We start from the raw sequence: 72,089 nt of genomic DNA on the forward strand, positions 1-72,089 counted from the left end.
GTAATATATATTTACGAGAGGATATTAGAGTCGACTAAATAAGAGTTTGATATTATGCACCAGTAAAGGCAACAGTAATGAATCTAAATGGAATTTTTATATCTTATGAAGTTCCCAAGACCATTAATATTTTGATGATTAATAGTTATAGTTCATTACTGATAACATGATGTAATATCTTTAATTTTTTTGTTTATTCTTTGGTAGCAAAGATGTGATCATTGTGATGATTCTGAGATGGCTTCTAAGCAAAAAGTCAATAAAGAAGTCTTAAGCAGGCCAAGTGGCGTGTGTTCTTGGTGATTTAAAATTAGACTAAATATCGTCAAGCAACATCTTTTGGGAACTCCCGCAAATATTATTTTACAGCATTATTTATTATTTTACAGCATTTTACATCCCTGAAAGACTAGTTGCGATGACCACCAACGGGCCTTTAGCTCAGCGCCAGTTCTGGGTTAGGTTTAAAGCTGATAAAACGAGTTACAAGTGACTAGCGGCGTAGTCTAATATTTGCGTTCCCGCCATACTTAACGCATCTTCCGCCGGAAAAACTAAAACTGCAAGGTAAATTCAGAAACGAGATTGTGGGCAAGTATCTGGCGAGCATTAAGATTCAGATTATTTCCATATGCACTCATTATAATTTTGCTGCTGTTATTTACATATGTCGTAAACAAACTACGAAAAGTGGAGAGATATTCTCTGCATAGCGTTTACCTCACAATATAAGTACCCCAATACTTGATCTCCTGACTTAAAGTATTATTGTCTTGGGTCCTAGTAGTTTCAAGACGTGAAAGCTAGGACTGAATATCGAGATCTACTTCAGTCGATTTCTCCTCGTCAGTTTCTGATTTCCGAGCAAATTTGCATCTGTATTTTCCGATGTTGGTCACCCTTTGTTCAGATGGGTTACGTTTGATGTTGGCAATCGTTAAGTTTGGCAAACAGCTGACTGTTGCGTAAACCCGTAAATTGTGAAAATGGCAAACAGGGTTTTGAAATTTGGTATTGCGTGCCGCCGATTATTTTCGATCACTTCAGCGCAGAATTTGAGGTAATACTAAATTGAAATCATCAAGGTAATCAGTAAAGCGCACTGTGATACGGACGTACGTTGTCATCTTCTCTGTTATGACATCTCTTTATGCTTGATCAATTGCTAGTGCATAGTATGTTATATATACAGGGTGCTGACAGATATTGGTACAAGAACATTCTCAAACCGCGTATTTAAGTATGGTGGGAATAAATTGTTCCTCACCTACATACAACCAAGGAGAACAATGTTCATACAGACTCAGGAAACGCCGAATCCAAATTGTCTGAAATTTTTACCGGGAGTGGAGGTAAGTGGCTAACCTTATAAATGTACGTCTAATAACAGACTAGAGTGGTTCACAATTTTTCTCTGGCTTCTGTATAAAGCCTATGACTGGACAGACTTTTCGGAATAACAGATTTAAGCGAGAGCGATAGTTTATCGTTAAATAGGCCTACTTTAGCATTTAAAATCTCAAAACCATAGGTCGCTATTGGGGGAAAGTGTGGTATTTTAGCCCCCTATCCCCCCAAATCTTGGTTGTGGTGACAGACTTTTCTGCAGTGTAATCCAAGGTGTTTTAGTTTGGAAGGTGATAATTTCGTGAGAGTTTTCTGAACTAATAAATGTGAATGCCGAGAAAAGTTTTGTAGTGGACCCCTCTTCCGTATTTTGTAATTTATTTGTTAGATTAGATTAATACTTGTTCCATAGATCATGAATACAACACTTCGTAATGATGTGTAACGTGTCAGGTTAATAAAAAAAATGTCTGTACAAGATATTACATTACACGAAATATTGCATGACACTAATGTTTTTTTCCCTTAATTTATATCTAAAAATTCAGCCAATGAGTAGAAATTCTTTTAGTTTATTTTTAAAGATTGGTTGGCTATCTGTCAGGCTTTTGTTGCTGTTTGGTAGGTGACCAAAGACTTGTGGCAGCATAGTTTACCCCTTTCTGTGCCAAAGTCAGATTTAACCCTGCATAGTGAAGATCATCCATTCTCCTGGTGTTACAGCTATGCACACTGCTATTACTTTTGACCTGGGTTGGATTATTAACAACAAATTTCATAAGTGTGTATAAATACTGTGAGGATGCCTAGATCCTTAAATAGATGTCTGCAGGATGAGCGTGGGTGGGCTCCAGCAATTATTCTGATTACACGTTTTTGAGCAATGAATACTTTTCTACTCAATGATGAATTACACCAGAATATGATGCCATACGAAAGCAATGAATGAAAGTAGGCACAGTAAGCTAATTTACTGAGATTCTTATCACCAAAATTTGCAATAACTCTAATAGCATACGTAGCTGAACGCAGATGTTTCAGCAGACCATCAATGTGTTGCTTCCAGTTTAACCTCTCATCAATGGACACACCTAAAAATTTTGAAAATTCTACCTGAGTTACAGACTTCTGTTCAAAGTCTGTATTTATTACTGGAGTTGTGCCATTTACTGTACAGAACTGTTTATACTGTGTTTTATCAAAATTTAAAGAGTCTGTTTGCTGAGAACCACTTAATAATTTTGTGAAAAACATCATTTACAATTACATCACTTAGTTCTTGGTTTTTGGATGTTATTACTGTACTTGTATCATTATAAAAAGAACTAACTTTGCATCTTCATCAATGTGGAATGGTAAGTCATAAATGTATATCAAGAACAGTAAAGGACCTAAGACCGAACCCTGAGGGACCTTGTACTTGATATCCCCCCAGTTTGAGGAATCGGTTGTTGTTTTAACATTACATTATTTCAACTTTCTGCATTCTTCCAGTTAAGTATGAATTAAACCATTTGTGCAGTGCCCCACTCAAACCATAATGATTTGGCTTATCTAAAAGAATTCCATGATTTACACAATCAAAGGCCTTTGAGAGATCACAAAAAAATACCAATGGGTGATGTCCGGCTATTCAGATCACTTAATATTTGATCAGGGAAAGTGTATATAGCATTTTCTGTTGAAAAGCCTTTCTGAAAACCAAACTGACATTTTGTTAGTACTTTATTTTTACAAATATGGGAGGCTACTCTTGAATACATTACTTTCTCGAAATTTTTTGATAGAGCTGTCAGAAGAGAGATTGGGCGGTAGTTGTTGACATCCGATGTATCCCCCTTTTTATGCAATGGTTTTACAATGGCATATTTAAGTCTATCGGGGAAAACATCCTGCTCCAAAGCGCTATTACATACGTGGCTGAGAACCCTACATATCTGTGGGGAACAAGCTTTAAGTACCTTGCTGGAGATGCCATCAATTCCTTAAGAGTTTTTACTTTTCAGCGAGTTTATTATTTTACTGATTTCAGAGGGAGAGGGTGGTGGAATTATAGTTGTTTCAAACTGCACAGGTATGGCCTCTTCTATTAGTAGCCTTGGCTCTTCTAGTGAAGATCTAGATCCTATTTTCTCCACAACATTTAAAAAAAATGATTCTTGAAAATTTTTTTATTTCTAATTGTTTGTTAGTACACTTGTCATTCAGTTTTATGGCACTTAAGTCTTCCTGTGCGCTTGGTTGCCCTATTTCCCTTTCAGTAATATTCCAAATTGCTTTAATTTTATTATCAGAGTTACTGGTCTCAGACATGATACACATAATTCTGGACTTTTTAATAACTTTTTTTTAGTACCCCACAATAGACTTTATAATATTGAACAATTTTGGGGTCAGTACTCCTTCTTGCTGTTAGATACAGTTCTCTTTTATGGTTGCAAGATATTCTTATTCCTTTAGTTAGCCAAGGTTTTTTATATGTATTCTTGGAATTATGTTTAACTATTTTCTTGGGAAAACAATTTTCAAATACCCTTAAAAATGTATCGTGAAATAAGTTATATTTCAAGTTGGCATTGGGTTCCTTATAGACTTCATCCTAGTCTAGCTTCTATAGGCTTTCCCTAAAGTTTGCAATAATACCGACACCAACCCAACACTGGTATGACTCGATGTTGATGCAATCTTTGGCAGGTCACACTCTTTGCTGTACTCCGGGTCTCTGTCAATACTGTTGCCTGGCCCACCCACAATAACCACGGTATCTTCCTTAGTAAAGCCTCTACACAGTGAACCTAAATCCTCTGTAACCTGCCCCAGTTAAGCACTAGGTTTGAAAAAACTTGTGACCTGGTATTCTGACCCTAATTTATCCAGCAGAAGTTAGCCCACACCCCTAGCATGTGAACTACCTAGCAACAAGACTTTCTTTCTCTTTGCAGACTTCCCTACATTCTTATTCAATTTGCTGCTGAAAGCTTGTTGAGCCCTCTCTACATCTACTTCTGTGAGAGGCTCATCAGTTTCTGACTGAGGCAACGGGTCAAACCTATTTTGTTCATTAATAACAAAGCTGTCAGAAGAATTTCTTGGCCTGTTCCATATGCCTGTTGCCACTTCCCACCCTTGTTTACCCTTCTCCCCCCCTTAACCTGCCCAGTTCTCACCTAGCCTCATCTAACTCAGCCTGCAGGGCAGCAATTTTCCCCTCCTCTATCTCTACTGCATAGCCTACAGAACCACTGATGAGTCTCGCACATTTTCCCAATTACCACAACACTACAATCGCCACAATGAAAAAAGTTACTACATCCATCACACCAGACCCCAGAGGTAACGATTCTGTGGCACGTCAGGCACTTTACACTCGTTGTTGTTGTTGTGCTCTTCAGTCCTGAGACTGGTTTGATGCAGCTCTCCATGCTACTCTATCCTGTGCAAGCTTCTTCATCTCCCAGTACCTACTGCAACCTACATCCTTCTGAATCTGCTTAGTGTACTCATCTCTCGGTCTCCCTCTACGATTTTTACCCTCCACACTGCCCTCCAATGCTAAATTTGTGATCCCTTGATGCCTCAAAACATGTCCTACCAACCGATCCCTTCTTCTAGTCAAGTTGTGCCACAAACTTCTCTTCTCCCCAATCCTATTCAATACCTCCTCATTAGTTACGTGATCTATCCACCTTATCTTCAGTATTCTTCTGTAGCACCACATTTCGAAAGCTTCTATTCTCTTCTTGTCCAAACTAGTTATCGTCCATGTTTCACTTCCATACATGGCTACACTCCAAACAAATATTTTCAGAAATGACTTCCTGACACTTAAATCTATGTTCGATGTTAACAAATTTCTCTTCTTCAGAAACGCTTTCCTTGCCATTGCCAGTCTACATTTTATATCCTCTCTACTTCGACCATCATCAGTTATTTTACTTCCTAAATAGCAAAACTCCTTTACTACTTTAAGTGTCTCATTTCCTAATCTAATTCCCTAAGCATCACCCGATTTAATTGGACTACATTCCATTATCCTCGTTTTGCTTTTGTTGATGTTCATCTTATATCCTCCTTTCAAGACACTGTCCATTCCGTTCAACTGCTCTTCCAAGTCCTTTGCCGTCTCTGACAGAATTACAATGTCATCGGCGAACCTCAAAGTTTTTACTTCGTCTCCATGAATTTTAATACCTACTCCAAATTTTTCTTTTGTTTCCTTTACTGCTTGCTCAATATACAGATTGAATAACATCGGGGAGAGGCTACAACCCTGTCTCACTCCTTTCCCAACCACTGCTTCCCTTTCATGCCCCTCGACTCTTATGACTGCCATCTGGTTTTTGTACAAATTGTAAATAGCCTTTCGCTCCCTGTATTTTACCCCTGCCACCTTTAGAATTTGAAAAAGAGTATTCCAGTCAACATTGTCAAAAGCTTTCTCTAAGTCTACAAATGCTAGGAACGTAGGTTTGCCTTTTCTTAATCTAGCTTCTAAGATCACTCGTAAGGTCAGTATTGCCTCACGTGTTCCAACATTTCGACGGAATCCAAACTGATCCTCCCCGAGGTCTGCATCTACCAGTTTTTCCATTCGTCTGTAAAGAATTCGCGTTAGTATTTTGCAACTGTGACTTATTAAACTGATAGTTCGGTAATTTTCACATCTGTCAGCACCTGCTTTCTTTGGGATTGGAATTATTATATTCTTCTTGAAGTCTGAGGGTATTTCGCCTGTCTCATACATCTTGCTCACCAGCTGGTAGAGTTTTGTCAGGACTGGCTCTCCCAAGGCCGTCAGTAGTTCTAATGGAATGTTGTCTACTCCGGGGGCCTTGTTTCGACTCAGGTCTTTCAGTGCTCTGTCAAACTCTTCACGCAGTATCGCATCACCCATTTTGTCTTCATCTACATCCTCTTCCATAATATTGTCCTCAAGTACATCACCCTTGTATAAAGCTTCTATATACTCCTTCCACCTTTCCGCCTTCCCTTCTTTGCTTAGAACTGGGTTGCCATCTGAGCTCTTGATATTCATACACGTGGTTCTCTTCTCTCCAAAGGTCTCTTTAATTTTCCTGTAGGCAGTATCTATCTTACCCCTAGTGAGATAAGCCTCTACATCCTTACATTTGTCCTCTAGCCATCCCCGTTTAGCCATTTTGCACTTCCTGTCGATCTCATTTTTGAGACGTTTGTATTCCTTTTTGCCTGCTTCATTTACTGCATTTTTATATTTTCTCCTTTCATCAATTAAATTCAATATTTCTTCTGTTACCCAAGGATTTCTAGCAGCCCTCGTCTTTTTACCTACTTTATCCTCTGCTGCCTTCACTACTTCATCCCTCAGAGCTACCCATTCTTCTTCTACTGTATTTCTTTCCCCTATTCCTGTCAATTGTTCCCTTATGCTCTCCCTGAAACTCTGTACAACCTCTGGTTCTTTCAGTTTATCCAGGTCCCATCTCCTTAATTTCCCACGTTTTTGCAGTTTCTTCAGTTTTAATCTACAGGTCATAACCAATAGATTGTGGTCAGAGTCCACATCTGCCCCTGGAAATGTCTTACAACTTAAAACCTGGTTCCTAAATCTCTGTCTTACCATTATATAATCTATCTGATACCTTTTAGTATCTCCAGGGTTCTTCCACGTATACAACCTTCTTTCATGATTCTTAAACCAAGTGTTACCTATGATTAAGTTGTGCTCTGTGCAAAATTCTACTAGGCGGCTTCCTCTTTCATTTCTTAGCCCCAATCCATATTCACCTACTATGTTTCCTTCTCTCCCTTTTCCTACACTCGAATTCCAGTCACCCATTACTATTAAATTTTCGTCTCCCTTCACTATCTGAATAATTTCTTTTATTTCATCGTACATTTCTTCAATTTCTTCGTCATCTGCAGAGCTAGTTGGCATATAAACTTGTACTACTGTAGTAGGCATGGGCTTCGTATCTATCTTGGCCACAATAATGCGTTCACTATGCTGTTTGTAGTAGCTTACCCGCGTTCCTATTTTCCTATTCATTATTAAACCTACTCCTGCATTACCCCTATTTGATTTTGTGTTTATAACCCTGTAATCACCTGACCAGAAGTCTCGTTCCTCCTGACACCGAACTTCACTAATTCCCACTATATCTAACTTTAACCTATCCATTTCCCTTTTTAAATTTTCTAACCTACCTGCCCGATTAAGGGATCTGACATTCCACGCTCCGATCCGTAGAACGCCAGTTTTCTTTCTCCTGATAACGACATCCTCCTGAGTAGTCCCCGCCCGGAGATCCGAATGGGGGACTATTTTACCTCCGGAATATTTTACCCAAGAGGATGCCATCATCATTTAATCATACAGTAAAGCTGCATGTCCTCGGGAAAAATTACGGCTGTAGTTTCCCCTTGCTTTTAGCCGTTCGCAGTACCAGCACAGCAACGCCGTTTTGGTTAATGTTGCAAGGCCAGATCAGTCAATCATCCAGACTGTTGCCCCTGCAACTACTGAAAAGGCTGCTGCCCCTCTTCAGGAACCACACGTTTGTCTGGCCTCTCAACAGATACCCCTCCGTTGTGGTTGCACCTACGGTACGGCCATCTGTATCGCTGAGGCACACAAGCCTACCCACCAACGGCAAGGTCCATGATTCATGGGGGGGGGGCTTTACACTCATGGTAAAAATTTTAGTGACAGAAAGACAATTCAGTTACCGGAAAATAATGAAAATACATGTACAAAAAATTAGGCCTACTTGAGACTATGTAAACAGTGGTTCAGAAGTTTTTTACTGGAAATTTCTTAAGAGATGACGATACTCTACAGGTATAAAGAGGCAGCAAACGTATTTAGCACACTAAACTATCAGTAAATGCACTTAAAACTGTGGTATGAAGTTTAATCTGAAAGCTCAAAAGTTCGGCCTTGTCGCAATATGTAAACAAAACGAACTTTACGTGATCACTGTGAAAATTTGTGAGTATGGCAAAAACCTTTAATGGCACGCTTGAAGAGCGCTATAATTAATGTAATAAATTAGTTTAAAGTGTTAAAAAAGTTGATTACTACTTAAATTACTTATCTTGTATGAGAGCTGTGAGTCAGACGTCCGTATAGCAGGTGCAGGGCTAGATCTTGATAGTGCCATACTCCCCCATTCCCCTCCACACTGCCCTATACCCAACCTAAGCCAACTCCACACCACCCCAATGTGACTGGTTGCGGTAACAAATTTATCTCTGTTGTAGACCAAGGTCCATATTGTAGTGTTTTCATTTATCTTTGTTTTCAATGTTGCCACTCTCCTTAGCCATTTTACATTGGACAGCCTTCTGTTGAGCTGACTGACTGACTAGCACCTCTCTCTCTTGGATCAAGGGTTTGTGATATGCAAAGAAATGGAAAAATGTGTCCATTAGTGTTAAAATGATTTACAAAAATTAGGCAAGTAGATGACATAGTGGTGCACTTTGTCTCAGGTTACCTTCACAAGACAGCTCAGTGTGACACTGATGTAACATGTTGCTATTATGACAGAACGTAAATCATGTTATGGTGATTTCCACTTACTGTAAAAGATAAAATGACAAAGCCGGCAAATGCATTGTGAACATCTTTGAGCCAAGTTCCTACAATCATAGCTCATAATGTGCAAAAACTGACATTAATTGTCACCGTGCCACAACAAGGTTTCAGTTCGGTTGTGTTAGAGCTCAGGACAGTTGTCATTGGAATACTGAGCCCTAAATGCAGTTCGTTTGATTTTTCACTGACACAGCAAATAACAACATGTTTAATTGAATTGAATTGAATTGAATGAAATTGTCAATTGCTGTAATAGCTAAATGAAAATGCAAAGTCAAGTTACATATATACAAGTTATACAGCATATATACAAGGGATTGAAGATCATTATGTCACTATTGGTTTTCCATAAAATAAAATATTTAAAATCAAATAATATGAAAAACATTGCATCATAAATTACTCAGTTAAATAAATTATGCTGTACTCTCCAAACTGGTACCACTATGATATTTTACAGTCATAAAATTCCTGAAGTGAGTAGCAAGGATTTGTCTTTAAATAAATCAAATGGAGCTTCTACCCATTCTAGTGGCAGTTTGTTAAACACCTTCATACTTACCACTTCGTAGCTGTACAGTGACTTGGATAATCTGTCGTAAGGCATGTCAAGATGGCTACTATTTCTGATTCCATGAGAGTATACATCTCTTATTCTGGTATCTCTTTTACACTGCTCTTTATATGCAGTATAGCAGTGTAAATGTACATGTTTATAACAGGTAATACTTTTAAGTTTATAAACAGTGGTTTGTAGTGGGCCAGTTTATCACTGTTTGTGATAATTCTAATTACTTTCTTCTGAAGTACCAAAATGTCCTAAAGGTGTTAGCTATTGCCCCATATTAAAAACCATAAGATACAATGCTTTGGAAAAAAAAGCAATGTAGGGCGATCTTACATAGGCTGCAGGTACATGGTTTTTTAAATTCTGTAACAAATACACCACTCTAGACAGCCTTGCACTAATGTATTGAAAATGCCAAGTTAATTTACTATCTATAACAATACCTAAGGACTTAATGCTATCCATGAAATCTGCTACTGGCAGATCTCTTAAACTAAATAAAATCTTTTGAGTTTTACTCTCATTAAGCAGGAACCCATTAGCTCGAAATCAGACTGATGCTTGTGATATTGTGTCATTTGCCGCAGTTTGGATCACATCCATGCCTGAGCTGATATTGGAAAAAGTGGTATCGTCTGCATAGAGAATGGAGTGAGTATTTCGGTAAGATGGTACATCGTTTGTCATTAGGGAAAATAGCAGAGGTCCTAATACTGAGCCTTGTGGCACACCACACTTAACTTCAGTTACTTTAGATAGAATAGGTGTCAGAATATTTGGCGATAGCTAGATGGGCAATTTTTGTCTTCTTTCTTGTAAATGGGCACTACCCAGGATAATTTTAATACGTCTGGGAATACTCCTTCAATTAGACATCTGTTTATACCTACATTTAGTAAGAGAATATACTATGGGCCCAGTTATCTTTTGTAACATATTACAAGAAATACTATATATGTATTCACTATTAGAGGGCCTAAAATTATTTACAATAGTTAATACAACATCTGGTGTGACCTCTATTAAAAGGAATTTATCTTTCAGTGTGTAGTCTACAGTATGATATTTAATGAGATCTGCTACAGTTCCTTGCGGCCTCCCAATGCTTTCCCTAATTTGGTTAACACATATTATACAGTAGTTAATAAATTCATCTGCTGAAATTTCTACCTCAGTTTTCTGCTTGCGTTAGGCCACTGAATTTATTATAGTGCATGCTTTTTTGCATTTATTTTTTGATAACTCAATGCTGCCTAGGTTATGTTTGTTGTTTTTTGGCCTCATTTAAAGCATACTTATATTCCTTTTGTGCTCTTGAGTACCTTTGTTTAGCCATATCAGATTTCTGAAGTCTGTAAGAATCCCTATACAATAACAACCTCCTTTTCATATTGGCTTGTTGAGCGGTATACCATGGATTCTTATCCCTATGTCTATTGCCGTTACTTTTGGGGGTTAATTTTACATTTGTCTTGAGGGCAATTGGTCTCGAATATATTTAAGAAAGAATGAAAAAATATATCAAACAATGAATTGGCAGAGCCCTGGACATTATTGTTAAACATATGTGACCAATCATAATTACTGAGTAAGACCATGAAATTAGACAATTTTTCTTGAGTTATTGGTCTTGTAATGAGTATTTTAGGCTCTTTAAACTCCTTATAGTCCATATTAGGCCTACCTGTACCTATTTTTACCCAAATTGAGTCATGTTCCGAGAAATCGAAGACAGCTATATCTGAAGACGGTAACTCTCTATTGACATTTGTAAAGTATGTTGTCGAGATAAGCGGACTGTCTTGTGGGTTTGCAGTTTGTAAAAATGAAGTTGAATTGTTGTAAGTGGTTTTTAAATTCATTTGTGTGCACATCTTTGTTTACATTAAATGCGGCATTGATGTCACCACCAATCACTATACTATATTTCTTCCACTGAGGACTAAGAAAGAAATTAGTAAAGTCTCAAATTTTTCTAAAGCTATTAGTGGACTTCCATCTGGAAATCTATAAAGAGATGCAATAGCAATTTTTAAATGATCCAGTTATACACCTGTGGCTTCAAAATGTATCTTGCTACACAGAAATCCTAGATCTAGCTCATTACTACAATTTATTAATTCTTTCTTAATGTTTAATTAACAGGGGCAACCCATTACCCCTTAACCTTGTAGTAACTGTTAGTCATTGTGGCTACTCAGTACTGACCTGATGGTGTATACTTCGATTTAAAACATATAACTTAAATTAGATTAGAATTTTACTTTTATTCATTGTTGCTTGAATTCCAATAAAAACTATGACATGGTGAGATATTTCCAACTTACGTAAATGATGCATTTCATTTCACACAACTTCTTAGTGAGTGTTGTTTGTACTTTCTAGGTTTTGGGGCCGGGCCAGACTAGGGACTTCCCTAATGGGCAGTCAGCTCACTGTTCACCACTTGGACGCTTGTTGTTTCGCATTGAAGGAGTTAAGTCAGTGTTCTATGGGCCAGATTTCATCACAGTTACCAAGGTACTTTCACAGCTTTCTGGTATATTTTATTAATATGTGTATATACATACATGTTTAATCTTATTGATGGACTTTCTAAACCTCTAATTTACATAAGAGGAAGAAATTGGAGATAGTCAATAGTTCTCTGTCAGATTTAATTTCTCAAGCTCGCCCACAAATCACTGAAGGAATTGGGTTTTGTGATTCGTTATTTTGGATGTTTGCAGAATAAGAAAAAAAATATCTATTATAGAAATTGTATGTCAGTGTTGTAGCCCATAGTAATGCTAGACACAGGACTTCTTGCATTTAAACTTGTGTAGAAATTTTTTTAAATTGCAAAGCCTGTGAAAACTGTTTCATTATTCCATTGAGCCTTTTCTGGGACCAGCAGTGCATACCATTTTCTCTGCAAATAATGAGGACAATTCTTTTCAGCATATAAAGGCCGGGTCCATTCTAAATAGCTTCTCATACATAAATATTTAAGGCTACTGGCTGTTATAAAGATTCAATTGCTTCTAGTAATTAAAACTAATTTGTATTGCCCACAACAAGAAAAGAAAATCTACCTTTGAAATTTGTTTGTTATGACAGCTTCATGTAACTTGGATTACTGCTGAGGAGGCTGTTCATTACTGCAATATCAATATTATCCTGGCTGATGCCAGTTATTTACTGCTAATTTTATTTTTTAAACTATAATTGAGTAAACTCTCCCTAAATTTCAACCACGGTTAACAGTTACTGATATAACAGTATTACTATTTAAAATACTCTTTGTGTATTTACGTAGAAATATATGTCCCGTTATGACAGAATAACGTGAAAGATCCCCCTTCCTTTTCTACGATCATCCTCATTGTTCCATGATTATTAGTTGTTATTCAGTTACGTTCTTTATTGCTTTTTACACCTCTCCCCCCTTTTTACCCTTTTTTTTTTTTTTTTTTTTTTACCATTTCCTCTTCCTCCTAGCACTTAATTAGTTTCATTTATCTTCGTCTCATCCATCTGTACTTCTCACTGTGTTCTCATATTCTCTGGACCGATGCTGGTAGAGTGCTTACCAATGTATTTATTTATTTATTTATTTATGCATTTATTTTACCTGGCAAGATTAGGGCCTTCAGGCCCTCTCTTACACCTAACCAGGCATACTCAGATTGAACGAGTTACAGTTTCTACTTAACATTAAGGACATATAGCCTATTATGCAGTATTGATGTTAAAGAAAAAAAATAGATATCATAACAGTAGTACAATGATAATTATAACAATAAAAAATAATTATAACAATCAATAATAATAGTAATAATAATAATAATAGTAATAGTAATAATAATAATAATAATAATGACTATGTATATGAAAGTAAACATACTTTTCTTTTCTGAATGTCAGTCACATTGTTAGTTGGGAATTTTCTCGTTATGTTCTTGCAGCTTGTGAGTTATTCTCATCGAGCAGAGACATAAGGCGATAGAATGGGGTGAAAGAGATATATAAGAGGTAGATAGGTTAGAGGAAGAGAAATAGAACGGTAAAATTCGAAGCTGTGATGGAGAGGAGAAAGAAAGAGATGGGAGGGGCACAAGAATGGTGGCTATACCGTCCCTAAAATGTATGTTTTGAGTTCTGTCTGTGAAAGTGTAAAATGTCTGGTACTTCCCCCTTCATCTTTGTCTCCTCTCATACTCACATCATTTCATTCAGGGGTATGAGTGACTTGCTTAACTTTCCTTTCTAACCTATCCTTTTCTACTTCTCTACCCAGACATGGAACTAAAGGTTTTGTAAGCTAGAACAGTTTCTTTTACTTACGTGTGTCTCTCTCAGCAGGATTAAGAATTTTGCCTTCTGAAGGTAATTACTGCCAAAACATCTCTTCCTTAATTTTATCATTCTCTCAAGTTAATTTTCATCTTGATGGAAATACTGTTTTTGGCCAAAGCTACGTGATGGACCGCCTCCCCCCTCACATGACGGACTGCCCCCTCCCCCAAAATCGGGGATGTTGTGATGTTGTGACTGGTCTGTAGCACAGCCTGAAGTCTAGATTAGGTTGGAAGATGGCAGTTCATGAGTAGGTGAAGCCAACAAATGTGGAAGCAGAAAATGTGGTTGTGATAACACATTGACAGGTAGTGAAGCCTAATGTTTACACCCGCACCATATTGAAGAATGGAAGGGTGGTCCAATACGTAGCTTTTAACCTGTTTTTTTAGTCTTACTGAACAGTTTTGACCATTATGTGACAGGTGTACATAAGTCACTGAATATGTTTGATTGTTTTTGTATGAGTTTTTCTCCTATCAGTGATCTTACTGTAACTGTGTTGTGGTTATTGCTTAACAGACAGCGAAGATAAACACTGATGTGAGAATTCAGAGACCAAGAAATATGTCTGTTCATGAGCAGTAACATATTCTACAGTCCTTTCAAGCTGTTATTTCTTCTATGATGTACTATTTTAAAATAAATGACATAATGGATTACTTCCTGAAAAAGAATGTTAATTGTGCATCCACTATTTCTATGAGAAAGACATTTTGAGAATCATGAATTGAAATTTTATGTTGATATATACCTTTTTTTAAATTTGAGAAGTGAGGTTACATTGCATTGCACCATTACACATTAACTGCATCTCACAGACAGGCAGTAAATAACTAAATGGAACTTGTGTGCAGGTTGATGATGATTCAGTGGAGTGGAAAATACTGAAGCCAGAAATCTTTGCAACTATAATGGATTTCTTTGCTAGTGGACTGCCTATCATCACAGATGAGCAAGGTCCAGCAGATACACGTAAGCTCATTAACTGATTATTGATGTACAGAAATCTTTTATTATGTGTTAACAAGATGGTGATAATTAATGTAAGTTGTGTAAACTCCAACAAAAGATCATCTCTAACTGATAAAAAAATATCCAAAGTGCAACAAAACAGTTAAGATTGGCATAATCTGTGTAATATGTAGCAGTGTTTTCTATTTTTGTTGTGAAAAAATGGATTCTTCAGTGAAGGAAAATTCAAAACTACTGGCATACTGGACGTGCATCATCTGGTGCAGTGAAAATGTGACAAAAGAGTGAACATGAAAACTGTGGCTGAAAGTGTGAGCTGTCACTAATGTGTAAGGAGCTACCTGATAAAACTTAGTGCCTCAGTACACAAAATGATCATCTACAAAAAGGTGTGACTAACTTATGAGACATAATCACCATGTGGTTTAATGTGAATTTTAATGTGAAAAATGAGAGTCATAGTTTTAGAAATATTACTCGTAACAGTTTTGAAATGTACCAGCCTATTAAAACTATGGCTATGTATGAGGACCAAATATCTATTTTCTGTTTTAAGAATGACAAAGTATTGAGGCAGAATTCCAGGAGAGAGACAATTAGTATGAAAATATACACTAAAATAAAGAAAGAAAAAGCTGCAACAGCCCAAAGTGTGTACTATGTGCCAGGAAAATCTAATAAATTCTGGCTTATATTCAGTGGAAATAATAAACAGTACTAGTGCTAATCTCAAAAGCAGCGCCAATAAGGTAACAAAATCAGGTAACCAGGTGAGGGAAAAAAGAAATAGGGTGTCTTCAGTAATTCTTTCAAACATACTGAGTTTCAGAATTGAAGTGTGATACCCCATTTCTTAAAGAAGATACACAACTACTTTTCACTTCTTCTGAAAGCCATAACAGTGTACAACTGTAGAGTTTCAAAATACTAAAAAAATAACAAAAGTTTATTGTGTGTGCTTGCAGTGACAGTCATGCGATTGCTGCTCAGATTAGTGAAACAGTGGCTGGAAAAACAATAAAATTTGTTAAACCTGGTGCTCCCTTGTCTGAAATAGGGAAACACTCCCAAAATCAGTTATTTAACTCACAATGACTTTGATGTGTTGTGTGGAGGAGCAATTGATACATTAAGAAATGAGACTGCATTAGTCACTGATGAATTAGTGTTAGGGCACCTGATTTGTACAAATATTCTGTTAATGACCATTCCACACTGGTAAGACCTGCCTCTGTGATCGTGATGGAACAGAGATAGATACTGCAAAAATATTTTTCACATAAAGATTAGAAGTTACTGATCTCTGTGGTAGAGGACTATCACTTAAATTGGCAAGAAAAGCAGCTTGTGATGGGAAAAAAAATTGTTATCAAGAAACGTGAGACACTGTATAAAACATACAGGAACAAAAAAATGGCTTCACTGCCATATCTTCTCCAGTCACCAATGCAGCTATGGTCTCTTAGATACATAGAAGTATCCGCCAAATACCTATACAGATGATTTTTTGTAAGTGCTGTAATAAAAATGCCTGTAGGAAATTTAAATAGTAATTTAAAAATCGGTACTGGCAATAGTCAGATAAATGACAGCAACAAAATTCTTTCAATTAGCCATAAAAATATTGTCACAGAGTTTCAGATGTAGAGTGTTTGCTAAAGACTGAACCACATTTTTCAGTGGTCTGTGCCTCACAGAGCAATGGCTAAAGATTGACCATATTCTCTCTCTTTAGATATCAGGCTACGTACTAGCAAATCATTCCTGTAGAAACATAAAGAGGATGTACTATAATTTTAATGAAAGAAGAGCAGAAACATAAACCAATTAATATGTTCGAGCATCTAAGTGCAGAAAGGGGCTTTAAGCTATTACTCATTGAAGTCAGTGGTTAAAGTATAATTGTTACGTGTGTGTATCGCTCCTCAAATGAAAATTTTGACTCACTCAAAAATAAACTCTTAAATCTCTTAAATGGGTTTCATCTAGACAAGAAATCAATAGTGTTCTGTGGTAACTTCAATATCCACTTTCTCTGAACTAGGGGGAAGAAAGAGCTAGTGCTGAACCTTACAGATGTTTTCAGCTTAAAAGTTGTTATCCTCCCAAGCTACATGCTACCCACTCAGAACTGTAAAAGAACCGTAACAGTATACCACAGGGAGTAGTGGAGCAAGGTCTTTGTTATTAAAGTGCAGAACAACAGCTCAAACATTTATTAATTAAACACAAGCACTTTATCAATAAAAACTTTGAGAAAGAAAATTTACTTGCCCTGAGATACAGCAAAACATTATACATCAGTAGAGTAATACATTCAGTAGTACTGATAGCTACATAAACTGAGTTAGCTTCTTCAGGTCACAAGTCGTCAATACTTTTGTTCACTGCTAGTTACTCTGGTAATCATACAAATAAACAGCTTAAGCCTTGACCAAAACAGAAGGTTACAGTTCGTATCCAACTTACCTGCACTTGTGGCTGTTAACTTCCTTCCAGCCCTGCCCCAGATACGGATTTTATAACCCAGTCCCAACTCAGTCAAATTCCTCAGAATACCGTAACAAATCAGCAAACCATAACCCACAAAATAATTATTTTATACAGGAGAGCATGATTAAACATACCACTAAAATAACTTAAAATAACACCTCGTAAGATTACTGTCATGAAGGGCTTCACTTGCATTTTAGAGCCTGAAGGCGACCAGATAGATTCAGAATTATGAGACTAAGCTACTAACCACTGCAAGATACTTTCTGAAATATATTAAATACACATCTTTTACATATCACTTCCTGGCTACCATTGTGGTCAACAATACTGAAGCAAGCACCAGGGTAAACCTTACATCAGGACTTACCTAGTTAAGTCAGTAATAGCCATGTCCAAACTAGAGGCACTGCCTGCAAGCTCTGAACAGATTTCCTTATTTAAGCCAGACCACACAAGTTCGGAAAGGAAATATCAAACCAGTCAGTATGAAATCTACGATCTCGGAGAGGGAGTAGACTTGAACACAGTCTAGAGTAAACAAGCCATGTTTGGTAACAGAAGAAACGTACTGCTTGTGTTTCCTAATCCTTGGAATGCTGTGTATTCATTCACAAAAGATTTTCCCATTCTGGAATTTCAGCTTTACTCATATAATACTCAACGATATCATACTGTACTTATCTACAGTGCATACAGTTCTGCAGAAAATGTGGCAAAGAGTCAGATCACTATTGCAGAACACTTCTTGCAGCTAACTGTGGCCACCAGTTTACAAGTACTGCCATTATTTTCCTGGTAGTAGGCTCAAAACAGACTACCTGCCCCCGGCCACTCTTCACAGCAACACTTACAGGTGGTGCCACTGCACAGAGCTGAAGATCCTCCTCCTGAGAGCTAGAAAGTGTTGCTAAGTGACACATTACTGTCTCACCCCTCCCCGGGAATGCCAGATCATTAACCTACCATGTAGCAGATTCCTGAAAGCAGGATGCTAAAAAAAACAGATATTACTTACACATTTTTGGAAGTTGGCTATCAACAGCTGACAAGTGATGTATGAAATGCACATTTACCATTAACTGGTTTGAGTCATGGACCATGTTGATGGATGAGGGTTAAAATGGTTTAAGCCACAACATTACATTGTACATTACATTATAAATGTAATGTGGTGGCTTAAACCATTTTAACCCTTATCCATGAAGATGGTTCATTACTGAAACTGTTTCATATTTGGGCTTAAAATAAAAAAAACAGCTGATGAACAAATATGCATTTCATACAGATATTACTTAAGAACTTAATCACTTACTGTTCCGACCTGGGAAAGATAGGCTCTTAAAAGTATGCTTTCACTAGGAATCAAACAACAATAATGTGACTGGAGTAAATAGAGCTACTATCTCCCATGTTGCACTGAAATGAGGTAAAAGCTTGTAGGATAGAACCAAGTGAAACACAAAAAGGCATCAACACAGACTAAAATATAACAATTAACTATTTTTAGGTCTTGAAAGTGACCTGTAGTCAATATATTTTTTTCATATATTTTCTACAGGTTTAGTTTCCAAGAATCATACTTTGGAATTCTGTGCTAGTTTACTTTATGCACACACTTTACAAACTGACATTCTTTTCATTATACACCATGTGATCAAAAGTATCTGGACACCTGGCTGAAAATGACTTAAAAGTTCGAGGTGCCCTCCATCAGTAATGCTAGAATTCAATAAGGTGTTGGCCCACCCTTTGCCTTGATGACAGCTTGCACTCTCGCATGCATACATTCAGTCAGGTGCTGGAAGGTCTCTTGGCAAATGGCAGCCCATCCTTCACAGAGTGCTGCACTGAGGATAGGTATCAATGTTGGTCCACGAGACTTGGAAAAAAGACGGTGTTCCAAAACATGCCAAAGGTGTTCTGTAGGATTCAGGTCAGGACTCTGTGCAGGCCATTCCATTACAGGGATGTTATTGTCATGTAACCACTCCACCACAGGCCGTGCATTATGAACAGGTGCTCGATCGTGTTGAAAGACGAAATTGCCATCCCTTAATTGACGTTCAACAGTGGGGGGGCAAGAAGGTGCTTAAAACATCAGTGTAGAACTGCTGTGATAGTGCCACACAAAACAACAAGGGGTGGAAGCCCCCTCCATGAAAAACACGACCACACCATAATACTACCACCTCCGAATTTTACTGTTGGCACTACACATGCTGGCAGATGACGTTCAGCGGGCATTTGCCATACCCACACCTTGCCATCGTATCACCACATTGTGTACCATGATTCGTCTTTCCACACAACATTTTTCCACTGTTCAATCATCCATTGTTTACACTCCTTACACAAAGTGAGGTGTCATTTGGCATTTACTGGCGTGATGTGTGGCTTATGAGCAGACGCTCGACCATGAAATCCAAGTTATCTCATCTCCTGTCTAACTGTCATAGTACTTGCAGTGGATTGTGATGCAGTTTGGAATTCCTGTTTGATGGTCTGGATAGATGTCTTCCTGTTACACTTACACATTACGACCCTCTTTGACTGTCGGCGGCATCTGTCAGTCAACAGATGAGGTCGGACTGTACGCTTTTGTGCTGCATGTGTCCCTTCATGTTCCCAATTCACTGTCATATTGGAAACTGGGGACCTACGAATGTTCAGGAGTGTAGAAATCTCGTTTACAGACATATGATGCAAGTGGTGACACCCATCATCTGACCAAGTTCAAAGTCCGTGAGTTCCGCAGAGCACGCCATTCTGCTCTCTCACGATGTCTAAAGATTACTGAGGTCACTGATATGGAGTATGTGGCAGCACAATGCACTTAATATGAAAAACATGTTTTTGGGGGTGTCCAGATATTTTTGATCACATACTGTATCAGTGTCAAAGTTTCATCATATAAGGCTTTCTCTTATTCTGTTTCTATCCATTAAGACTCCTAAATGTCCTCTGACTGTTGACTTGTGGAAAAAGTAAATATGTGTGGAATCAGATCTTGAGGTACTATGATTTTTGATTTATTATCTTATTGATCAGTACAGAACGAAACCTCTTGATTCAGAGAATGTGGTTCTCCCACCTCACCTTTCTTTAATGGCAGGAATATCTATATCATTATCTTCATATTTCTTAATTTCTCTAAATAGTGAATCCATAAATATCAAATTAATTGGATATGATTGCTGTTCAACTACTACTTCTGATTCAGACATTCTACTCAGAATATATGAAAACACATAGTATAGAAACATTTATTTCCCTATTATCAGGAGAAGGTTCAGAAGTAGTTTTCCAAATAGATGACATCAACTGAAAGTTTGACAAGTTCTCTAGCATTTTCAGTTACTTTTGAAGCAGCATTCCGTCTCAAACACAAATAATAAGACACCAACGAGAGAGAGAGAGAGAGAGAGAGAGAGAGAGAGAGAGAGAGAGAGAGAGAGAGAGAAGTGGTTAACAGCAGACATAAAAATCTCAAGTGTGAGGAAAAGAGACTTTTCAAATACAGACAAAATGACACTCCCAGGAACAGTTACATTCAGATGTGCAGAAGAATTATATGCCAAAATGGCTAATTATATGTTCAGAACAGTCGACAAATAAAATCAAAGCATGTGATTCATCAGTTTCTCCCAGTGTATTTCTTGCTCGAAAAGTCCACAGGTGTACTGCTGGTCCACAGTGTCCAACGGGCACAATATTTCGGCGATCACACATGTCGCCATCATAAGTTGTGCTGAGGAACCAAGCTCATGAGGGTGGGCAGCCGTCTTAAATCCCCTCCCCCTGCGAGGCATGCTCCCTGCGGTCTGCGCCTGTGGCGGCGTTGGTGTAATTGAATCATCCACCCTGGGCGCATGTTCATTTTCTTTGCTGAGCGTTTTTTTTAATTAGACTCAGTGCTGGTTCCCATGCCTTGCTGAGGTTATAGCCACAATCTCGAACCTCAGCAAAGCATGGGAACCAGCATTGAGTCTAGTTAGAAAGATACTCAGCAAAGAAAACAAATGAGTGACCAGGGCGGACAGGCAATTACACCAACGCCACCGAAGACGCCGACGCCAGCATCTCAGCAACCGCTGATGCACGGCCGCAGGCATGGACCACATAGAGAACACATTGCAGGGGGAGGGGATTTAAGACAGCCATCCGCCCTCAGGAGCTCAGTTTGTCAGTGCACCTGACAATGGCGACATGTCTAATCGCTGAAATATTGTTTTTCTTGGACACAATGGACCGGCAGTACACCTGTGGACTGTTCAACCAAAATCGAAGCAGTCTGGTAATAAGGAAGGAAGCAAATAAAGTTTGCCCTAAATGGAAAATGTTGCTTTCAACCATGAGAACAAGACAGTTATTGATCCTAAACATACTGCAAATCTTTTTATGTGCTACTTTGCATAATTTAATATCAGCCATAAGAGGTATTACAAACAAACAGAAAAATGAACTGTACCCTTGTCCCTCTTCAGTCTGTTTTTTAAGAAAGTATCATTGGGAATTGATGGTATTCCAAATTATATCATAAAGCAATGTGTTACGAACATTTGAGTGCTTGTTGCAGGTATTGTCAACTCTTCTCTTCTGACAGGCACATTTCCAAACTGTCTAAAAATTTCACAAGTGGTTCCTGTTTATAAGACTGAAACTAAGCATGAGTTCAGGAAAAATAAATTGGCAAGTAGTGCCATCTGTGATTTTATACAAAATTCCCTATAAACAGCAGATTAGAAACAAAACATGACTGGCATTTTCTTAACACATAAGTAATGCCTTCAACATTGTGGACCTCAACATACTGTTGAAGCAGCTCCAGATATATGGCATCAGAGGTTTAGTGGCCTAAACCATGGCAGTACCATTGCTGTATGTAGAGCACTAGCAGCCATGGCTGGTATCCTACTGACAGAAGCACTTGTCACCATGTGCCTGCTCCTGTGTCATTAGACTCCCACATTTTCAATGGCATGGGACATTGCCCGACTTCAGGATGACTGCAGTTTGACCCGCTGCCACGTGATTGCAGATGGATCTCCATCACTAACCCTATTCCATACCGTATGTGACACAGAAACAGATCTCGTTCTGGGTAGACAGTGCCCAGCAATTGCATTACCCTCTCCTCCGCAACCTCCCCAGGACCAGCCCGTCATTGTCGAACAGCGGGACCATAGTAAGAGTCCAATATGTACTGATCAGCACCGCACCAATGGTGCTACCATTCCAGGCCATGAATCTCTGTGCTCTGTCTGACAGCCCAGATACCTGGCTGCTCTGCACCCTGTCCCCTCCATGAGACTTCACGACAGGGATCCTGCTGCTGCCTCATTGCTGGGGCCGATGGGCAAACACCGAACTCGGAAAAGAACTGCAACGTGCTCGAGAAACAGGTTCTTGCAGTCCCCATTTTGAAAATTATTGGTTCTCCCACTTCCATGTATGTATATACTAGAAACTTATAAATATCAAACAATGGAAAACCCAGGATATAATAACGGCAGTATTATGCAAAGGAGACATTGTTCCTCACTATATAGAGGAGATCTTGAGTAGCAGACAGGCACAATAAAAAAGACTGCTATACATTTGAGCTTTCAGCCACAGAGTCATCTCTTCTACAGTAGAAACACACACACACACACACACACACACACACACACACACACACACACACACACACACACACACACACACAAAAGCTGGTTTCCGAGGCCAGACTTGTGTGAGAGAACTTAAGAAATCAAAGTAAAAAATTTAAATATATGTCAGCATATAATAAAAGGCAAAAAGAGAAGTTTCATGGCCAGTCAGTGAAGACCTCACCTTTCAAAACTTCCACTACAAATAGTGCAATATACTTGTACAATATTGTAAAGACTCTAAAAGACTCTTTAGTCGTGTCTCATAAGGTAACAATTATTTCACCATTCTCATTGTTCTGTAGAACACGAATGTCATTCTTATTAAGCCACTGCTTCTATTCAGTAACATAATTTGTAGAACATGTGTGCACTGTAGGTTGGGAAAAACTTTATTCCAAATGCTGGAAAGTTTTCTTTCCTTTTTGTGTGCCCCTGTCTATGACTGAATGCTTCTAGTTGTCGGTGAGTCGCCTCCCTACTCCTAAAGTATTTAAGTACATGAAATGAATTGCGCATACTACTTAACGTGTCAGTTAAGAGTTCCATGTTGTGTTCCACAGTACTTTATTTGTGTGTTGGATGCATTTTTATGATCCATAAAGCATTTTTGATCATAACTGTGGGATATGTCAAAATTTTATATGTATTTAGTTATGTACCAACATTTATAACAAACATCCACAGTTGACTTCCACAGAATATGATGATGTGTTATATGACAAAAAATTCATAAGCATTAACAACCAGACAATAAATATGATAGTAAAGAATAACAAATATGATAATAAAATTAACAAACTGGTCTAGTCCTTTAATGACAATGGTCACATATACTCAGTACTTTAACAACAGTTCAGAAACATAAGCTGTGCATGATATCAGATAACTGGTAAACTCTTGTTTATAAACTCATCAATTGAATGAAAAGGTTGAGTCAACAAAAACTATTTCAGTTTAGATGTATTTATACTGTAAGGAACTTAATGATTTATGTTTTATAAGGTAGCAATGTCAGTCATAACACTTTCAACAGACAGATTGTTGTCAACCATTCACACTGAGACAGGTTGTGTAGTGCCAAGACACTGGATTCAAAGCCTTGACCAGACATCCAGTTTAAGGTTCCTTGTGGTGTCCCGAACCACTGAGAGTGAATACTGGAATGGTTCCTTTGGAAGCGCAGGACCAATTTTCTTCCTCATTCTTATTCAGAGATAGCATGTGCCATGTATATAAATTTCCTCCTTGTCAACTGAATGTTAAAACCTAGCCTTTCTTCCAATCAGTTCATGATGTTGTGGTTTTTGACTGGTATCATGTTCTGTAGCTCTTGACTAGACTAATTAGCACGAAGAATACAGCTACCTTCTGCAAGAATAACTGATAGATTCATTTGAATGTCATTTAAGATCATTAATAAAAATTATAAAGAGAAGATGTCAAGTCCTGAGACAGGTCCTGCCTGACAGTTTGATTTATGGAAGTTTGGACTGGGGAAAAGATAGGGAAGGAAATTGGCCATGTCCTTTGAAAGGAATTGTCTTTGCATTTGCATGGAGTGACACAGGGCAATCATGGAAAACATAAATATCAAAAACTGGGTAGGGATTTGAATTGCCATTCTACACAGTGTGTGTTCAGTATCCTACCACTACATCACATTGTGTATTTCACTTTTTTTTCTTTCAATTCACTGTAGAAAGTTCAGAATCATTGGTTCAGTATATTAAATCACTTGTACTGCTCATTTTCTCTGCTGCAGCCACAATGGTGAATGCCTTTTTCTCCTGCACTATTTAATTCAGTTTTAAACATTGGTTGTATACATCTCATATTGAATTAGTGTTTCAGTTTTTGGATTGTAATTCAGTAATTTGTTCTCCTTTTCAGAGATATCTGATGATGATGACGAGACAGTTCAGATGATTAAAGAACTGTTGGATACAAGAATTCGCCCTACTGTGCAGGAAGATGGTGGAGATATTGTTTTTATGGTGAGAAAAATTAGCTTCAGTTCTGCCTGGATGGTGTAAGAGGAACATTTGATAATCTAGACTTTTTACTACTATTAGTTTTTGTTAATTGGTAAACTCATTCAACAGTTATATTAACTAGGTCACACTCTGGATCATTGATTCGGACTAAAACATGTTAATAATCAGACTAACTTCAGAGGGAAGATTGTTTTGCAGCTATTATGCAGTAATCTCATTTGATTTGTTCTGTGTGGCTTTAGAAGTACGGTCAAATTATTTGATTCTAGTGATATGACTGTGGAATAATGTACTTGTTGGCCTTTGAGAGGAGAGAAAAAAAGAAAACTGTGTTTTCACTATTTGTAGCTTTTTGTCCACTGTAAGATAGGCAGAATTCCTGAAGCTGCGAGGAATGATAGAAGAGGCTTTCGTGTCAAATAAGTGGAAGCAAAATCTTCTATTCAGCCATGAACTGTAAACCTCTGCACAAGGACATAGAGTTGTGTAGCATCAAATTACTACCTGTTAGTGCTCAACCTCACATGTTTAAATATTATTTGCTGATGGGCAGCAATGAAACTGCTGTAGTGTGCGTTTGTACCTGTGTCAACTTCATTGTGAGTACCAGGTCCTACAATTTACTAAAGATTTATCTTATGTATCTGATGATATGGATATCACTGATGTAAATCGTGATGGTTTGCCATAAGATACAACTCCTGTACAAAGAAGCAGAGCAGAAAATTGATACTATTTTATTCCGGCTGTTGTGGCGGATACTGCCAATTATTTCCGATCTCATCCCTTACCAGAATAAAAGAGTTATATCCTGCCAGTTAACAGATAACCTATAGATTTTCAAGGACCGAGATCTCTTTTTAAGGCACTCAGCAAGATTGTCTGTTACTCACGGGGATAGGAGACGAGTTAATATATTTCTGTACAGAGAGCAAAATACCTTTCACTTAATAGTGATTTCATTGGCAGTCTGTGAGTACTGGAGCTGCTCGTATTATATAGAAGTATTAGTTTGAAAAATCTCATTGGACTTGCTACATCAATATTTGTTTCAGTGGGAATCAAGCCTACAAAATAAATGTCAGACACCAGTCATTATTGACAAATGATTGAAATATGATGAAGCTGTATTGTAATAGCAATATGTTGTAATGATGAAGTGCAGATATATTTAATTCACTTAAACAAATATTTGTTTCCCTGTAGGCCTATGTACTATCTGGAGATGCATTTCCTAGTACAGCTAATATTAATAAAGCCCTCTGCAGCGTAGCTGATGCATAGAGTATTTGTATCTTATGTGCAAGCATCAGATACTATGTTTCATGCTCTTTAAGAATCTCGTTAAGTTTCATATATTTTGTTGCAGGGATTTGAGGACGGAATTGTGAAGCTGAAGATGCAAGGATCATGCACTGGTTGTCCGAGTTCCTCTGTTACTTTGCGAAATGGTGTTCAGAATATGTTACAGTTCTACATACCAGAGGTGAGTTTATACACCCAGCATATATGAATGCAACCTTGAAAGCCATGAATTGAAAACTACTAACAGTTTGCTATAATTTTTTGCTGCTGCTTTCAATTCTTTCTGTTTCGCCTCTTGCCTTGCCCCCCCCCCCCCCCCCCTCCTCACACCTTTTCAAAAGATTTAGTTGCTTTGGACAGGAATTATACTGAATGTGTTTCAGTTGTTAAATATGCTCTCTCAATCACATACTGATATTTGCCATTTATCACTTGAAGCCTTCATACTGGACCATTTGATTTAGTGTTTGACTGTTGATTGTGGAACGGTTTCCTCCCTTTCAGTGTTCGCTCTGTACAGGTCTTTTGTGCTTACCTTTCGCTTTTTTTGTGGATTCTGTTTCTAACAAGCCATTCAGTACGTGAACTTCATCATTACTGGACATTCGGAAATGCTGTTGGTTCCTCCATTCACTGCATCTCTGTGTTCTGAGTGATATCCAACTTCTGCTGAATAGTATAGTAAATAAACAACTTAGAAATTTACAAAATTAATTATGTTCACAAAACAGGCAACCAATTAATCTTCAGCCAAGAAAAGTTTATCAAATATGGTGTTGTATCTATTGTTTTCAAAGCAGCCATCTTATATGAAACATTTCTGCCATAATCCATTCCACTTTTATTACATTTCCCACTAATGTGTATGAATGACTGACTGCCGTGTCATCTCCAGTTAGTGGGATTGTCTGTGTGCAATATAGAGGGACATTGGATCAACACATTTCTCTCTGAGCCATTGTCAGTTTAGCAGATCTTACTGCTGCTGCTTCTCATTCAAGTAGCTCATCAGATGGCAACACAATGCTGCATGAACCCCATTCCAGTCCTTCCACTGAAAGAGAAACTATAACTCCCACAACAGTCAAACACTGTATCAAATGGTGCTGCTTGAAGGCTTCAAGTGATACTGACAAGTGACAGTGTCTGATGGCAAGTGCATATTTAAGTGGGGATCTCCACCAGAGGGCACACCTGCTGTACTCTTGGCTTGCACTGTCTGTGAAGCTACGATGCATAGTATCTACTTGGAAGCCACAGTATCTCAGACTTTTTATTGATACTGCAGTTTGATGGGGAATCTGAATCACAGTGTCATAAAAGACAACTGAAGCTCAAGATAGTAATGCGAGTCAAAAATAACATATTGCACGTGAACTTCATTCTGATACATTACATCCATAATGTTGCCTTTCTTGACACTTTTGCACAACAGATCATATCAAAAAGCCATGAATTCAGTGATATCTTCAATGCAGTGTGTTGATTAAACCGCATTTTTTGTAGTATGCAAGTATATGTACAAAAACCACACTTCAGCTATTCAGGCATGTAAATTAGTTCGATACTTGTTCGGTTAGGTAGGCCAGTTATCTGCCTGTCACCATAAACTTCACGCCAGAAAATAGTGAAAATAATATTGAGTAAATATTGATATAACATTTTTTGTTGGTTTGTCGTTTGCATAACTTACTGTGCCCTATGTCATAGCTGGCTGAGATAAGCGAACAGAGCAGATGCCATCTTCACTCAACTGTTTGTAAATCTTGGCAGGTTTTTGTTTTTAAACCTGCACACTAGAAAAATATCCAGTTCAACTGACGAACGACATTAAATATTTCACCAGAATACTTAACTTTTGTTCGAATTTGTTGGGAACTGTGATGTTGGAAACTAGAACTTCCACTTCTATTCCAAATTCAAACAACTTGAAGATGGGTTCATTATTGTGGGAAATGAATCTTCGATATGAAGCCAGTAAGGTTTTGGTGAAAAATATGAAGAGAAAAATATAATAAGCAGAGATGAAGGAACATTGAGGTACACTAGATCATATCTCCAAATTAGACTGTACTCTTATGGGCACAGATGTGTGCGACTTTGTGTTCAGTCCTAGGGCCTAGATTCTTGTTTCAACCCTAGGATGATGATCCACAGCATCCAGTTAATGATGAGGTGGCAGAGAGCCTATTACTTATGTGTGCTTGGAGTGGCAGGTCTCTGCATTGTCAATATTCAGAAGGGATGCAACTGCCTTTAGGATTTAGCTGAAAGCAACTTTGCATCCAACCAAAAAATATGGACTTTGTCAAATGTATGGCATTGTGCTAAAGGAGGTTTGGTTTCCATGTGGTTGTTTTTACACTATTATGAAATATTGACCCAGATCAGCAGCATAATGCTGCAGAAAAAAACTTCAGAATTATGACATTGCTTTATTTTGAAAAATTTTCAACAGTGTTTCTTTGTGTACTTGTTTTTCCTTTAATTGGTAATATTTAATAAGATTAAATTTTTTCCAGTAATGGATAATGAATGTGATGTCAGCAGTTGAAATTGATTGTTACGTTTTTATTTTCAACATTGCAAAACAATAAAAATAAGGGAAAATAAAAAAAATACTTGAAGAAAAAAATCATCAGCAAATAATGCCAAAGTTGGCAGAAAAAGTAGTACCTAATTTGGTGAAAAAAGTAACACCGAGATTGGCATAAAAGTTATTGCACTGTAAATAACTGAAATTTGCCATAAATAGCTCAGAAATTTGTCATAGTTTCACTTTTTCTGTAGCTCATTATAATTTTACACTAAGTTCATTACTACTGTTTTATCCTTATTCAGTGTACACTTATCTATGATACAATGATATGTGATAAATCCAACGGTCTTTGTATTGTTTGTACTGCAAATTGCTCTGTACAGTTCTATAAAAAAACAAAAGGATGAACCATAAAAATAACATTTGACACTTTAACACCCATGGCTACTTTTGCAATAGCTCTGCACATGCAACAGTGCTTATATTTTGATTTGTTTGGAAAACATAGCACTAATACTGTGCATAGTAGTTTTTGTTGCTAGGAATATGGCAGTATATTTTCAATAAATATGTTCATGACTGACGTGAGCATGAAGAAGCTGACAAACTATTTATGATTTCTGTTCTGTGTGTACAGAAAACAACTTTTTGAAAGTATATGTTTTTAGTTCATATATTTTTTGAATTAGTTCTTTTACATGTTCTTTTACATTTTCTTTTACATGAGGTTGAATAATTGTGTCTGTAAAAGTCAGGGATGGATGGGATTTTGTGACTTAATTGTCACAAATTGTTAAAGACATGGTGTTAAATAGGTTCGAGGCTAGGAAAATGTCTATCTCTTCCTTTGACTTCATTTTTTTTCACTTCTTATGTTTAGTATAACATGAAATTTGTGAAAAAATGATAAAAACTTATATTATTTCTAGGTTCTTGGTGTTGAGCAGGTGGAAGATGAGATTGAGATAATGACAAAGAAAGAATTTGAAGAATTTGAAAAGAAGATTGGTGCTAAAGAAACAGAAAATAAGAATTAGGAAAGGAGTTTTTACTAGTTATTTATTTTTTGTAAATAAGTTTACGTGTCACTGTACATAAGAGAATCTATAGCAACTGTGTCATGTATTCACTAACATGACATTTTGTATTGTTGAGTACTACATTTTTGAACTGAAATTTGCTTATACGAGTTAAAGATGTGTAGAAAAAAAAAAAAAAAAACTCAATTTTTTAATCTCTCTGTGCATGTAACTTATTATTACTTCCTCCTTAATGGAAATCCATTTTGTAAATTACAAATGCATCCAATCTCATACTATTCATTATGTATGCTGTTAATCATTTCACCACATATTCTGCAGCGGGTTTCTTTTGAAGCTATTTCATATTCTAATCACTATAATGAGGCCCGTGCCTGTTACTTGCGATTGCGTTCCTTGTCACTATATCTTGCCAGATAGTTATAAAGCATTGGTGCATCCAGAAATTACAGGAATAGCTCAGCAGTAATATTGCATTTTGTCATACATCAGTAATATTACTTTTTGTCATTCTAGTGAATGTCTGGATACATACAATCTGGGATTTTCTCTTATGTAAAGAGAATAAAAACAAAGAAAAAATAAGGATTTTTATTTCATTTCGTAATTAAATGAGATTAAAATCATGTTATGATTTGTGGTAGCAATTTTCATTTCTTAAATGTCTACACTCTGGATTAGTCTGTAAACTGTACACACTGTACAGGATGATGTAATTAAATTAGATGTACCAAATGGAAAAGGCTTAAATGAAGAGACATGTATCTGTCTTCACTGGTTTCTGTGTTTTTTGAATAATACATGGTTTGAACATTTACATTGCCTGTGTGTGAAACCTAAATAAGACTGATAGCTTTTCTTTTTAGTAATGTATAAAGTATTTGTTCTGTATGATAAATATTTGTAAATATACTACATGAAATCTACATCTATGCAATTTTTAAAATCTGAGATACAAATACTGAAAGAATTTTTGAAAAGATTCAGAATATGTTAAGCAGGAAATTTAGTTGATTGATGGCTGATGCTACATGTTTAGTGGAATCTTGGTAGTATCTTTACCATATTTTTCTGAATAATATGTCCATTTTTGAAAGTTCCAATCCCAGTTGCATTTAACACAACTCGTTTATATTTTCTCTCTTCCCACTTAGTGCTTTGAAATTTGGTGGTATTTCTCAGTGCCGGTCACTGTGCACTTCATAAGCTGTGGTAGAAATGACCAATTTGACTAGGACACACTGAAATACAGTACAGTACACTACTGTACAAAATGTACTGCTATGTCATGGATAAGAAGGTAGTGAAGCAGTTCAGTAACGAAAAGTGTAATATTATACAGGAAGTGGACAAAAATCGACACATTAACCTTGTTGAAAATGCATGAAAACTGAACATTCCTGCATCGCCAGTAAACGTGATAGTGAGCAAGCAAAAAATAATTGAAACTGTGTGTCTGGAAGGAGGAAACAGCAAATGAAAATGTGTGTGATGGTTAGTTTCCAGAACTGGAAAGTGTCCTACTGACATTGTTTAAGCAAGCTTATGTAGCAAACATTACTGTTAATGGTGTTGTGGTTTGTTGCTACAGATGCATATTTGGCACAAAAGTTGGGACTCAAAAAATTTCAAAGCATCCAATGGTTGGATGAAAAGTTTTAAGAGCCGACACAGTTTAGTGTGAAAATGTGGTCCAGGTGAGGCTGGAAAAGTGATATTGAAACTGTTGAGTCATTGAAAAATACTGTTCCATCTATCATTGAGGGGTAGTCTCAACGATATTTTTAATGCTGATGAAAAGGGCCTATTTTTTCACCTGCCTGACAAAACACTAGAGTTCAGAGGAGAAAAATGACAGCAGAACATTCAGTTATGTTGCAATGAAAGTGAAACAGAAAAGTTGATATCACCAGTACTTGCTAAGGCAAAAAGTTCACGATGTTCCAAAAATCTGCGGATATTCCTATACAGATATACATCTAATATAAAAGCATGCATAACGGCAAGTATATTTGAAGAATATTTGCGTGCTTGGGATACGAGGTTGGATGTCGGAAACCGGAAAATCATCCTCATTATTGCCCATTGTGCAACACATCCTCAAGACATGTCATATATTCATAATATAAATCAATGTTTTTAGCTGTCAGCTGTACAAGCCATCTTCAGCCACGTGACTTACTCATTATAAAGTGTATGAAACAAAAATATAGACAAATTCTTGTACATAAGATGCTGGACTGTCTTCACAGTACAACAAGAAAAAGTGACATTCTTTGATGCTATATATTTTGTAAGATGTGTGTGGGATTCCGTGCAGGAAAGCACAGTATTAGATTGTTTTCAGAAGGCTGGCTTTAATTGGATACTGGCACTTAAGAGAGATCACATCAGAAAATAATGAAATTGCAGAAGAAAACATCACATCAGAAAACAATGGAATTGCAACTGAGTAATGACAGCAAATAATAGAGCAAGATAAAAATACTGCTTGTCTTAGCTTCAATGCTTATGTTGAGTGTGAGGAAGGTGTTACTATTTGACAGTCCATGGATAACTGATGAAGTGTTCCAGGGGCAGATGTCAGAGGCACAAGAAAGTAAAGACAAGGGTGAAACAGATCCTTTGCCAGTTCCTACAGTGTCGAAATCCACAGAAGCCATGGACACAATTACACATTATGTATTAAGCTTTGAAGTTCATGAAGTAGTGCTGAATGCATTAACGAAGATCGACAATACAATATTAAAATTCAGACATGTTCTTCAAATGCCTGTGAACACAGCTCTACGCATTGTAGTGTAGTTAGGTTAACATGTACAGTATATGAATGGCTTTAGCAATGACAAGTTATATTATTGGTAGTGATTCACTAATGGGAAAAGTGATGAACAATGTTCCTTTGTATTAAGAACATCTGTGTAAACTCTGCCCCACTTTGTGAATAAATAAAATCATCACATGCCAGGTTGATATTATTCACTGAAATTGTTTTAGGTGGTTGTATCCCTCTATAAACCAGGTGGCTTATTTATACATATTGCTATGCTTTACAATTTGCACATGTGTATTGGTATTGTCATCCGCTGTAAAACTGTAATGGGATGTTAACACTGTAAAGATAGGTACATATTCACATATAAAAAAATCGACTCAAAATGAAATTAAATGTTGGTACCGGAGTCTCTTAGATATGTCCCTAAAATAAGAGATTGTATTTTGGAGGCTAGAGGCTACGCTCTCACGTCACAATGTACTGCATTCCAATTAGTTGTTGGCTTAGGTGTAAACATCTGGCAGCTTGAATGTTGCCAATGTCACTATATTTAAAATATTTGTGTTTATCATACACTAATGCATCGTTTTGAGTTTCTGTGCATGATTTTAAGAATGTATTCTCAAAAATGCATCTTTAGAATTAAAAGTTATTTATATACCTTGTCAGGAAGTGTGTCGTTATGAGGTCACATGTAACCTCAAATGTGCCTTTCAGTTACGCATTTTCACTGCCAAAAAAAAATCAAATTATTACCTAACTGAGTATTTTTTGGTGGTACGTTTTCCTGATCATCACATTCAAAATATGTGGCCCTTTTAAAAACATACTAACAAGAATCCACTGTACATGTGAATGGTCAATGAACAGTTCAGTATTGTTTTGAATTTGGGGAGGCTGTTTCCTATTAGCACCCAAAAAGGCTACCACTGGCCGTCATAGGTCTGAATAAAATCTGGAATGGAAATGTGTCCATTCACGAGACCAGTTAAAAATCGCAACTTAATATTTTGAACGTATTTAATAATATAAGAAACCGTCATGAGATTCTGAGACTGAATTATTTATGTGAAATATGGGAAGACATTGCTTTCAGTAAAAGTCTTAGGCCTGGAAGCGTGCTCCAATAGCTTAATGCTATAGGTGACAATAAGCGAAAACCTGGGTTCTAGTACCAGTATTGCAAGATTTTCAGCTACCGCTATATACTCGTCAATTATTCATAATTGAAATTTGAAGAAAACTATCTGTGACTTATGAAGTCGGGATGAGGGGTACACTTAGCATGGAAGGTCAAGGCCTCTATAATGTCACTCCTTAAACACAACTACCAAATCAATAAATTAACAGTTTATTCAAAGTCAATATTTATAAAACAGCTAAGACACAATCAACACGTGGACATCTTTAAGACAATACCCAAATATCAAGCAAGGCAGCAAACAAAAATCACAAAACAACACCTAAACCCCGCGGCCCAACTGGGAATCACTTCCCATTAGACGGCACATCACAATTTTTGTGCACCGAAGCAGAACGTGGCGCCGCTCCCACACACCCCAACTCGCAGAAAACTGGAACACAAACACACCACCAATCAATATAAGTTAAGAGGTCAATAAAAAACACCAATAAATGAAAAATCAATTGCACTTTTACTAATACTGAGTAAGTGCATTCATATAAATGCATGCATATTAAGTTCTGCGTAGAAATGATTGTCTTTTACAGAATACGGGCCATTACTAAAAAGTGAGTGAGTGCTTTCAAATAAATGCACATATATAAAGGAACTACATATAAATGAGTACCTTTACAGAATACAGGTCATTGCAAAAAAAAAAAAAAAAAAAAAAAAAAAAAAAAAAAAAAAAAAAAAAAAAAAAAATACTTTGAGCTAAAAAGCTTCCTAATAGTAATCCAAGCAGCAGATTTTTTAAAAGAAATAGTAACTGCTGGTCTTCATGCGGTTACACACTCTGCCGTCTGATCTTACTTCAACAATACGTACATTAGTGCAACCAAGCAACAAGTACACTCACTGCAACACAAATCATTCAACAAAATGAAGGCACCAAAATCACTCTACATTTTCGATGGAGAGCATTGTTCGAGATGGTCTTCAGGGATGGTTCTCTACAAGAAAACAGGCACCAAAGCAATCTGATGAACAGCGTCCAGAGTTGACATCAGGCAGGTCCATCACAAATTCGTAACCGACTTACGATGTTGACCTGCCATGCCACTGCTGGCCGAGTATGCATGTTTTCCTCTTTCGTCCATGCAAGCATGTCCTTGTGCTTCGTAGCGAGTCCAACCGACCGCCGTGAGTGTGAAACACCCCCGAGATTACAACAATGTCAAAGATCCTAGTACAGACAGGTAATCGATAGTGTCATACCAAAGAGCTTGTGTGCCAGAAAAGGCACACCACAGCTTAACCTCCCCCGCTGAAACCTGACCAGACCACCTTTTTGTCTTACTACAACTGAAAGAAGGGAAGGAGACTTATCTGACAGGCTTGATTTGACTAAGGTGCACTCTGAACACCTTGCCCATTGCAAGCTCCTTAACTAACAAATTAACATGACGTATGACCCTGGTAATGACATACGGTCCCAAGTAACACTGTACAAATATACGAATTCCAATACCACAAGCATTCTGACCAGCAATATTCTTAATAAACTCCTTATCCCCAGTTTTAGCTGAAAAATGCTTCTGCCCTGGTTATAAAGTTTGACTTGCTGACAGGCTAACTCTATGTTGTTTCGAGCACACTGCCAATTTTCCCTAAGGGTATCCGGATTAATGGAAAACGGCAACAAGTCATTTATCTGCCAAAGATTGGAGAGAGACAAATTGACCAGATATGGCAACATTAACTCAACGGGAACTGCCGTAAAAGTTTCATGCTGGGCCATGTTGAATGTGGAATTTAACCACGGGAGTGTAGTATCCCAGCGACTGGGGGATTTGGTATGGTAAATTATAAGTGCTGCCTTTAGGTTACGGTTAATCTTTTCTGCCAAGGATGCCTGCAGATAGAAAGGGGTAGTCGTAATATGCCTGATTCCACTACGGAAGCAAAAGTGTTTAAACTCTCTTGGTACAAAGGCAGGTGCATAATCACTAACAAGTTGTTTCAGTAGCCCAAACCATGAAAAAATATGAGTCAGATGATGTATGGCTATACTCGCAGTGCAACCATGCAAAATGCGAAAAATCATCTACAGCAATGAAGATATAACGTTACCCTGCCTTAGTCCTAGGCATAAGTCCTACAAAGTCGATAAACATCTTAATCTTATCCATCAGTCACTGCTGTCTTTGAGATTGAAGTAGACACAAAGGGGCATGAGAACTGGCCTTACTCCTCCTACAGTTGTCACACTGGCTTATGAGCCGCCGCACATTGCGGTACTGAGAAAGCCCCGTTACATGGGCCCACACCTTGGCCAAAGTTTTATAGAAGCCAAGATGCCCTCCTAGTACAGAATTATGGAAAAATTGAAAGAGAGGTGAAACTAAATCAAGTGGTAAGCAAACCCTAACATCTCCAGGCTTACCAGCCTCTCTACAGAGTACCCCATTCCTTAAGGAGTAACTGGGCAGGCCTTCGCCAGTAGTGACTATTCCCTTGATCGGACCCAAATACGGATCCTCATTCTGCTTGGTTTTAAGGTAAATGAATAATAGACGGATCTCTGTGAGGACACTATTCACCACATGACTTCACGAGTCATGCTCTCGCTTTGGTTGAGATTCAAAGTCTTCACTAAACATTCTGCTTAGGGCGTCAGCTACCTGATTGTCAGAGCCTTTAATATGACGCACATTAAAAGGAAAGGCGGAAATACGGACCATCCACCTAGCAATCCTTCCGGTCTTTCAAGATCGAGCTAGGACCCACCTCAGTGCTTCATTGTCAGTTTCAAGGTCGAACTCCCGATGTTCTAAATAAAATCGAAATTTCTCCAAGGCGAAGAGCACTGCAAGAGACTCACACTCATAAACAGAATAATTTAACTCTGAGTCGGTCGGTGAGCTTCCTTGAACCAAATGCAAGGGGGCGCTTTACGCCCTGATCTTCTTGAAGAAGCACGGCTGCTATCCCAGCATTGGGAGCATCGGTTTGGACTACAAAACGTTTCTGCAAATCAGGAACTGCCAAAACGGGAGGGATCGCAATGGTGGTCTTAATTGGCTCGAAAGCACTTTGTTGGCTGTCTACTCAGGTAAACTCTCGGCCGCTCTTTCGCAAGTTATTAAGAGGGGCAGTCAACTGTGCGAAATTAGGGCTGAACCTACGAAAATAATTCTCCATGCCAATCAAACGCGCCCCCTGCTTCTTTTTCCGTGGGGGCGGAAATTTCTTAATCCCACTGGTCTGCTCTTGATCAATTCTGACTCTGCCCCTTGAGACAAGATGGCCTGAAAAGGAAACTTGGTGTCTAGCAAGAAAAATCTTAGCTGGCTTAACGGTCAATCCAGCCGAACGAAATCTATGCGACACCTGCTCAAGATGGGGAAGATATTCATCGAAGGTTCGGCTATACACCACATCATCCAGATAGTTGTACATGTACTTAAGTTTTAAATCTCCCAAAACACAGTCCAACAAGTGCGACAATACTGCGGCCCCAGTAGCCAAACCAAACGGAACTCTTTTAAATTAAAAGAGATTCCAGTCTGCGCAGAATGCGGTAACACGTTTGGATTCCTCATGAAGGGCAATCTAATGATAAGCGTGATTAAGATCAAGAACAGTGAACCATCTTTCCCTGGAAAACCACATAAAACAATTATGAATTTCGGGTAAGGGAACGGATTCCAACACAACCTTCTTATTCAATAACCGGTAATCAACTACAGGACTATGATCTTTACTACCGGCTTTATGAACAATAAATATTGGTGAAGCGTAAGATGAGTTTGACGGTCTGGTAACGACATTTTGCAACATAGTGTCCAGTTTTTGCTTTAGGATTCTCATTTTGGGAAGGGAAAGTCTCTAAGGCGACTGCCGAACCGATAGGCCATCATACAAATGAATGTGACATTCAATGAGGCCAGTTACACCTAGTTTCTCAGAAAGCACGTCAGGTAACTCATCTAACAATTCTATTAACCGAACCGCGCGATCATCAGGAAGGTGACTAACCTCAAACCTGTTGGCTTTATTGCTGACCATACTAACCAAGTTAGAACGATCACACGCACACAGCGCTATCTTTTCCTCCGGCCCGAACTTAAAGCTTAATGTGCGACTAGCGTAGTCTAATACCAATCCAGTGTGCTTAACTACCAACAAAGTAACTGGCCACGTAAAATCACTGATTGATAGGCTACCGCACTTCCCCCGCCACGGGCATTACTTCCCCATTCGCACCGCGACAATTCTGCCAGGTGGGCCTCACAACAGATAACCTATTCAATCGACGAAACTACAAATACCATTTATGGTCCATCAAGGAAACCGAACTTCCGGAATCAAGCAGTCCACAAAGGGACTCTGTTCCCACCCAAGTACAAATGTAGGGGAGAGGGGGCCTACCTGGAGCACAGATGTGTGCACATCAGAAGGGTAATTTCGGTTCCTACCCCCTCTCTTCCTATGGCATCAGATGTTTGCCTGCGATCCCTTAGGAATAGGACAATTGCGCACTAAGTGATCAGTGTCGCCACAGCGGAAATACTGCTTCCTAGCCTGCACAACAGCCTCAGTGCGTAATTTTCTATCCCATGGAACTAAAGATACTGTTCCTGTGCTATAATTAGTACCACGCTGGGAATCAGCAAACGCGAGGGCCTGAATTGACTCCACTACTTGGTTCAGCTCCGAAAAGCTCGCCGACCGACTAGCAAACACTAGCCGCGACCGATCTTCAGGGCGCATCGCCTCAAGAATGTTAGATACGACATCGGACTCAGCCATAGACATATCCAGAGTCAAGATTGCGTTACTGGACTCTCTCCACATAATGTTCTAATGTTTCGGCAGAGCCCTGCACTTGCTAGAAAAACTTGCGCTCAAGTTCGATTCGCATTCGTGCTGACAATTTCCTAGCTATAATTAAAGTCCTCAGATATTTAATAGACTGCTGACGCATCAAAACTTCTGAAAATAATACATTTAACACTCCTTTAGTTAAGGGATACAGTAAGGAGAGAATTACGGGATGCGCAAGGTATCAGCCTGAAACTCCAACTTGGCTAATAACCACAAAAGCTCTTGAACCTGACTCAAATTATCGACAGATAATGCCGACAATCCAGTAAATAAACAACATAATGGGATTGGGCAGTTTAGCAAACCTGTAGAAGGTTTCCTGGCCGTGACTCTTTACGTCACAAACCTGAGCGCCGCTAGGCGCCTGATTACCAATGTCCCCTTGTTCCGAACTAGCGCCTTCCATATTTAAACTTGAAGCTGCGGTTCTAGTTTGCAAATCCCGCACTCGAATCGTAACTCATTTTATTTCCCGCCTGTCAGCTTCTTTGACTTCCACGCAATCAAAATCGCTTAAGCGGTTCCCCTAATGAACTAACTGGGCCTGTCTACGAGATATTTGCCTATGTGTTGGCTAGCTATCTTCTAAAAAGGCAAGGTTCTGGTCTATCTCATGAAGGGCGCTCAAAATAAATTGCACGGCGTCACCTACCTCGCCAGTTATACCCACCGTGAAGGATATCGGTAGATCCAAGGCCGCGCGCAACCTAGCTGCCAACTCCGGAACGCTGCCCATTACAGGTTGTTCACGAATCCTCAATTCATACTGCAAGAACTACTTCCGGGACACCCCACTGAGATCATGTCGAACAGCAGTTACCTGAGTACAATAGAAAACGCAATGAAATCACAATAACCATAAATTCTTACTAAACAACAAATGACCAGTTAAGGAGAGACACATATTGAAAGGAAGACAAATCTATCCCCCCCCCCCCCCTGCCAAAGAACTGGTGTGCCAGAAAAAGCGCACCACGGCTCACTGTCAATGATGTGGTAGCTAATCATCTAGATCACTAGGAAAGCTGCGCGCCGTAGCTTTGTTCACGGGACTACTGTTGATCTCTGATTTAGCCGATCGAAGAAGTCGATTGCGTCAGTGTTTAAGAGGCAACCTCACAGCCATCCAATTTCTGTGGTTCCACAATGAATCACTGCAGACTGATGCTGAAATAGTTCTGACGTAAGACTATGATCTGCTTGCTGACTCTGTTCTTGTTCGGACCAGTCTGGATTTGTGGATCTTTTCTTGTGAACTTGATGTTGATGGCACATTAGACTGTAACTTCCCATCATTCACGATTAAAACACATGGGAGATTGCATCCAGTCTTCCTTTTGTAAATTACAAGGTGATCTCAGAATGGAAACTGATGGGTATTGAAGAAAAGTCATGTTACATTAACACATTTGAAGCACATTGTGGGTGAAAGAATATCCAATGGTAATTGATTGAGTTGAGAGCGCGGTGGTGTTCAGGAGAGCCTGTTCAAATTATTATAAAAGCCATAAGGTACACAGCAAGAACAAACATTTTATATACATTGATGAGCCAAAACATTTGACCAGCTGCTTAATAGCTTGCTTGTTTGTATTCGGAATCAAATACATCACTGATTCTGTGTATCATGGATCCAAGAGTTTGTTGATAATTTTGGAGGTATGTGGCATTACATGTCTATGCACAGGTTACGCACTTCCCATAAATAACCGGGCACTCTTTAACACACACAGTGATGTTGCCCGATAGTGACTCAGATGGGGTCCATAGGATTTGCATCAGATGAATTTGATCACCAAGACACCAACATGAGTTCACTATAATGCCCCTCATATCACTGTAGCACATTTCTGGCCACGAGACATGGACAGTTATACTGCGGAGAGATGACACTGTCGTTGGGGAAGGCATCAAGCATGCAGGGATGCAGGTGCTTCACAGCTGTCAGCGTGTCTTCTAGAGATGGGTCGTTCGCGAACTAAGGGGTCCAAAGATGAACAGAATGAGCGATGAATGAACTCTAAGGAATGGTCTTTCATAGTTCACTTCGGTCGCGGCTTTCCACTTATAGTTCCCGGGAATGGAAAACGGTCGGTCTCGTTCCCGCAGCGATACGTCGATAGGTCTCGTTCCAGCCTCGGTCTCGTTCCCATCTGTCTCGGTCTCGCTCGGCCGGACTCGTCCTTCTTCGCTGCGCCACTCGTCGCAGTTCCACTGCCGACTGCTCATAGTTCAGTATCGAGTTGTTCGTTTCGTCCGCTGCGCACGTTCATTCTAGATCTGTTCCAAACTTTTTTTTTGAACCCTGAACTTCTGGTTCTTTTCGTATTCTAGTCGGCGCCCACGACTGGCAATTAAAATGTATTTTATAATTACCTAAATTACATAAAATTACGTGCTAAGTAATACATACCTCATTTCAGGTAACAAAACGGCATATCAGCTTACTTCACTATTTCGTTAAACAGCACAAGAAATGCTTGTAAAAAGGCAAGATTTTTTGTTATTACAAATGCAATGGAAGTCGGTACGGCACACACGAGCGGCCATTTTCCGTCTTTTTTTTTTATCCAAGGTAAAAGAGCATGTTCATTGTTATGGAAGGTAGACCGACTTACAACTGAATGACTCGAGTGTCTTTGTAAAGATAATATGATAACTTCTACAATACTATTTTAGTGGTACACGAAAAATCGGTCCCGTGTACTAGACTACTCATTGTCGCCTACCAATCGTCATCTATTGTTTCGAAGTTGTTTGCATTAGTTTATTTTTTATTTCTTCACTGCCTAATTATTGTATGTTTATCAATTCTGTCCGTAGCAGTCAACAAATCCTGCGTAATTGGCGAGCAGTCTGTACTCGGGGCCAATTTTTCGTGCGCCATCTTATATTATTTCACTGTGGTCAGCCACATAACGTTACAGTAGGCTAAATGAGAGGTTTTGCAGAATCACAAAAATTACTTCTACAAGTGTGTGAGAATTCTGCTATGAATAAAAACTCTGTTCTCCAGGGCGGAGGCAAGTGCCCCCTCTTGGCGCCTTCCCTCTTCAGTCACCTATGCTACTACTTTTCAATTTTTCATAAGAACCGTATACCATGCACAAATGAACGGTGAACGAATAACAATGAACGGTTCCAAAAAAAAAAAACGATCACCAGTGAACTAGTTCCCAAAGATGAACGAGTTTGCCCATCTCTAGTGTCTTTCATTACTATCACAGATCACATGCAAGCACATGAGAATGTCTCCCATAGCATAATGCTGATACCACGAGCCTGGATCCATAGCACACTGCACATTTCAAGCAGCCGTTCACATAGATGACAGCGTTTGTGGAGATGACCATTGACCTATTGTAGCAAAAATGTGATTCACCTGAAGTGCCAACACGTTTACAGTGATCAATGGTCGAATATCAATTGTCGCATACCCACTGCAGTCGTAACTGACAATGTCATTGGGTCAATGTGTGAACAAGTAGGGGGTGGTCTGCTCTGGAGCTCCATGTACAACGAACGGTGTGCTCTGAAACACCTGTGCGTCCACCAGCAGTGTGCTCTTTCGGCAGAGATAACACAGATCACCACCTACCCTACTTTATACAGACAAGCCCCCGAACCTCATGTTCTGTGAAGAGTCATGGATGTCCAGCTATGTAGAGCCTAGTGGTAGTTTCACTGTCCTACCTCTCTCTGTAGATCTGACGACAGTAGCAAGTGAACATTTGACCAGCCTTGCTGCTACTGAGATACTCGTTCATTGGCTCTGTGTAATAATAATGTGCCCTTTGTCATGTCAGTCGCTTATCTCAATGGATTTCCTAATTTGCAGCCCATGTCTTCACTAGGGTGATGCTCCGTTCCTGTCTCCTCCGCTTACATACTTTTGTTATGGCTTCTAGTACCTGCAACACAACCGGGCAGCACCTAATGTTGCTGTGGGTGGTAGTCGTAATGTTTTGGCTTATCAGTGTATTTATATAGGGTTAAAAAAATTCTGGCAGAATGTAGATAATTTAAGAGCAAGAGTGACCACTTACTAAAGAGCTGAAGTGTTGAGTCATCAAGAGAGACACACCAAAGAGAATGAAAACTTGTGCTAGTTTTAAGTAGAAATCGTTTGACAATCTGACGCACGCACGCACGCACACACACACACACACACACACACACACACACACACACACATGCACTTACATTGTCCTGGCTGGACACGCAACAAGCCGGCACAGTTTAGGTGCTAGGTATGTGCAAAAGATTTTTTGCCACTGTAGAAGGATATGGGCAGTGGAGCTCTGCATTCTGCGAAAACCTCCTGAGCAGTTGTCCAAGCATGGATGAAGTGTCACAGTTTCTAGTGCTGCAGTGGTTCTGAGTGCCACCTGTGTGACCTACTATCATAAGCAGAGACCAGTGCACCCCTGTTAACTGCTATTTAAGTAAGAGTTAGAATAATAGATTATCTGATGAGTAAGGAGGAGTGAGTGAAATTGTGAATTACAGAGTGTTTGTGAATTGTCTTGAGAAAAAATGATTGTAGTAGCATATAAGTAATGGCTCAGAGAAAATATGTTCTGCAGGAACATGATTCCAGTAGAATGAACAGAGAAAATAATGCTTTAGTATTAAAAGCACAGCTGATGAACCAAGTGGGGCTACCTAGACTGCAATAAGGAAGAAACCAAGAGCACTGTATGTAATTAACGATATGTAATTAACGAGTTGCGTATGTATGTCACAAAATTTACAGAGATAATCACTCGATTAAAATCTGAGGCAGTTTTTTGAAGGAGAGTGCTGTACCTTAAAATAACATACTTGGTGCAGCAAAGTATAAATCCAGACGCCTTCCCTGGCAATGCAAGCAGAGGGAAGCACCTGAAGCCTTAAGAGCCAGGTGGACTTTTCAACAATGAGTGTGTGCTGATACTTCAAGTACTGTTACTGCAACGGGGGGGGGGGGGGGGGGGGGGGGTTTGCAGCCAAGTAAAAAACTCAGACACCTCACCTCCCTGTCACCGTAACACTTTCCCTGTCACCATAAGAACCAGAGGAAAGTGGGCCAAGCCATAACATCCAGACAGAATTTCAACAACAGGAGTCCACTGATACTGCAAATACTATGGGTGCACAATGAGCTGGTTACCTCAGCCCCTTTGCAAGCGGGGCAACAAAATGATGGAACAGCTACGACTTGGACTGCCTAATTTCACTGTACCCAGGGCACAGCGATGTTATGAGTTGGGCAAAGAAACCAATATGGAAGCATAACAAGCACAAGCCAGCCCCATAGAGATATTGCTCATTTTTCAGTGGAGATATTTGAATCTGTAGATAACCATCAGCGAAAGTTTGCAATCTACTCATCTGGCAGTCTATGAGCTTCTATGGTAGAGCAAGACCTTCTGTGGAGACTTGGACACTGTTATCTGTGGTGCCACTAGCGATGCCAAGTCTGACGGGAAGGTCTTGGGTACCTTCAATCAGCTGACCTCTTGGTGGTCTACCTTACAGGCCAACATGTGCAGCCGCTCTTACGTCATCGCAGTGGTGAGCAGTCTCTGCTGCCCACCTCCTGCTCCTGTAGAAAAACTCTACTGCTGTTGGCCACTTCTCTGTCCTGAGGCTGGAGCGTGACAGCACACACCATACGCTCTGCGCCGGGCTGCCAGAAGCCACTACCAGCATAGCTGACATTCAGAGCTTTCTTCCCACCTCAGAGGCCTTATGCTGCCCATCGTCACTGCAGTGTCCATGTGGATCGCATGACAGATATGGTGCATTCCTGACAGGGGGTGCACCGCTTCTGCCCAGCTGCCATGGGCTGCCTCGTATGTCATCACAACATCTGCATTTTGTGGAACACAAATGTTTGGTTCTCTAATACTAACGTCCATTGAGCATCAGACAGGCATCCACTCACCAAGCAACTATTCATACGTCTTGAGGTGGTGGCCCTCAGCATCCTAACCTCGACCTGCCCTCAGCCACCACCCAACGTTATCATCTAACCCCTGGGTGTTACACACTTTTGTTAATTAGCTCTCAGAAGTATCTCTTGAAAGCAGTATTTGCACACTGTTTTAAACGGTGCAGTATTACTTTGAACGTTTCAAGGTGTGTTTCAAGTGTGGTCCTTTTTTACAAAGCTGGGTATTTTGTTTCCTGTGAAGTTACTTCCATAATTCCAGAATTACTGTTACAGTGCCTTGGCATTCCAGATACACAGGATTTACTATTCAGAACGGCTTCATACCTTGAGCACTGTGTAAATCCTGCAGAGGCTAGCAAACACGAGCAAGCCAAGACTAATAACATTCACTACAGGGTCAATGCTCACAACTCCCGATGCTTGACACAACAATTTGAGAGCCCTAACACCCAAGCAATGATAGCACAAAGAGAGGGAACAGTCTTTGCTTTTCGCAGTACTTTTGTGGGCCATTCCAACAAAGATTGTATCAGGTTTTTCTACCGTCTCAGCGTTTATAGTGTCAAGTTGCCACTTGAAATAACTGCTATCTCAACCTCTTGAACGACAGATGTAACCCCTGATATTCTCCTTGCACAATCCTGCAAATGTTTCTGGCAATTTTCGTATCTCATTTCTCCCTCCCACATACTGCAGGTCAACCTTAATGTCCACTGGAAACCTGTTAGTGTGGCATGTATTTGTCTTAAAAACGAAACCCCCTGCTTTGAGTGGGGTTTCATAGTGTGTCCACTGTTTCTCTCTTGACGAGATGTAGAATCGCAAGAATTACGACATTATCCGGGATGCTCTTGGAGGTACGCCACCTGCGATGAAAGGAATTTGCATCACTTTCCCTGGTCGCTTCATAATGTGTGCGTACACAAGTCACTAAAGTGTTTCCTCTGCAATGTTGATGACACCTTTGTCGTAGGTCCACATGATAGGGACAAGCCGAATGGTTTCCTCATACATCTCAGTTCCCTACACCAGAACATCAAGTTTACCACGGAAGTCGAAGTGAAAGGGGTGCTCACCTTTCTGCATGCTCTGGTTAAAAGAAGAACAGACAGCTCGGTGGGCCACGGCGTTTACCGTAAGAAGATTCACACCGACCTTTACTTACATGTAAACAACTGCCATCATCCAGCACAGAGGAACGGTGTCCTCAGAACATTGGTCACAGTCTCCTGTCTGACAATGAGAACCGTACCCAAGAACTTGAACATCTGAGGTCGGTTTTCCGGAAAAACAGCTTCACAGAGAAGCAAATTCGGAGAGCTCCATGTCCCACACTGACTGTACAACCGGAGGAAACGGAAGAGGGACCTCATCAGGATAGGGTATAGCATTTATTCCGTTCTCTGTCACTTTATCAGGAAAGATAGATTGAATCCTTCAAAAGCATCAAGTCAACACTGTCTTCCGCCCACTAATTAAGACACAGGCACTGCTTGGTAATGTCAAGCATGATCTAGAACTACAGAAATCCGAAGTCTACCAGATCCTCTGTGAATGTGGCATGACTTACATTGGTCAAACAGTGTGTACTATCGAATATCGTTGCCGAGAACATCAATGGCACACCAGATTGCAGCAGCTTAACAAGTCAGTGGTTGCTGGACATCGCCTCTTGGAATTACGCAAAATGAATTATGACCAAACCAAGGTTCTGACACAGATGTCTAAATACTGGGACTGTGTCATTAAAGAACCCATCGAGATTTGAGTACGGGAACCGCTGATCAATCTAGATAGCGGTTACATTCTTATTAAGGCCTGGTAACCCGCTTTGAATCTGATTAAAAGGAGAGAGAAGACGTCTCACCACGAACTGACTTCGAGAACAGGCAGAGGTACTAAGACGCTGGCCGCCAGCATGTGCCATGGGTGCCGACTATGAACGGAACGGATGCTGCACGCTCCGTGCCAGGGTGTGGACAGCATTTGGAGCACCTGGAGGGGAGAGGAGATAAAAGCTCGGTGCTGGCACGTCGGCAGTCCGTTTGTCAGCGCATCTGACGATGGCAACGTAGTCTCTTGGAGAAATATTGTGCCTGTTGGACATTAACACCCGGGTGTTCACTCATGAACTCTTTCGTCAAGTCACTAATGCGTTCATATTGCTTGACAATACCTCATATCCTTTTCAATTACAACATATACAGACATTATTGAAAACCCCTCAAAACAACACAACTTAATAATAACAAAAACAAATTCATCGTATATCTCAAATACATCATAGGAATTAAAAAGCTACGTCACACACTATCCCAACACTTCATAAACCATGTCATATCACTATTTACCAACGTGATCTAACCACAAAAGACATTTCATTTACACCTCGATACTCTAACAAAGGATTTACTTTATCCCGCAACTGCAAAATAATACTTCAACAATAAAACATAGACGAGAGAAAAAAACGAAAATAACTTAAATTGCAAAGGAAATGCGGCGTATACAACAACGATACGCAGTGCTCATGCAAGCGTCTTCCAACAGCACAATGTGTCAAAGGCTTTAGGAAGATTTTGCAATGCCTCGTAACAACAAATTGCCTCCGATGAGCGTGAAGTCACAACTGTTTACATTAGATTCGTTGTAGCAGTTACGAGCGGGCTCACACGCATGCGCAGTTGAGTCACGTTTGCGTAGTAGATTCTCCCGCTTCTCGTTATAGGAATGTGGCTGTTGGCTGTGCAAGCAGTTGCAGCAAGCAGCTAGATGCTACCGGGAAAAGTGGGCGCCAAACTCATATTCTTGAGGGAAAAAGCTTGTTTCACAAAGCGCCTAGCATCCAGCGCACGTTTGTCTATCGATTATTCATATGATTTTGAAACCCTTCCCTTTTGGTTTTTGAACATTTTTGACACATTTTAAGTTGATTTCTGAATGAATCATAAGTTAATTTTTGAATGCGTGCGTAGTGTATGTGATGTCTGTCAGGAGAATTCTCGTCGCATCTAGAAATAAACTTTCCGCAGACAAAAGGAGACGAGGCTATACGAGCTGAGCGGAGTAAAGCCGAACGGATGAATGTCAGTCGTTGTCTGATTAAGTGGTTGATTAGGTTTGCGAATGATCAACGTTGTTATAATTACTAGCGAAATCCATAGATTCAGACTTCCAGAATGGAAATAAACGACTGACAGGAAAAACAGGTGAGAAAGATAACGTATTATCGTCTCGGTGTGTCTAAGAACATGAAATTTTGACAGAAAATTTTTGGCCAGATCGTTACACTAGTAAGAACCAGCTGTACAGTCCCCGGGTAGCAGCCGCTTAAGTTCTATTCTGAAAGTAACGCGGAAAACGTGTTGTACGAAGACGTAATAACGCCTAACCGGCAAATAATCGCGGGATAACTAAACCTGTGATTCTGGTAGGTGGTGGTGGTTCGTGTTTAACGTCCCTTCGACAACGAGGTCATTAGAGACGGAGCGCAAGCTCGGGTTAGGGAAGGATTGGGAAGGAAATCGGCCGTGCCCTTTCAAAGGAACCATCCCGGCATTTGCCTGAAAATTTAGGGAAATCACGGAAAACCTAAATCAGAATGGCCGGAGACGGGATTCTACATCTACATCTACATCCGTACTCCGCAAGCCACCTGACGGTGTGTGGCGGAGGGTACCCTGAGTACCTCTATCGGTTCTCCCTTCTATTCCAGTCTCGTATTGTACGTGGAAAGAAGGATTGTCGGTATGCTTCTGTGTGGGCTCTAATATCTCTGATTTTATCCTCATGGTCTCTTCGCGAGATATACGTAGGAGGGAGCAATATACTGCTTGACTCTTCGGTGAAGGTATGTTCTCGAAACTTCAACAAAAGCCCGTACCGAGCTACTGAGCGTCTCTCCTGCAGAGTCTTCCACTGGAGTTTATCTATGATCTCCGTAACGCTTTCGCAATTACTAAATGATCCTGTAACGAAGCGCGCTGCTCTCCGTTGGATCTTCTCTATCTCTTCTATCAACCCTATCTGGTGCGGATCCCACACTGCTGAGCAGTATTCAAGCAGTGGGCGAACAAGCGTACTGTAACCTACTTCCTTTGTTGTCGGATTGCATTTCCTTAGGATTCTTCCAATGAATCTCAGTCTGGCATCTGCTTTACCGACGATCAACTTTATATGATCATTCCATTTTAAATCACTCCTAATGCGTACTCCCAGATAATTTATGGAATTAACTGCTTCCAGTTGCTGACCTGCTATTTTGTAGCTAAATGATAAGGGATCTATCTTTCTATGTATTCGCATCACATTACACTTGTCTACATTGAGATTCAATTGCCATTCCGTGCACCATGCGTCAATTCGCTGCAGATCCTCCTGCATTTTAGTACAATTTTCCATTGTTGCAACCTCTCGATACACCACAGCATCATCTGCAAAAAGCCTCAGTGAACTTCCGATGTCATCCATCAGGTCATTTATGTATATTGTGAATAGCAACGGTCCTATGACACTCCCCTGCGGCACACCTGAAATCACTCTTACTTCGGAAGACTTCTCTCCATTGAGAATGACGTGCTGCGTCGTCCTCCCGAATGCGGATTCTGGTAGGGTTAGTGAAGTTAACCGGCGAACAAATTTTAGTGTCAGGAAAAGCTACAGAATTGGTGATGACAAGATTGTTTGTTAGAGCGAGGAAGGAGAAGAAACGGGGACATCACACAAATTATGGAAGAATAAGATGATAACAAATTTATATAAAAATTTCGTAATACTACTTTTCCATCTTATGCTTGAGAAACTGGTCCACATGAATGAAATGTGAAACTATTTCCTAACATAAAGCTTTTTGCTTGTAGTAGGCCTAATAGGCATTTGATATTGGTGCTTTGTGAATCATATTCTGTCGTGTTATAAAAATGGCCATTTGTGCCAAAACAGTCTCGTTTATTTGGTGTGTGTTACAAAATTGCTACAACATAAGAAAGGCCTATTTTTTTTATCTAGCAGACAGTGACAAAATAGACGTAATCAGATAGAGGATCCACACCAGTCTGGAGTATTATTTGTGTTAACAGCTTTTTAGTATTAGATAACGACATTTCTATTTTTCATGTAGCAAAACGTTTGACGATCTTTGATGAGGTAATAGATTCTTTCGCAGAAAGGAAAGCACGCCATGTAAAGCTGTAGCAAGATTAGAGAGAAAAAATGCTAGGAGCTAAGGATTGAAGAAATGTGTAATTTCTTGCTTATCTCTTGTCTTTATTGGTTTTATGTATCCCATATTTAATTTTATGTCACACAAAACAGCAAGTTATTAGCTAATAGGCAATAAAGAATGCAAATTTTCTGAAGAGTTCTTGTTCTCCTGATAATCCCATCCGCTATTAATTGAGAGACCTTTCTTTTTCTTAAAAGAAAAAAAGAAGGGCAGGCTGTCAAATCGGCCGACTGGGAACAGGAGAGGCACCACAGGTCATTTCAATTTCCACTGTCCTGAATATAGTTTGATGGCATCCATTACAAAATATACACGTTTCAATTCCACAGAGCGAAATATAGTGACGTGCGGCTGAAGAATGCTTTATGAAGAGGCGTGGCACGGCACTCCGGCGCACTTAAGACCAAATGATATGTCTTACGTTTCCTCGAACGCATATTTTTTACATTTGAGACTTTTCAGAAAGATGTGATTTACAGGATGGACATATTTTTGATTTTTGATTTTTTTTTTTTTTTTTTTTTTTTTTTTTTTTTTAGTATTGACCCAGTTCGCAAATATCGTAGATCCGGGGATGATGCGCAGAGCACTATGAGTTATAGTGGGTAGTCTCCACGTGACCCGTGTTTACATTTAATGATTTTGCTGTTTCCCCTTCGTTTATTCTCATGTCAAATGGAAACAAAACGGATATCTGTGGCCGGGAGCTATCAAGTGAATTAAAGTACATTCACATAATTACGGAAGGATAAAATATGTCATTAGTTTCAGATTTTATTTTATTTCCACCTTTCTGACAGTCAAGCATTAATCGCCTAGCGGAACAATGATGTTATTTTGTCTGTTTGCTAAAGAAATTTGACTTTTATCAACCTTTTCCGCTGAAGCAGTCAATATATTTGAAACGAAATGTTTAACTCCACAGTACTGGCTAGTTTCAACTGTTCACTGCATTTCAACTGAAAGTTTTCATCTTCTAGCACGTATGACATTATGCCATAATAAAAAAAAACAAACATGATATAATACAGTACTGGTGACCGAAGAAAATGTACATCCCGAAAACCACACTGAAAAGCTTAATATCAGGTCGAGGTCTGCTTCATTGGGAATCTGGACATACGAATGTGCACTTTAAGTATGCAATTTAAATGTGCGCATTTTAGTAAGGTTCACGAAATTCCGATGCTCTTGGAGTATCCTGTGATGTCTTGTTTCTTTTATGACATAATGTATAAACTTACAATGTTTCACACGTACGTGCATACGGCTTCCTACATCATGACAGCTGCGCAAGTGCGGTGTCGCCTGTTATCTGCGCGCTCTGGCAACTGCTGAAACGAAGCTATTTCTAACATGACTCGGGAAAATATTGCGAATGGTGGTTTGAAAAGGGTTACTTTCAAAGTAAATATCCTTTTACGTAAGTTGAACTGTGTGCGAGAATGTACCATGAATTTATTAAATCACAGAGCGTTTGACTCTCATTTAAAAATCAGCTCTTTGATGACGAGCCATTTAGAAGAATTTCGAACCCTGAAGATCAGACATTTATGTCATTATTAAAAATTTTACTGGTACATTTGTGTGATATATCTTAAAGTGTAACAAGCGCAAAAAAGTTCAACACTATATGCGAAAGATTACCTTCTCTTGCAGCTTATTAACCTTAGAGACCAATTTTGTATGTAAAAGCTTTGCTTTTCTTGTAGCAACACTATGTATATTAATTTAAACTATCAACTTTCCCTGTTTGTGTGATCGTACTACTTAACAGTGATGTTGCTGTTGACTGACCAAATCACGTGTCCTATGTTCTGAATATTCGCCGTCATCGGCTAGCGAGATCACGTGACATGAACTATGAGTGGCTTACGAAAGCACATCGCATTCTCGATTTAAATGATTCGGAAAGGAGCACGCAGTGTTTAGTGGAATTCCAATGTATACTTTCGTAATACTGAAATACGCAGCGTACAGGTTGCTGCACATCAAAGATATTTCCGAAAAGTGTCTTTTTCCATGAGTTTCGGTTTCTAAAGTGCCGGGAAATTCTACGCCCGTGTATAAAACCATAACCATTCAAAGGATTGATAAGGCAAAATATGTTGTTGTTGTTGTTGTGGTCTTCAGTCCTGAGACTGGTTTGATGCAGCTCTCCATGCTACTCTATCCTGTGCAAGCTTCTTTATCTACCAGCCGGCCGCGGTGGTCTCGCGGTTCTAGGCGCGCAGTCCGGAACCGTTTGACTGCTACGGTCGCAGGTCCGAATCCTGCCTCGGGCGTGGATGTGTGTGATATCCTTAGGTTAGTCAGGTTTAAGTAGTTCTAAGTTCTAGGGGACTGATGACCACAGAAGTTGAGTCCCATAGTGCTCACAGCCATTTGCACCATTTTTTCTTCATCTCCCAGTACTTACTGTAACCTACATCCTTCTGAATCTGTTTAGTGTATTCATCTCTTGGTCTCCCTCTACGATTTTTATCCTCCACGCTGCCCTCCAATGCTAAATTTTTGATCCCTTGATATCTCAGAACATGTCCTACCAACCGGTCCCTTCTTCTTGTCAAGTTGTGCCACAAACTCCTCTTCTCCCCAATTCTATTCAGTACCTACTCATTAGTTATGTGATCTACCCATTTAATCTACAGCATTCTTCGGTAGCACCACATTTCGAAAGCTACTATTCTCTTCTTGTCCAAACTATTTATCGTCCATGTTTCACTTCCATACATGGCTACACTCTATACAAATACTTTCAGAAATGACTTCCTGACACTTAAATCTATACTCGATGTTAGCAAATTTCTCTTCTTCAGAAACGCTTTCCTTCCCATTGCCAGTCTACATTTTATATCCTCTCTACTTCGACCATCATCAGTTATTTTGCTCCCCAAATAGCAAGACTCCCAAAACTCCTTTACTACTTTAAGTGTTTCATTTCCTAATCTAATTCCCTCTGCATCACCCGACTTAATTCGACTACATTCCATTATCCTCGTTTTGCTTTTGTTGATGTTCATCTTATATCCTCCTTTCAAGACACTGTCCATTCCGTTCAACTGCTCTTCAAAGTCCTTTGCTATCTCTGACAGAATTACAGTGTCATCGGCGAACCTCAAAGTTTTTATTTCTTCTCCATGGATTTTAATACTTACTCCGAATTTTTCTTTTGTTTAGTTTACTGCTTGCTCAATATACAGATTGAATAACATCGGAGAGAGGCTACAACCCTGTCTCACTCCCTTACCAACCACTGCTTCCCTTTCATGTCCCTCGATTCTTATAACTGCCATCTGGTTTCTGTACAAATTGTAAATAGCCTTGCGCTCCTTGTATTTTACCCCTGCCTCCTTTAGAATTTGAAAGAGAGTATTCCAATCAACATTGTCAAAAGCTTTCTCTAAGTCTACAAATGCTAGAAATGTCGGTTTGCCTTTCCTTAGTCTTTCTTCTAAGATACGTAGTAAGGTCAGTATTGCTTCACGTGTTCCTACATTTCTACGGAATCCAAACTGATCTTCACCGAGGCCGGCTTCTACCAGTTTATCCATTCGTCTGTAAAGAATTCGCGTTAGTATTTAGCAGCTGTGACTTATTAAACTAATAGTTCGGTAATTATCTCATCTGTCAACACCTTCTATCTTTGGGATTGTAATTATTATATTCTTCTTGAAGTCTGAGGGTATTTCACCTGTCTCATATATCTTGCTCACCAGATGGTAGAGTTTTGTCAGGACTGGCTCTCCCAAGGCCATCAGTAGTTCTAATGGAATGTTGTCTACTCCCGGGGCCTTGTTTCGACTCAGGTCTTTCAGTGCTCTGTCAAACTCTTCACGCAGTATCGTATCTCCCATTTCATCTTCATCTATATCCTCTTCCATTTCCATAATATTGTCCTCAAGTACATCGCCCTTGTATAGACCCTATATATACTCCTTCCACCTTTCTGCTTTCCCTACTTTGCTTATAACTGGGTTTCCATCTGAGCTCTTGATATACATACAAGTGACTCTCTTTTCTCTAAAAGTCTCTTTAATTTTCCAGTAGGCAGTATCTATCTTACCCCTAGTGAGATAACCCTCCATATCCTTACATTTGTCCTCCAGCCATCCCTTCTTAGCCATTTTGCACTTCCTGTCGATCTCATTAATGAGACGTTTCTATTCCTTTTTGCCTGCTTCATTTACTGTATTTTTATATTTTCTCCTTTCATGAATTAAATTCAATATTTCTTCTGTTACCCAAGGATTTCTACCAGCCATCGTCTTTTTACCTACTTGATCCTCTGCTGCCTTCTCTATTTCATTCGTCAGAGCTACCCATTCTTCTTCTACTGTATTTCTTTCCCCCATTCCTGTCAATTGTTCCCTTATGCTCTCCCTGAAACTCTGTACAACCTCTGGTGTAGTCAGTTTATCCAGGCCCCATCTCCTTAAATTCCCACCTTTTTGCAGTTTCTTCAGTTTTAATCTACAATTCATAACCAATAGATTGTGGCCAGAGTCCACATCTGCCCCTGGAAATGTCTTACAATTTAAAACCTGGTTCCTAAATCTCTGTCTTACCATTATATAATCTATCTGATACCTGTCAGTATTTCCAGGCTTCTTCCATGTATATAGTCTTATTTTATGATTCTTGAACCAAGTGTTAGCTTTGATTAAGTTATGCACTGTGCAAAATTCTACTAGACGGCTTCCTCTTTCATTTCTTACCCCCAATCCATATTCACCTACTATGTTCCTTCTCTCTCTTTTCCTACTATCGAATTCCAGTCACCCATGACTATTAAATTTTCGTCTACCTTCACTACCTCAATAATTTCTATTATCTCATCATACATTTCATTAATTTCTTCCTCATCTGCAGAGCTAGTTGGCATATAAACTTGTGCTAACGTAGTAGGCATGGGCTTCGTGTCTATCTTGGCCACAATAATGCGTTCACTATGCTGTTTGTAGTAGCTTACCCACAGTCCTATTTTTTTATTCATTATTAAACCTACTCCTGCATTTCCCCTATTTGATTTTGTATTTATAACCCTGTATTCACCTGAACAAAAGTCTTGTTCCTCCTGCCACCGAACTTCACTAATTCCCACTATATCTAACTTTAACCTATCCATTTCCCTTTTTAAATTTCCTAACCTACCTGACCGATTAAGGGATCTGACATTCCACCCTCCGATTCGTAGAACACCAGTTTTCTTTCTCCTGATAATGACGTCCTCTTGAGTAGTCCCCGCCCGAAGATCCGAATGGGGGACTATTTTAACCTCCGGAATATTTTACCCAAGAGGACGCCATCACCATTTAACCATACAGTAAAGCTGCATGCCCTCGGGAAAAATTACGGCTGTAGTTTCCCCTTGCTTTCAGCCGTACGCAGTACCAGCACAGCAAGGCCGTTTTGGTTAGTGTTACAAGGCCAGATCAGGCAATCATCCAGACTGTTGCCCCTGCAACTACTGAAAAGGCTGCTGCCCCTCTTCAGGAACCACACGTTTGTCTGGCCTCTCATCAGATATCCCTCCGTTGTGGTTGCACCTACGGCGCGGCCATCTGTATCGCTGAGGCACGCAATCCTCCCCACCAACGGCAAGGTCCATGGTTCATGGGGGGAGGCAAAATATACTGTCACTTAACACGGAAAAAGCGTGTTTTCACCCGGGAGAAAGTGTATTTTTAACCGGGAAATCCAGATATTTTTTTTTTCATTTGTCCGCGTATACACCCTGTGTAGAGTGATATGCCGACATTATGTACAAAAGGTATATGTACCAACTATTGTGATTGCTGTTTGATGACTGTGCAATGATCATATTCTGTTCTTCCATTTGATTGAAGGTGAAAAGGGCTAGTCTTAAGCTTCCATAAAATTAGTGTCAGGAATGCCAAACTTCAGCTGCCAGTTGTTCACCATTGCCTGAACCAATGTACGTATTTGTTGATTCAGGATTGCACCCATTGTGACAAAACATGAAGAATGATCTAACAGGGGCAGTATGGAGTGGATACCTGCTGCTGTTAGGTTAAACAGCCCTAGAGTATCGATGCAGACCATTTCAAATGTTCTGGATGCTTCTGACAACCTTTTCAACGGCACTCAGTGATGGCTAAGATTGGCAAGTTGTGCACACTGGTATACAGTTTCTGACATAATGCTAAATTCCTGTCTCCTTGTTTTTCATCAAAACTTTCTGGCTGCCAATCGCTCACTTGTCCTCTGGCCTCCATGACCTGCTAAAACATTTCCTCCTCTGTTGTACAATAATTGTGATTTAAATGCCCTGGTGCGTATGCCATTTGTGCTTTGGTTGAGAATACATGCAACCACCAGACTGCGTGTGTCACACAATAAAATAAATTCTTTCTCAAACTTTGTGAACACCAATACCAACTCTCTGTCAGTCTTGCTTTTAATTCTCAAACAAAGTCTGTCAGTCAGTAGACCACTGAAATTTCACCCCTTAAACGGATTAAAAGCTCAGCAGTTTTGGCAAAAGCATTAAATTTTTAAAAATAATTACAGAATTTTAGAAATGTTGGAAGGCACTTAGTAGTCTATGGTTTTAAGAAATCACGTACTGCAGATATCAAACGTGGATCTGTTGTCATACCCTCCTCACTTATTATATGACCCAAATAATTCATCTCTGTTGCTGCATGGTGGCATTTATCAGTATTAAACGTACTATACATAGCCTCTTCGACGGCTCCTCCAGTCGTACATGCTGTTGTCTTGAGAAAATACTGTTATATATCAGGATAAACCAGACACTATTTCAGTTTCAGCCCTCTTAGCACACTGTCTAATGGCCTTTGAAAAGTAGCTGGTCACATTATCGAGACCAAATGGCATCCAATGCTATTGATAGTGGCCCCTTGGACCGGCAAACACAGTCTTCGGCTGGTTTTCTGGACCCACTACCAGCTAGTGATAACAACTTTTAAATCCACCATGGAAAATACTTACACTGATCCACGTTGTCCAGTGTATCTGTTATGTTAGATATAGGATATGAATTGTCTGTAAATCATGCATTCGAGTATCTGTAATTGTAACAAAATCATTACAATCTGATGATTTTTTTTGGAATAATGATGATGGCTGCTGCCTATGGACTATGCATTGTATTCTGTGTTTAACAACTGGAGTTTCTGGTAACAGTCCATCAGGATTAAGCAGATCTGCAAATCATAATAAAGCTTAATGCTTCACCTTTTCAATTAATGAAGATGCATAGATAACTTGTTTGTGGCAAAGGTCTCCGCTCGACCTATTCAGATTATCGTCATCTACGACACTGAAGTTGACTACTTAGGCCGACTCACCTCATCCAAGACAAAGTTACCCCCACTTACCGGAACCACATAGTCCTCATCTATTTCTCTTACATGTACCACGTACTTGTATGCACAAAACAATTTGATGTAGCCAGTTTGGCATTGCATTCCACTGGCTGGCTCTGCAACACACATCATCTCACTTTCTAGATGAGTACCCAAACTCACCCTGAGTAACTTTTCTGTACCTCTCAATACTTTATCATCCAAATTGAGCTTTAGTCCTTGCATCTGTTGTTTATGTGGCACCATCTTCATGATTGGTAAATATTGCAGTGATGTAACACTTGCAGTGGTCGTTGCCTGCTGAAACTATGTCTCACTGAGTTCAGTAGCATACTGCAAAAGGTAAATTTTTGCATGATGCTTACCCAGAAAGTCAAGCCCTAGGATAACATAGTATCCATAAGCAGCCTATAGTAACACTTTCATATACTCTTGCTGCATCACTGAAAATGAGTAGCATTGACCAAAATGATGCCACATCATTGTTCTCTGCTTCACGTAACCTGTATCTTGGAGACTTCAGTCTCTTCCTGCCTAGAAGGTCCAGGTTAGCAACTGATACATAAGCCCTTGTGTCCACCAAAAATCTATGCTCCATTCCGCTTACAGAGCCCAACAAGCAGCATTCTGTGACTGCACACATTTTTGTAGCTCTCGGTTTTTATGGAAATGCCATCCGGCAGTTAAGGAATTCCCAATGTCAGTTCTGCTTCTTATTCCTATAGTCATGTGCCTAATGCCCCACTTCACCACAGTCGTCCTCTAAATAAATATTTTTCCCTTTAGCCTCTTCTATATTCTTCCAGTAAATTTCTGAATCATCTGTAGGCTTTAAATAACCCTCAAAATCCCTTGTTTCATCATCCTCGTAAGCATAAAAGACACTATTCCTTTGCTCTAAGTAACGGTATCAGTAGCTGCAACATTCTCACAACTAACCACACAACTTAAAACTTCGTCTCTGACAGAAAACTTCACTTATTTCCACCGAATCACTACAAACTTAACTACAATTAATTCCCTTAATGTCCACCGATAACTCATAAGCTTCGTTACTTAAACATTTGTTACATCCTTCAATGGATTATAGAAATCACCACCAATAACTCCCTCAACATTCGCCAATACACCATATAAATTGTCGCTACTGCATCTCTCCGCATCAGCATTCACGCTACATTAAACATTTCTCCTTTACATTTTCTTTACTCTTAGATCTCTCCAACGTTTTGGTTTCTGATCTACCATTCACCACGTTAATTTCACATTCATTCTTCCACATCCACTCATAATTCATGCAATTATTAAGAGCCATAGTTTCGCTTCCATCAATAGAAATAACTGCACAAATTGCTTCCGTCAAGATATCTAGATCAGTAACAACAACCTTCGCAACTTTAGCACCTAAAACATTAGCTTTATCTCAGTTTAACAATGAATCCTACCGACACACAAAAAAATTCATTATCAACTGACGGGATCGTTGCTAAACTGCGTCCATACGTACCTTCTCTTACTTCCGTCGATACACCACAAAATTCATCTCCAGCTGATGACACTACAGCTTTGCTGCCTTCACAAATAGCTTCACCTACTTCCTCTGATACGAAATCATTTACAATACTGTCATCCATATTAGAGTAATAGTTGCTACAGACAAGTGTCTCATCAGAATTCGTCCTACATTTCACTTCCATCAAATTCAGATCCACCTCAGCCTCTCTACCGATCAGAGAATTTTCCACCAAACGTAAATTCATTCCGTCGCCCATTCCAGAAAATAAATTTTTTAACCACAGGTCATTATCAACCTCCTTTACACGTTTTACAATAATCCTTGCGCCCTCTTTGTGGCTGCACTGCTTAAAATTATTTTTTATTTCTTAGAGTTTCCATCTTCAACGTTTGTGGCTTATTTGCAGAATTTTTCACACTCACAGAATTTTTAAAATAATTACTTCTGTTATTATCATTATGACTCTCATTCTGGCATCCATTTTATCGTCTACTATTCCCACTGTATGGCTTGAATTTCAGCGCCTGATCAAGTGCCTCAGCAAAATCGAAAACTTCATTAATGGAATTTGTCGGACTGTGGACAAAATCCCACTGTAAAAATTCCTGTAGTCTTCTCTTAAGCGTTTTGATTTCAGTTAACACATCCAGTGAGCGATTTATATGCCTTAAATTAGCCAGTTTACTCATACAAAACTCCCTCACGGACTCATTTCCATATCTGAAACTCGGTGCGTTTAGGAACTCATTCTGAAGCCGCGTTTCCTTTGCTTCACTGCAGAATTTGTTCAGGAAACAACTCTCAGACACTTCATAAGCGCCGGCCACGGTGGTCTCGCGGTTCTAGGCGCGCAGTCCGGAACCGTGGGATTGCTACGGTCGCAGGTTCGAATCCTGCCTCGGGTATGGATGTGTGTGATGTCCTTAGGTTAGTTAGGTTTAAGTAGTTCTAAGTTCTAGGGGACTAATGACCACAGCAGTTGAGTCCCATAGTGCTCAGAGCCATTTGAACCATTTGAACTTCATAAGCGGTGAACCAAACACTCATTGAACTTGCCCATGACTGTTGCCCTCAACATGCTTTATTTTTCATCATTTCTTTTCCGCAATCTACCAATCTACCAGACAAGTTATTAATGGACTTAGTGGTCACTTCCTCAAGCGCATTTTGCCTCAGCATATAATTCTTAACATTGCCATGCAGCTCGACCTTTATCTTTTCAGGCTTTTCCCCGAAATCTTTTTTTTACCAGGCCAATCTCCACAGAAATTTTGCGCATGTCTGCCCTTATAACTTCAGATTTCGTGTCAATAACTTCTTCAATATCTGATTTATTTCTTTGCACTTCAGCTATTACACTTTCAGTTCTCGAATGAAGGTAAGAATTTCCCTGTTCCATTTTTGTTTTGTACCCGATGTCCCTATACTAGATTGCATTTCTAGAAAAATTTTCATTAATTGCGACGATGTATTGTCTGAAACCTTACTTCCCCTGTCTGATTTCGTACTATCTGGCTCATTATTTCGATGCTACCACGTTCGGATTTAGGACTAAGTGTTCCATTAGCATTATCTGATCCACTCAGACTGGGTCATTGTTCATTAACTGTAGGCTCCATCACTGACGATGACCTGTAGGTTCACCCATATTAACACTATCGGTGCAGGTACTTAACTTATCGCTCATGCTATCTGATTCAGCTGTACTACTGCTGCCAGATGTGTAAATGCTGCCGGTGCCAATGCCGACGCTAATGAATTGGAATGAAATCGTAATTAAAGACCCTAAGCTGTCGACGGGCGTTGATATACATCGACGGGGAGAGTTGAAAATGTGTGCCCCGACCAGGACTCGAACCCGGGGTCTCCTGCTTACATGGCAGACGCTCCATCCATCTGAGCCACGGAGGGCACAGAGGATAGTGCGACTGCAAGGATTTACTCCTTGAACGCTCCACGGGAGATCCACATTCCCGGGTAGACCGTTCGCCTGGTGCAAGTATTTCGATTTGACGCCATTTCGGCAACTTGCGCGTCGATGGGGATGAAATATTGATGATTAGGACAACACAACACCCAGTCCCTGAGCGGAGAAAATCTCCGACCCAGCCGGGAATCGAACCCGGGCCCTTACGATTGACATTCTGTCGCGCTGACAACTCAGCTATCGGGGGCGGACCCCAACTTAATGTCCACACACTACATTCGTAGTGCCCCTGCCCGTTACACTCATTACTCGCGGCAGACAATCTTACCGAGTCCCGTAAGAGTTCGGGCAATGCGTGTGCATCCGCACAGAAGAAGGTCAATGGGCGGTTAGCCTTAACTATATGGAGATGGTATCTGTTGTTTCGGACATGTCCGAAAGAACAGATACCATCTTCATAAAGAATTGGATGTCGCTCCCGGTTGCCGTGGCCGCTGCTGCCGCTCGCACTGCTGTCGAAGTCCCCGCTGCTGCTGGCCAGTCCAGCTGGAACTTCACACGCCTCTATGTGGATTTCTTCTTTCCTGAAGTTCCAACTTCCCCACATCCCACTTCTTTTACCAATCCTCAAGCGCATGACTGCTACAAAATCTCATGCTTGCAGTCCCCCGCGCATGAATAATTTAATTACAACAGTTCTGTTGTACACTCCTGGAAAAGGAAAAAAGAAAACATTGACACCGGTGTGTCAGACCCACCATACTTGCTCCGGACACTGCGAGAGGGCTGTACAAGCAATGATCACACGCACGGCACAGCGGACACACCAGGAACCCCGGTGTTGGCCGTAGAATGGCGCTAGCTGCGCAGCATTTGTGCACCGCCGCCGTCAGTGTCAGCCAGTTTGCCGTGGCATACGGAACTCCATCGCAGTCTTTAACACTGGTAGCATGCCGCGACAGCGTGGACGTGAACCGTATGTGCAGTTGACGGACTTTGAGCGAGGGCGTATAGTGGGCATGCGGGAGGCCGGGTGGACGTACAGCCGAATTGCTCAACACGTGGGGCGTGAGGTCTCCACAGTACATCGATGTTGTCGCCAGTGGTCGGCGGAAGGTGCACGTGCCCGTCGACCTGGGACCGGACCGCAGCGACGCACGGATGCACGCCAAGACCGTAGGATCCTACGCAGTGCCGTAGTGGACCGCACCGCCACTTCCCAGCAAATTAGGGACACTGTTGCTCCTGGGGTATCGGCGAGGACCATTCGCAACCGTCTCCATGAAGCTGGGCTACGGTCCCGCACACCGTTAGGCCGTCTTCCGCTCACGCCCCAACATCGTGCAGCCCGCCTCCAGTGGTGTCGCGACAGGCGTGAATGGAGGGACGAATGGAGACGTGTCGTCTTCAGCGATGAGAGTCGCTTCTACCTTGGTGCCAATGATGGTCATATGAGTGTTTGGCGCCGTGCAGGTGAGCGCCACAATCAGGACTGCATACGACCGAGGCACACAGGGCCAACACCCGGCATCATGGTGTAGGGAGCGATCTCCTACACTGGCCGTACACCTCTGGTGATCGTCGAGGGGATACTGAATAGTGCACGGTACATCCAAACCGTCATCGAACCCATCGTTCTACCATTCCTAGACCGGCAAGGGAACTTGCTGTTCCAACAGGACAAAGCACGTCCGCATGTATCCCGTGCCACCCAACGTGCTCTAGAAGGTGTAAGTCAACTACCCTGGCCAGCAAGATCTCCGGATCTGTCCCCCATTGAGCATGTTTGGGACTGGATGAAGCGTCGTCTCACGCGGTCTGCACGTCCAGCACGAACGCTGGTCCAACTGAGGCGCCAGGTGGAAATGGCATGGCAAGCCGTTCCACAGGACTACATCCAGCATCTCTACGATCGTCTCCATGGGAGAATAGCAGCCTGCATTGCTGCGAAAGGTGGATATACACTGTACTAGTGCCGACATTGTGCATGCTCTTTTGCCTGGGTCTATGTGCCTGTGGTTCTGTCAGTGTGATCATGTGATGTATCTGACCCCAGGAATGTGTCAATAAAGTTTCCCCTTCCTGGGACAATGAATTCACGGTGTTCTTATTTCAATTTCCAGGAGTGTATGTAAACAACAGAAAACTGTGTTGAATAATATATATCCAAGAAAGGATACCTCAAATAAACGGGAAGTGGTCCTATGATATTCATTTAAAATACAGACAAAAAATACCTTCATCGAATGCTGTGAAGTTGCATTGAGAGAGCTTTGAGAATGGCAGCAGAATCTTTAAACTAAGATCGCGGTACCATTTCATGAATTCCTCTGTTGTTGTGACATCTTTTATCAGAAGAGCTTGATACACGTTTTCTGCGACTCCCTTTTTTCAGATTTTGTCGCATACTGTCGTATTCGTATTCATAGTGTGGCATAGGGCGTAAACATTCTGATTCTGTAGTTTCCTCATTACTTTGGGCACTGTTCCTCAATTGTTCTTCCGCTAAGCGAGCGCTCTGCTAATTGTCGCGATACAGTTTCCTCAGTTAGAACTGGAATTTGTGCCAGATATCGAGCGACCAGCGACAGTAGCGGTCGCTCGGCTCCAGACTGTAGCGCCTAGAACCGCACGGCCACTCCGGGAGGCAAACAAACTCCTACGGATGTCATGTGACGTCCGCTACGACCAAATACAACGGATAGTAACGTACAAAACTAAAAAAATCATGTCATTAACGTCGATATGCAGCAGGATTTTTGGAACATATAGTGTGTTCGAACATTGCGAATTACTTCGTCCGCCCCGATAGCTAATGGCGCCGGCACGGTAGCTCAGCGTGTTCGGTCAGAGGGCTGCTCGCGCTCTGTAATAATAATAATAATAGTAATAATAATAATAATAATAATAAACTGAGTAAGAGAATTCAATGATCAACTTGAACGGATGTCTTGTGACGGCCGCCCAGACCAAACGCAAAGAACAAAACCGAACAAAATGAAGGAAAAGAAAGGTCAGCGTGACGGACTGCCGTCCTAAGGGGCCCGGGTTCGATTCCCGGCTGGGTCGGGGATTTTCTCCGCTCAGGGACTGGGTGTTGTGTTGTCTTCATCATCATTTCATCCACATCTGGCGCGCAGGTCGCCCAATGTGGCGTCGAATGTAATAAGACCTGCACCAAGGCGGCTAGACCTGCCCCATAAGGGGCCTCCCGGCCAATGACACCAAACGCTCATTTCCATTTTACCTCTGCTCCACAATGCATTCAGCACAACTAGCGCCAATATTTTTTCTGAGTTTTGACTCTTCATCTCTTGAAACAAACAGATGCAATACTGTTGCATGTAAAGCATACCGGATTTGATTACAGTTTGGGGCCAGATCACTTAATGTTAGCATTTTTGTTTCGACATATGTATTAGACAGTGCACTTTGTTGTAAATTGTCTGTCTATAGACAGTGACTGTACACCGCCATACAGCCGGGAGAGCGGTGTGCAGACGACTTGCCCCTCCATATCAGCATCCAGTGACACCTATGGGCCGAGGATGACACGGCGACCGGTCGGTACCGATGGGCCTTCATGGCCTGTTCGGCTGTAGTTTAGTTTTTCATGGTTAGTCATTAACTTTTAATTATTGCATCGAAAAATGTGGTAACGAAATTAACTTTTTGTTTGTTTGCAGGTACATCTGTAGTCTTGATAAACTTCGGAATCCCCGTTGCATAGCACCACCGTATACTGCTAAAAGGACTAGAGCAAAATGCCGTAGCCCATTGTTGAAAAGTAGTATCGTGCGGTAATTCGTTTTGTGCATTTAAAGGGGAACAACAGTGCAACAAATAATGCTGGGTTGACGGAAGTGTACGGCAAAAGGGCACAATCATATGACACAGTGGCGTAGGCGCTTCCAGTGTGGTCAGACGAGTCTAACAGGAAACAGATTGTAGAAAATCTAAATAGTCAACACCAAATATTCGTTCATGATTACGAAAATGCGTAGCACAAACGGAAAAAATCGAAAGCATCGTTCAATATGTCTTAGACAAGTATGTTCCGAGCAAGGTCTTAAAGGGATGGGAAAGACCCACCGTGCTTTAATAGCCAATGTTAGAAAACTGCTGCATGTGAAAGAGAGCTTCATTACATATTCAACAGAACTCAAAATCTGGCTGACAAACAAAATCTGAACGAAGCGAAAATGAGCGAAAGGAGAGCATTGAGACAAGGGTTCCATGACTTAGAAAGTAAAATTGTATCAGCCGAACTGATTAAAACTCCTACTTAATGATCTTATGTAAAACTATTTAAAACTGTCTCATACATACGTCGAAACTATGACTTCTTAAGTAATAGAACCCAGTACGTTGTCCTCGATGGTGAGTATTCATTGGAGGTGAGGGTATCGTCTGGAGTGCCCCAGGGAAGTGTGGTATGGTAGGTCCGCTGTTGTTTTCTATCTACATAAATAATCTTTTGGATAGGGTGGATAGCAATGTGCGGCTGTTTGCTGATGATGCTGTGGTGGACGGGAAGGTGTCGTCGTTGAGTGACTGTAGGAGGATACAAGATGACTTGGACAGGATTTGTGATTGGTATAAAGAATAGCAGCTAACTGTTAATATAGATAAATGTAAACTAATGCAGATGAATAGGAAAAAGAATCCTGTAATGTTTGAATACTCCATTAGTAGTGTAGCGCTTGACACAGTCACGTCGATTAAATGTTTGGGCGTAACATTGCAGAGTGATATGAAGTGGGACAAGCATGTAATGGCAGTTGTGGGGAAGGCGGATAGTCGTTTTCGGTTCATTGGTAGGATTTTGGGAAAATGTGGTTCATCTGTAAAGGACACCGTTTATAAAACACTAATACGACCTATTCTTGAGTACCGCTCGAGCGTTTGGGATCCCTGTCAGGTCGGATTGAGGGAGGACATAGAAGCAATTTAGAGGCGGGCTGCTAGATTTGTTACTGGTAGGTTTGATCATCACGCGAGTGTTACTGAAATGCTTCAGGAACTCGGGTGGGAGTCTCTATAGGAAAGGAGGCCTTCTTTTCGTGTATCGCTACTGAGGAAATTTAGAGAACTAGCATTTGAGGCTGACTGCAGTACAATTTTATTGGCGCCAACTTACATTTCGCGGAAAGACCACAAACATAAGATAAGAGAGATTAGGGCTCGTACAGAGGCATATAGGCAGTCATTTTTCCCTCGTTCTGTTTGGGAGTGGAACAGGGAGAGAAGATGCTAGTTGTGGTACGAGGTACCCTCCAACACGCACCGTATGGTGGATTGCAGAGTATGTATGTAGATGTAGATGTAGATGTATTATTAGAAATCTTCTGTTCATTCACTCAGACACCCTACTGCCACTGAAAAGGAAAGAGGGAAGGCCGAAATGGTGAATTCGGTCTTCCTAAATTGTTACGCCGCGGAAGATCGTAACACGGTACCAACTTTCAGTCATCGTACGAACACCGGAACGGCAGATATTCTGATAACCGATCGCTAAGTATAAAAGCAACTACAATTGCTCAGTATTGGAAAAGCATCAGGACCGTATGAGATACCTATAAGATACTAAAATGCTTATGCACAAGAACTTGCTTCCCTCCTAGCAGCAGTTTGTCGTAGACCGTTGGAGCAACGGAGGGTACTTAGCGCTGGAGAAAGAACAGTTCATTCCAGTTCACAAGAAGGGCCGCAGGACAGATGCACATAATTATAGGCTTATATCGTTGATCGTTGACGTCAATCTGTTGCAGAACTATGGAGCATGTTTTAAGCTGAAGAATTACGGCGTTTTTGGAAAACTAAAATCTCTCCCGTAAAAATCATCTTGGATTCCGCAAACAGAAGTCCGTAACTGAGCTCGCTCTGTTCCTCCACGAGATCCACAGCACCGTAGACAATGGCGCTGAGGGTAATGCATTGCTCCTTGACGTCAGAAAGGAATTCGACACCGTCCCGAATTGCTCGTTAATGAAAAAATTACAAGTTTATCGCTTACCAGACTAGATTTGCGACTGGATTCAAGGCTTCCTTGAGGACAGAACTCAACTCGCCGCCCTTAACGGAACAAAATCGGCGAAGGTACAGTAATTTCCTGAGTACACAAAGGAACTGTAATAGGATCGTTACTGTTTACAGAGAGTATACATCATCCAGTAGAAAGCAACGGAAGCTCTTTAAAACTGCTCGCAGATGATGTGGCTGTCTACATAAAGCAGCAACGCTGAAAGACGGTATCGATTTGCAGAGAGGTGTATAGTTCACCCTGAACGTAAGTAAATGTAACATATTGCCATAGATATCAAAAGAGGGCCATTACTGTACAACTACCCTCTCTCTTCTTCTCTTTTAATGTTCAACCCTGAGGTTGGTTTGCAGCAGCACGCCATTCCTCTCTTCTGTCTGCCTTCAAAAATGGTTCAAATGATTCTGAGCACTATGGGACTTAACATCTGTGGTCATCAGTCCCCTAGAACTTAGAACTACTTAAACCTAACTAACCTAAGGACATCACACACATCCATGCCCGAGGCAGGATTCGAACCTGCGACCGTAGCGGTCACGCGGTTCCCGACTGAAGTGCCTAGAACCGCACGGCACACCGGCAGGCTGTCTGCCTTCCTCTTCATTTCGACGTACATGTTACATCAAACGTCGTTCATGATCTGTTGCATGTATGATATCCTTGGTCGCCCCTTCCGATTACTTCCTTGAATAGCTCCTTCTGCTATTGTTCCAATGATGTTGTTGTGTCGTAGGATGTGCCCTATAAGTTTGTCTCTTCTTGTTTGGATGTGCCTCCACAGAGATCTGGTTTCCTGTACTCTTATAAGCACCTCTTCATTTGTTACTTTGTCTCTCCAGCTGATTTTCATCATCCTTCTATAGCACTACATCTCCAGAGCCTCTAGCCGTCTTCTCTCTTCTCTTCCAATTGTCTAAGCTTTACATCCGTATCATTCCTCTATCACTTCCAGCTCCTCTCTTCCCGTTCTCATTCTCAGAGGTTCATATTCTGCTCCTGTACTGCATACCACCACTTTAGTCTTTTTCTTGTTTATTCTCATTCTATTCTGATATCATAGAATATTTTCCATTGTTCTGAGAACTTTCTCTAGATCTTCTTTTGTGTCCGTCACTATAGAAATGTCATGTGCATAACGTAGCATATCTATCTCCTGCCCATTAATTTTGATCCCCGCCTCAGTAGTTTCTCGAACTTGGTCTATAGCTTCCTAGATGTAAGCATTAAATACAAGAGGAGAGAGAGCACATCATTGTCTTACCCCTTTTTTAATATTGGCTTCTTGTTCCTGGTGACAGTTCCTAATCACTGCCATGTCATTCTTACAGAAACTGAGTGTCACACGGATGTCTTTGTACTTTATTCCACTTTTCCTTAGCACTCTGAACATCTCTTGCCAGATAACGTTATCAAATGCCTTTTCCATGTCTACAAAGGCAATATAAGTTGGTTTATTATTCTGTAATTGCTTTTCTATAACGAGTCTCAGTACTGGAATCGCCTCTCTTGTTCCCTATCCCCTTCTGAAACCAAACTGATCATCACTCAGCATATCTTCCACCGTCTCTTCAATTCTCTTCAGAACTATTTTTATGAGAATTTTTGATGCATGTGATATTGGGCTTAGAGTTCGGTACTCTTCACATTTTGTAGCTGCTGCCTTCTTTGGTATAGGTACAATGATACATTTCTGGAAGTCTATCGGTCTCTCCTGTGTTATAGATGGACCTAGTAAGTTTAAGCAGCATCATTTTCATGCTGTCACCAGAATTCTTTACTAGTTCTGCATGGATGTCATGAATACCCGTTGCTTTGTTGTCCCGTAGTTCTTTTAGAGCTCTGTCGAATTCTTCTTGCAGAAGGTCATCTCCCTTGTCATCTTTGTCTACTTGTTCTTCTCGTCCCAGTACTTCCTCCGAAAGAGGTGTTCTGGCATACAACTCCTCTATGTATTCTTTCCATCTCTTCACCATGTCTTCACCGAACAGCATTTTCCTCTATTTATTTTCTATTGTGACTGAGAGTGTTGTTCTACGTTTGTTAAAAATTGATTTGCTGTTCTGTAGGCTAAATCAGTTCTTCCGTTTTGCATATTTCCTTCCGCTTCTCTGCAAATTTCTATAAGAAAATTTTATTTTGCTTTCCTAGCTTCTCTATTAATAAATTCCTTAGTCTTCTGTATTCAGCTTTTCCTTGTTCATCAGTTGCATTTTTGTATGATCTCCTGTTTTCTATAAGCTCAATAATATCTGCTGTAATCCATTTCCTCTTGTTTTTGGGTTCAGTTCTTCCAACTATCTTTTCTGCTGCTTTGTATATATCAGATTTAATTTGATCCCAGTCTTCATTTACTCCACCATGTTGACAATTCTTAGCTATGTTGTGTGTTTCTTGAGCATAGCGCTTTGCCAGTCCCTCAGTTTTCAGTTTTTAGTTCCCATTTAAGTTTTACTGGCTTCTTTTTCAGACGTTTGAATCTCAGTGAACTTTTCATCAGGACCAGGTCATGATCACTGCTTATGTCTGCAGATGGATAGCTCTTGCAATCTTTCATTTGGTTCCTAAAACGTGCTTTCGCTCGAGTGTAATCAATCTGTTGTCTCCTCAAGTATCCAGGGACCTTCCATGTGTATCTTCTTCGTTTGTGATGTTGGAAAAGTATGTTTGCAACAACTAACTGGTTCCTCGAGCAGAACTCGATTAGTCAATCTCCTCTTTCATTTCTTCTTCCAAGTCCATATTTGCCAACAATTCCTTCCTCAGGTTCTTCACCCACAATCGCGTTCCAGTCACCCATGGCAATCGGGTTTTCATCTCCCTTAACATTTCTCATCGCATTACTTATTTCTTCGTATATTTCTTCAGTGACTCCATCTTCTTCTTTGGATGTTGGCATGTATATTTGTATTATCACAGTGTCGTTTTGGTTTAGCTTCAAGTTGAACTAGTATTATTCGAGAGCTATATTGCACTTATCCCGTGACACGAGAGCCACAGTTTTTCCTAAAAATTATTCCAACTCCTCCCATTCCTGGTATATCTTGGCCAGTTCCGGTGCGAATGGTTCTGTATTCTCCAGACCAGAAATCACCTGGTTGGGGCCATCTCATCTCCGATATGCCTACGATATCGATTTCCAGTCGTTCCATTTCAAGTTTTACATTTTTTTGCTTGCTGCACTGAAGGAGTGTTCTCACATTCCAAGTGGCTATGTTAAAATTGGGATTCTTTTCCTTCATGTTGTCTGTATCTTTTGCAATCCCCACCTGGACTACACTCCACTGCACTACACTACACTATTGATGACGAATTGCTGAAAACGGTATCTACGGGAAAATATCTAGCAGTAACTATGAAGAACGACGTGAAGTGGAATGACCACATAAAACAAATAGTAGAAAAGCAGATGTTAGAGTGACATTCATAGGAAGGATACTAAGAAAATGTAACTCATCCACAAAAAGAGTGGCTTATAGGGCTCCTGTACACCGATTCTTGAGTACTGTTCATCAATGTGGGATCATTAGCAAGGTAGGACTAACAGAAGAGACAGAAAAGATTCAACGAAGAGCGTCACAATTCGTCACGGGTTCTGCGCGAGAGCGTTACAGAGATGCTCAACAAACCCCAGTGGCAGACGCTACAAGAGAGGCGCTGTGCATAACGGAGAGGCTTACTACTGAAATTTGAGGAGATCACTATCCGGGAAGAATGGGGCAGCATACTATGTCCTCACACATACATCTCGCGAGATGACCGCGACTAGAAAATTCGAGAAATTAGAGACAATATGTAGGCTTACCACCAATCATTCTTTCCACGCTCCATTCGCTAGAGGAACTGTGAAGGTGGAAATCAGTTTGTGATAGCAGAAGTACCGTCCGTCACACGCCGTTATGCCACTTGCAGAGTAAGATGTAGATATAGATGTCTGGAGGACGAACAACAATTTGGCAGATAGTCTCTCTGTGATTAAACGCCGGGGTGGTCGAGCGGTTCTAGGCGTTTCAATCTGGAACCGCGCTACCGCTACGGTCGCAGGTTCGAATCCTGCCTCGGGCATGGATGTGTGTGATGTTAGTTAGGTTTAAATAGTTCTAAGTTCTAGGGGACTGATGACCTCAGATATTAAGTCCCATAGTGCTCAGAGCCATTTGAACAATTTTTTTGTTGATGATTAAAACGGAATCGGAAGAGAAGTGAAAGCTGTGGTACTCGAAGACGTACTCGTCACAATCGAGGCGATAGATGAAAAGTTAAAGTCAGTCATTGATGGGATTTCAACATCTTGTACGATATTTGGAACACAATGGCCCACACACACCAGAAGAAATTCAGAAAAGTGCCGAGCCAAGACAGCCGCGGATATGTTAAGGCTGCACCTATCCAGCCCATAAGACTTGTTTAGCCGCCTAATCACCGTGGATCATTGTTGGGTGTATTGCTACAGCCACAAATTAGAGGAGGAAAGCAAACCGTGGAAACATGTGGAATCACCATCTCCGGAAAGGCTAAGACCCAACCATCATCGGGAAAGATGATGCTGGGTGTCTTTTGGGGTTTCCATAGTGTGTCTCTAACGGATTATGCTCATATGTGCTAAGCTTTCGCTGAAACGTAATACAGAAATCTATCGACGAGGTTGCCGGAGGCTGCCAATACGAAGCGTTGCGGGTAGCTGACCTAGAGGGTGTTTCTGCTGCACCACAAATTTGCAACTCATTCTGTTCAGGACGCTATCACTCGGATCCGCCTGCTTAGCTGGGTGGTAACGTGCTCGCCTCCCATGCCAGCAGGCCCGGGTTCGATTCCCGGCCGGGTTAGGGATCTTCCGCGCTCGTGGATTGGGTGTTGTGTTGTCCTCATCATCATTTCATCCTCATCACCGGCGCGTAAGTCGTCCAATGTGACGTCGACTGAAATAAGACTTGCACTTGTCAGCCGACCTTCCCCGACTAGGGCCTCCCGTGCAACGATGCCATACGCTCATTTCATTTCCACAATCACTCGTGCTGACTCTCTGAGCTATCACATTTGTTCCTATCTCATATTCTCCTGAGCTGGTACTCAGTGTCTTCTTCCTCTTTCCCCTGGTGAAGAAACCATTGCATGACAGACATTTCCAGAATATCGACTAGACGATTTTCGCCGTGGAACATTTTCCGAACAACCAAAATTTAGACGTCTGTTACCAGTGTCTCCACCAAGTCATCTTTCGGAAAATGTGTCGAATTCAAGGGTGAATATATAGGGGAGGACTAACGCCAATATCTGGTTCCTTAGTGGCAGCTTGGTCTTTTCGAGATGGTAATTAGAACAGTCAAAAAAATTCATCTGGGTTTGAGGCCGCTATAAAATGGCGACGTTTCCGCGACTATTGCAAGACGCCTTCCTCAGGGTGTACTGCTACTTGCTGAATGAGCACTAGTTTGGTTACTTATGTACTATGGAGGAGTGCTGTT

The 72,089-nt window shown here is 40.4% G+C and overlaps 1 protein-coding gene across 1 annotated transcript; it reads left to right on the forward strand.

The window, feature by feature from the left end:
- Positions 1 to 892: 892 nt before the first annotated feature.
- On the forward strand, positions 893 to 30,761 carry LOC126334933 (NFU1 iron-sulfur cluster scaffold homolog, mitochondrial-like). Its single transcript, XM_049997675.1, has 7 exons — positions 893 to 1,060; positions 1,193 to 1,352; positions 11,880 to 12,014; positions 14,690 to 14,807; positions 24,848 to 24,951; positions 26,321 to 26,437; positions 29,725 to 30,761. Exons 1-7 carry the CDS (start codon positions 987 to 989, stop codon positions 29,830 to 29,832), a joined length of 816 nt encoding a protein of 271 aa, XP_049853632.1. The 5' UTR covers positions 893 to 986; the 3' UTR covers positions 29,833 to 30,761.
- Positions 30,762 to 72,089: the final 41,328 nt, after the last annotated feature.

This window comes from Schistocerca gregaria, chromosome 2 (genome assembly GCF_023897955.1).
Source record: "Schistocerca gregaria isolate iqSchGreg1 chromosome 2, iqSchGreg1.2, whole genome shotgun sequence".
NCBI lineage: Eukaryota > Metazoa > Arthropoda > Insecta > Orthoptera > Acrididae > Schistocerca > Schistocerca gregaria.

What these genes read in the sequence shown, in the direction of transcription:
- LOC126334933 (XM_049997675.1), top strand. Translation starts at nt 987, where the DNA reads ATGGCAAACAGGGTTTTGAAATTTGGTATTGCGTGCCGCCGATTATTT. An exon ending in ATTTCATCACAGTTACCAAG is followed by an intron (nt 12,015 to 14,689) that starts GTACTTTCACAG and finishes ACTTGTGTGCAG; the next exon opens with GTTGATGATGATTCAGTGGA. An exon ending in TACAGTTCTACATACCAGAG is followed by an intron (nt 26,438 to 29,724) that starts GTGAGTTTATAC and finishes TATTATTTCTAG; the next exon opens with GTTCTTGGTGTTGAGCAGGT.